This window comes from Lactuca virosa, chromosome 6 (assembly GCF_052849685.1).
Source record: "Lactuca virosa cultivar CGN04683 chromosome 6, Lactuca_virosa_CGN04683_v6, whole genome shotgun sequence".
In the NCBI taxonomy this organism is placed as follows: domain Eukaryota; kingdom Viridiplantae; phylum Streptophyta; class Magnoliopsida; order Asterales; family Asteraceae; genus Lactuca; species Lactuca virosa.
Genome location: NC_136431.1, coordinates 73369961 through 73442049, shown reverse-complemented (window position 1 = coordinate 73442049; position 72089 = coordinate 73369961). Strand labels below are relative to the sequence as shown.

The 72089-nt window shown below is 37.6% G+C and overlaps 1 protein-coding gene across 1 annotated transcript; it reads left to right on the top strand.

Annotated features, from left to right (window-relative positions):
- The first annotated feature begins 32853 nt into the window (after positions 1–32853).
- On the top strand, positions 32854–34495 carry LOC145119844 (polygalacturonase-like). Its single transcript, XM_079055605.1, has 3 exons — positions 32854–33297; positions 33390–33679; positions 33788–34495. Exons 1-3 carry the CDS (start codon positions 32857–32859, stop codon positions 34233–34235), a joined length of 1179 nt encoding a protein of 392 aa, XP_078911731.1. The 5' UTR covers positions 32854–32856; the 3' UTR covers positions 34236–34495.
- Positions 34496–72089: the final 37594 nt, after the last annotated feature.

Genomic DNA, 72089 nt, shown 5'->3' with positions numbered 1-72089 from the left:
TGCAATACTCAACGACCCGATATGTAGAGAGAAGTTTATGTGTTTTTCAATCGAGGAAACCACAAAGTTATGATAAAGAAGGAAATAATAGGAACGGAGATGATCGTTCGTCGGATAATTAGTTTGTGTTTTGTATGTTGACTTGTTGTTATACTTTGGTACTTGTTGGAATTATAAATTTTATTTTGATGTTTATTTTGGTATTTGTATATGAAATTCTAACAATTTGGTACCTAATTGGATGTCGTTATGTAATTTGTATTTTTACATTAATGTCATTATGTATCAATTTTTTTGCACCCGGTAAGTGTTGCTTTTTAAAAGAATTAAAAACTAAAAAAAAAAATTTAATATTACCGGCGACATATACTATTACCGGCGACAAACGAATTACCGGAAACAGTGGGTATTATCGGCGACAAGGTTATTAGCGGCGACAAATATCTTTAGCGGCGACATTTTGAGCAATAACGAGAGGGAGCACTGGCGACTATTTAGCGGCGACGTATCGCCGCTATTGCTTTTACCAGCGATAAATCCAGATGATTTTTGACGCCGCTAACATCTCTTTTTCTTGTAGTAATTGGGGTGGGTTCTTGTAGTCATAATGATCGAAGATATTTATTTAAGTATTTCTTGGTTTTGAGATATTATATGATTTTGATTTTAAGAGTTCTGGTTCTCTTTTTTTTTTTTTGTGAATTTGGAGCATAAAGAAGTCTGTTAGTGATGTTTTAAACAGACTTTTATTATATATACAATTATTCGCAAGAATGCTTATGAACGGTGCCACAAGACAGCCGGGTATTGTTCATCGGCTTTGGGGTCAAATACCCTAGTCATCGGCTGTTGGCCGATTCGTGCCAGCTTATTCTTCTTCACTGCTTTTTTCTTCGATGGTTACAGAGTTCTTCACCGACGTGTCATTGACCCACAAATACCCCTTCTGATCTAATTTCTCTATCTCTATCTCTCTCTCAAAATGAAACTATGAATCCCATCTTATTCACCATCTTCTCCACCAACTCCAACTGTCAACACCACCATCGGCCTATTCAGTTCATGGCTCCGGGAACGTTTTGAGGTGAATATTCATGATCTTTCTCCGGTTTTCGATTTAAGGATTGTGTTTACTTTAATCTCCAATGATTTATCTTTGATTTCACCACACTCAATTTTGTTTGATTTGTTACAGTCGGACTAAAGTTCCCTATCACCTCTCTTTTAAAATCCACTGAAATGCATACATGGTCTCCAGTGAAAGTGGTTGTTTATGGTTCCATCGATTCTTCTCAAATTTTCGCAATCGATTCAAGCCGATCCAAGGTTTCCTTTTCCACTTTATGTTTGGTGCTCCTATCGGTCAAACACAAGTAAGATACCTCTCTCTAACTCTACACTTTTACCAATCCCTTAGTTTTTTTCTTCAAATTCTCAATAACCTGATTACTAACTGATTATGTTTCTGCTTTCATAAGTTGTTGTTGGGTCTAAAATATGGTTTATACTTTACTTTTCTAGGCAATTGTAATTTTCCGTCTAAGACTGAAATCTGTTCACGGCCTAGGTGGGTGTTTATGGCCATGAACTGGTTCACGGCCGTGAACCTGTTCATGACCCATGTTCCATATAAATAGATGTCATAGTGTTAAGTGTACACGACTAGACAAGGAGGGACTAGAGGAGAGATAGAGTGGAGAGCATATTATAGAGAGAGAAAGTTAGAGAGAAGAAGAGTGTGTGTGAGAGAATCTTATGTGTTGGAGCATCAATCTTATTGAATACATCATAGATTCATCTTCTTCTTCTTCTTCTCCTTCTTCTCGATTTTGATCTAGCATCATCCAATTGATTGGGATTCCGCACTATCAATTGGATATGATTGATATACAAGCAAATTTGGGACTTTACAGTTGGTATTAGAGCTTGGATTGTATCAATCATTTTGAAGGTGAAGGTAGTGATAAACAAAGTTAAGATTGTCTCACAACTTTGATCCCAAATATTTTTGTTTTTGTTAAATTTGTTCATAGTTTTCCTCTATGCATAAATTTAGGGGGATAATTAAAAAAAATTCAAAAATCAAACAAAAATCAGAAAATTCAAAAATCAAACAAAAATCAGAAAATTAAAAATCCAAAAATAGTGTTATTTATGTTTTATTTCTTGTTCAGAAAAAATCATACATCCAAAAATATTTTTGTTTCTGTTTTAATTTTCAAAAAATATGAAAAATTCAAAAATATTGTGTGCTAAGTTTTCTTTTAGTTTTGTTTGTCTTGAAAAGTGAATTCAGATGTAGATGAGACTCATGGAGACTGTATCGAATTTTTTTGAGCCAAGGCTTCATCCGTGATCATCGAAGAATTCTCATTCGAAGGAGCAAGAAATGAAGACCATTCTTTCAACTTTCAATCTTTCAACCCCAGAAGCAAGGTGAAGCTGACTTGAAGATTATGTGACAGATTGCATTGAAGCCTCCTCAATCAATTTGTTGCTATCTATGTACCTGCTGAAGTGATCCAGAAGATTCGTTTTCTCTGATATTCTCTCTGAAGATTCTCAAGCTGAAAGCGCTATCTTTCAACAATCAGTACATCAAGCCTCCTCACCCGACGAGCGTTCAACGTCAAATTTTGAAGAAAAGCCCAACTGCTCAAGATGAAGTCATTTATTGAAGATTAATCAAGTCCATCTTGAAGCTGTGAAGAAATCGAAGATTAAACGTTGAAGCCAAGCTCCCAATGAAGATTGACAAGAAAGGCCAGCTACATTTTTAGGGGGAGGTTGTTGGGTCAATAAGAAAAGAAAGATATAAACCAAGGGGGGGATTGTTGGGTCTAAAATATGGTTTATACTTTACTTTTCTAGGCAATTGTAATTTTCCGTCTAAGACCGAAATCTGTTCACGGCCCAGGTGGGTGTTTACGGCCGTGAACTGGTTCATGACCGTGAACCTGTTCACGACCCATCTTCCATATAAATAGATGTCATAGTGTTAAGTGTACACAACTAGACAAGGAGGGCCTAGAGGAGAGATAGAGTGGAGAGCATATTGTAGAGAGAGAAAGTTAGAGAGAAGAAGAGTGTGTGTGAGAGAATCTTATGTGTTGGAGCATCAATCTTATTGAATACATCATAGATTCATCTTCTACTTCTTCTTCTCCTTCTTCTCTATTTTGATCTAGCATCATCCAATTGATTAGGATTCCGCAGCATCAATTGGATACAATTGATACGCAAGCAAATTTGAGACTTTACAGTTGTTATGGTTGTTGTGATTATCATTCACGATTCACCCCTACACGGTGAACAATTACTTGAGTTAGCTTTGTTTTTCCTTGACTATTACCAGAAAAAAACGTATGATTTGGGACATTCTATCTTTTTTGCAGAACCTCTATTCACGGTTATGGGTAATGACCAAATGTAAATCTAAATAACTACATAAACTTTTTGAGCTTTATGCATGCAACATGTTCGATTAAATGACTGAACCAAAAAATAATGTAGGCCTAATTGTTTGGACAAGAAAAAGAGAAGTGCGTTGGAGTCTAATCCTAAAGTTCACGATCAGACCATAGCATTCAATCATAAAGTTTACTTCCATCCATATTTATTTTCATATGATGTATGCAAGTTTTCATATTTTTCCTTTCAAATTTACATGCAAGATTTAAGCTCTAGCCACTCTTATAGTAGGAGGATGTCATATCCTAGTGTCAAAAGTTCAAACTAAGTCAACTCTTGAAGCTATTGAAAATCATCATCTCACTTATTTCATAACAATCCGCAATTATGGCTTATGTCATTTATGTAATTAGGTATTTTTTTAACGAATACATATACAAAGTGCATTTCCATTAAAAACTATTATTTATTTATTCATTCTTCATGACCTTACATCAAATTTTCACGTCAAAACATACATGTAAAAACTATTATTTATGTATTCCATGACATATAATTTGTTGTCAAAGATCTAGTCATTCATGTAAATTCTTGATTGAGAAGTATACTCGTATTTCATTTTGTGCATAATTTGTTTTGTTTGACATTTGAATGATTAAACTCTCTTTTCCACAAGAATCTCTTCTTCTTGAAATTAATATCACATAGTTCTTTGAGTTCTTCTATTATAAGTATATGTGGATAATAAGTGTTTAAACAATGGAATGTTGGAGGAATGGAATGGAATGAGTGATCACATCTCATGATCATGTTTAGTTGACATGTAGGAGTGGCATATCTTGCACTTTCCCTTACAATAGTAAGTGCTTTATTGAATCAATAAAACTCATTATTAAACTGAATTAACTCATGGATTGCAATGTTGAACAGAGACTCCATTATGGAGAAATGGACCACCGGAGAAGCCAGTGTTGTGTAATGCACATTGCTCAAGGTGGAGGACTAGAGGCACCTTAAACGGCTACACTCCTAAGCATGTCATGAAAGAATTGTCGAGATTGATGAAGAAAATGATGTTATCTTTAGTCAAAAGTTTTCTTCATGGGAGTTAGAGATTGATTAAGAACACAAATGAATCAATAAAAGTTGTAACTGGACACACGATCTAAATAAGATCTGTTTGGATAAATATCATCTAAAGAGTACAAGAGTGTTTGAGTACAAAATGTAAAATGATGTTGTGTTCGATACTCCTCTACTCTATGTATAATAGATGCGCATAAAATAACAAGGATTAAACATTACGGTGTCGAAACTAACATGCCTTGTTAATAGATAGAGAGTCAAAAGAAGACTACTTTCGACACTTTACAAATACAAAGTACATTGGATTCCTCACTATAGACATTCGACCCCAAAAATCTCCCCCTTAGTGAGAGTAGTCGAATATCAAGCTATTAACTTCATTGCCTGTAGAAGCTCCCTTCGAACTTCCATGTACCACAAAAGAATCTTCCTTATCTCTGCCTTGTCTTCAACATCATTCTTCTTGCATTTGTTGATACAAATCAATATGTTGGTGAAATGGGAATTTGTATATCTTTCAAGATCATTGATTTGAAATAAAAACTTCGTTAAATTCCCCCTCTTGTTCTGTCCCTGAAAAACCACACCATAAGGTTGATGGGTTATTTCACCGTCTTCAAATTCGTTGATGTTTAACTTAGCCTTTGCGAGATTTTGAGGTACTTTTTCATTCTTCTTGATAGCCAATTCAAGATCATTATCTGTAATGGCCAGATATTCGTAGTAGCTCTCCAGAAAAGCCTTGATATGACCAAAGCCAATAATGAAATCATTTCGATTTGATTCAGGGATCTTCGATACATCCATATTGTTTAAAATATTTGTTACCGAAATAAGATTATTCAGGTTCATCAGTGGAAAGTCAGTAATTGTTAATTCAAACTCCATATTATTAGCTCTCACAACTGAATATCGAATGTTTGAAACAGACCCTCGAACAAGGTATCCCTTTCAATTTTCATCACCTTCACTATATTCACTAACGACCATACACCATCTTCATTTTTCACCAAGATAGCGTGAAAATAAATCTTCAGGTTTCTATATTTGTTTTTATCTTTGAAGTTATCAGCTACTTTGAATTGTGGAGATGTAAACATGTGATTGATTGAACTCTGAATTTTCAGTTTCAAAGCTCTTCTTCGGCCTTTTAAGAAATTATTCATTCTTCCCCAACACTGCGATTTCAATCATTTCATAACACCAATTCTTGTGCGGTTCACCTTTGTTCAGGCCTGATGGATCATTCTCCCTTCGACAAAGAATGCTATTGATTATCCTTTGTCGTTCCAATTCAACTGCTTGTTGCTTCTTCTTTTCCTCATCCAATTGTTCAACAAGAATGAATTTGCCTTTGTCTTTTGGATCCATCGATGAATTTGTTTTGACAAGACCACGACTTGAACCTCCTTCTCCCCCCTTAATCGAAATTCCTTTTGATGGAGCTTTTGGACATTTTTTGTTGTAGTCGAAGACACCATTATAGGTTTCATGGGAATTGAAGTTTGAATTTGAGTCGAAATTACTTTCCCAACAACTACTCCTTTCTTATTATTAGAATCTTTTGAAGATCTAGTTCCTGCAACTCCTCTTTCTCCCCCTTGCGAGACTTGCACAACACGTGGAGCATTGGTTGGTAAACATAGGACCAAATAAGGAATTGGAGCAAGCTCAGTTTTGATGTTTGACTCGATGTTAGAAACCATTTGTGAGAGAATTTCTTGAGAGATGGTTGATTGATTCGAAAGACCAACCTTTGACAAAGTTTCCTTAATACCAGATAAGAATTCCTCCATCTATTCAAATACCTATGGATCCTTCTCTGACTTGGCTTCAAACTGTTTCGTGTACTCAGTGTTGAACTCAACCAATCGAGTAATTAGACTAAGAAGAACATCAACTTTGCCATGCAACAATTTGTAATTTTCTTCCATCGTTTTGACTTCATCTGACATCAAGGATTTTATCTCAGCAACCTTGACAACAAGAGACTCCTTCGGTTCATTGACCTTTTCCATGAAAAGTTCATGACGTGCCTTAGCAACATCACAAAGTTTCTGAATTTCATAATCATAGCTCTTGGAATGAAAAGCTAGTCTTTCTACTTTTTTCTGCTCAATTCCCTCAATCAAGTTTCGCAAACGAGATTCTTGAGCTTTCATCAAGTAGTCGATTTCGACGCCAGTCACATAGTTCTTTCCTCCGGTATCTGCTGTTATTTAAAGAAGAGAGAATTGATTTTTGAGTTGATTATCTTGAATTTTTTACCTGACATGATCAATTTATCAGGAATATCTTCTTCTTCTGGATTTAATTTAAATTTTGCTTACGAAACCATGACATCGTCATCATCAGCTTCGTTTTCTTGTTGTGAATTTTCAGTGGATTAAGATGAGAAGAGAGTGGTGATAGGTTCTAGTATGACCCCACTGAATATTGGTGATATAGTTGAAACAGTAACAGAAGTAGGAATGGGTGATGATGGTGGTGGTAAAGTTGTTGAAGTTTCGATGGTAGATGTGACAGTAGATTCATTGTTGAGCATCCCTTCATCCATGTTGAAATTTGTGCCCTTGTTAGATAATTCCACAATGATGTTTGGAGTTTTGACCTCCTCCTTACCGGACTCGGTATTCGAAACCCCAGATGCTTTGACTAACGTCTTCTCAGGGATAGTTGTTTGTTGTGGATCACCTGAAATGATGTTTATATCCGTATTAGATACATTTATAATGGCATCGGGAATACTTGTTTCCTTGAAATTCGACTTGACAGAGGTATCCTTTCGCGGTGAACCAATAAAGGAATCCTCGATGCGAACGTCAGACCTTTAATTATCTCTGTCATTCTCGGTTTTGACTACACATTCTCATGTGGAACACTGACTGTATCCGACTTCCTTTTCTTTAACTGTTGAGCAAGATCTAAATCTCGACGCTTCTTAGATGCTGGAGATCCAGGAATTGAAACTTCTTGAACAAGAACTCCCTCTCTGGTGAATTGTAGCTTTCAAAACTTCTTTGGACCATGCTTAGAAGAAACAGGATTTGATGATTCAGCAATGAAAAGTTAGGGTTCTTTGAGGTTTAATCAGAGAGTAGAAAGATTAAAGGAAACCATCATTTTCCTTTTATAACTTTTATATATCTTTGAATTTGAATCGGTACCTAATAAGAAAATACAACGTATTTTGTTGGTTACTTAACCGACACCGTAAAAATCACCATGTAGGAAAAATGATCATCACGTTCTCCTTGATTCCCATAAGAATTATGAACCCTCACTTCATTCTGACCATTTGCTTCCATCAATCATATCAAAACCGCCATATGTTTCGATACCAAAATCAGAACCATCCTTCGCATGGAGGTTAGGCTCATTTACTTATGGGAAGGATAAGTAAAATCATTTTCCAGACTTTGAGAAATCTAAGTTTCGAGTTGGTAAGACCCAAACCTCAAGGATTTCAGTGTTTTTGTGTGCCAAACAATGAGATAGAAGCAAATAAAACAAAATTAAGATTTTGTGATATCAAATTTCATTTGATACAAAAGCAAAATGATCCCGGGAAAAGATCTCTTTATTCGACATCAAGAGAGATGAAGCTTTGCTTGTGTAGTGTCCCGTGAATTACAATTGAATACGTGTTGATGAGTAACGTAGGGCTTCTTTTTCTTTAGGTTTCGAAGGCGGCTTCAATTTTACACAAGATCACAACTCAACATAAGTGTGATGCAGTTGCGCACAATTACTTGGATGACCAGTGTAGTCAAGAACAAGTATGGCTGATGATGATTTTAAGTGACAAGAGTTCAGAGATGATATTCAAACGGAACTATCATTCCAAAAAAAAAGACTGGATCTTTTTGGTCAAAAACATCCTGGGCTTAGAACATTTTATCAAGATCACGCAATAGGAATAGAAATGAGATTTTGAATATCGAAATGGTACAAAGAAACAAATGTTTCGTGAAAATATTAAACAAAATTGTTCACCGTCAATTTATTGATATTTAGGTTTGTTAGGTTTCACCATCATCAGGGAAGAATGACTCAGGATCATAAACACTGATGTGTGACATATCTAAATCTGGTAGGTATTGACCAGCGATGTCGAGGATATGTTGTGTAGTGTGTGATCGTGAAAGAAATTTTGGGTGAAAAATATTGGTGAAAAAACTCATTGTACCTCTGCTAAAAATATAGACCAAGCAGAAAACTCTTGACTCATCAGGAGAAGAGTAAGGTAGCTCGTCGACTAATGTGAATACAACCTGATTGGGAAGAAACTCTCGTGTGAAAGATTTCATTAAGGCTTCGAACACAAAGAGTTTTTTAGGCTTTGAGGACAACATGCATCAGCATGCTTCTAGGAATACTTAACTAGTATATAGTATCGAATAGTACCTGTCCCTTGATGAATATTCTCATATGGCATGCGAAATAGCATCATGTTGTGACAAAAACAATCGAAACATTACCTAGATACTTTCGACCCATAAGCTAATTGTCTTTAAGAGTAGGTTGTGCGACGAAAGTCTTTCATCGGATATGAATTGAAAATCAGTACAGAACTATTCAGAAGGAAGTCGAATGCGAAGAAAGTCGAACGCTTAACATGAACAGTAACCTCTGAACAGAACATAAATAGTTGAAAGTGAACAAAACACAGGAATGTTAGACCCACTAATCGAAAGTAATAAAAAACAATCGAAAGTAAGGTAAAGCATATGTTCAAGTCAAATTCAAGAAGATTGTGGTACAAAGCTTGCGTCTATCATTCCCAGTCCATTCAAAATCCTTAAGAATGATTTTTCATCTAAAGTTTTTGTAAAATTGTCAGCAAGTTGATATCTTGTTTTGACAAAATGGACTTCAATGTTGCCATCTTCAAAGTGGTCTTTGATAATATGATAACGAAAAGCAATATGTTTTATTTTCGATTGTTGGGCCAGATTATGACAAAGGCGAATTGCGCTTTGAGAATGGCAATACAAAGGTATTTTCTTCATGTGGATTGCATAGTCACGCAATTAGTTTTGAATCCAAATCACTTGTGATGTGCACGCAGCAGCAACGATATATTCTGCCTCAACAGTCGAAATGGAAACCCAAGTGTGCATTTTTGATTGCCAGCTCACATCAAAAATCGATATCCTCCAGTTGTGCTCTTTCGATCCAATTAACATCCACCAAGGTCCGCATCAGAGAATGATTGGATAAAAAATCTTGTCTTCGAAGGATACCATAATCATAACGAAACTGTAAATTTGATGTATTGAAAGAAATTCTAAACTGTAGTTAGATAGGGTTTTTTGGGATTCGATTTGTACCTGCCACAATTACATATAGCAAACATAATATCAGGTCGACTTTCAGTTAAATACAAAGACGAACCGATCATGCTCCTATACGTTGTGAGATTGACATCAGGCTTATCAAACGAAGGACTTAAGTGTGTTCCAACAACCATAGGTACTTTGAATTTCGTGTTGTTCATCATGCCAAACCTTTAAAGCAAGTTTCGAGTATATTTCTCTTGATTGATAAAAATTCCTTCCCTGCTCTGACGAATATTCAAACGCAAAAAGTTATTAATTTTACCCATCATGCTCATTTAGAATTGACTTTACATTAATTCCTCCAATTCCTTAGATAATGAAGGATCAGTCGACCCAAAGATATTGTCATCGACATAAATCTGAACGAGCATCAAATGATCCCATACTTTCTTTCGAAATAAAGTGGGATCAACTAATCCTTGTTTAAATTTAGCGATTTTAAAAAAATTTGTTAGAGTTGCATACCAGGCATGAGATGTTTGTTTCAACCCATAAACTTCTCTGTCTAAAATATAACAATGATCAGGATACTAATCGTTAACAAAACCTGAAGGTTGATCGACATACACCATTTCTTCCAAAACACCATTGAGGAATGTGCATTTGATATCCATTTGGTAGACATCGAAATCCTTGTGAGTTGCATAGGAAAGAAAAATCCGTACCTCCTCGAGCCTTGTGATAGGGCAAAGGTTTCCTCATAATTAATACCTTCTTGTTGAGAACAACCTTTTACGAATAGCCTTGCTTTCTTTTGAAAAATATTGCCTTCTTTGTCAGTTTTGTTCTTAAAAATCCATTTCAGACCAATTGTCAAAACATCTTTAGGTTTAGGAATCAATCTCCAAACCTTGTTTCGTTGAATCTTAACAAGTTTAGATTGCATTTCAATAATCCATTCGGGATGTTCTAATGCAGTCTTTACTATTTTCGGTTCTAATTTCGAATTGAAAACATTAAACATACAGAATTCTTGATGAACATTTAACATCTCATTTTTTGCTCGAATATGGGCTCGTGTCAAGATACCAGAATTTAGATCACCAAGAATCTGTTCTTTCAGATGATCTCTTGTCCACTTGTCCGTCAGTAGTTTTGCAGGATCAAAGTCTAAGGGTGCATCTTCAAAGATGTCATCAGCATCCGAAAATTCTCCTGCAATCGAGATATTATCAGTTACGTCATGAAAATCATTATTTTGATCATTACCATTATCAGATTCGATCCACTTAGCTCCCCCTCGACCAATGGATTTGAGATGTGATGCTCCCTCTCGACATCAACATGGTTAGGCATACGCTCCCCCTCGACATGAGCTTGATTTTTGATATGCTCCCCCTTAACATACGAATAATTTCTTTCATTTTCAGACTTAGAAATCAAGTGCTCCCCCTCCACTTGATCATTAGTCGAAACATGCATTCTTTCAACATTTAGTATTGAAGTCGATGAAGAATGTGCTTCGTTTTCTTCGTTTGTGACTGTCGAATCATCAGAGTGTTTTGATGCCTCAGGATTTTGATTATCATCAACATTTATCTCTGAATCAATTGCCCTATCAGGAATACTAAAAATTAAATCTAGATCTATATCAAAATTATGCATTTGCCCAGATTCAACATTTTATTCAACAATAATTAGTTTTTGAATGAAAGGTTGCTCAATTCTTTTGACATAATGATCACTGAATATGAAATTGAAAGTTTCTTCTAGCTTCCTTGTCCGCTTGTTAAACACCCTATAGGCTATAGAGTTTTCAGAATATCCCAAGAAAACTCCCTCATCAGCTCTTGAATAAAATTTTGAAAGATTATCCTTGAGATTCATGATGAAACATCTGCATCCAAAAACATGGAAAATTTTGACATTAGGTTTCCTTTTATTTATAATTTCCTAAGGAGTGATGTTAAAACGACGATGAATGAAAGAATGATTTTGCGTAAAGCATGCAGTCAAAACCGATTCTGCCTAAAAGTTTTGGCAAATTCGCATAAGTAAGCGTTGTTCTCGCTGCTTCACAAAAGGGGCGATTCCTCCTTTCGACAACACCATTTTGTTGTGGTATGTATGGAGATGAAAAATCATGAGGTATGCCTAGTTCAGTCAAAAATGAATCTAGAGTTTGATTTTTGAACTTCGTTCCATTATCACTCTTTATCTTTCGAACTTTCATTTCTAAGCTCACTTCTATGTTCTTGATAAAATCAATCATCACTTGAGCAGTTTCAAACTTTTGTCAAAGAAAGAAAACCCAAGTAAAACTTTAAAAATCAACAGCAATAACTAGTATGTACTTCTTGTTGAGAGTCTCAACAATTGAAAGTCCGCACAACTCAATGTGAAGGAGTTCCAAAGGTTCAATGATTTTTAAATCAATTATGATTGGATGACCTTGGCGATGTTGCTTTCCTTATTCACATGCAGCACACAAAGAATCATTTTCAAATTTCAAAATAGGTAAACCAAGAACAAGACCATTAAGAACAAGTTTGTTTAGATTTTTGAAGTTGAGATGAGAAGGACGGCGATGCCATAACAAGCTGAGATCGGAGGATGCTTTCGATAGTAAACACACTGAGGGAATGCCCATAATTTGTTTCATGTCAAGAGTGAAGATGTCTCCCCTTCGTTTATGTTGGAACCTGAAAGCGAACCTTTAGCAATCATCCAATAAATTCCGAAGTCAGTTTCAGTTCCGGAGTGTAATTGTTCCGGAGTCAGTACATGGTTTGATGTGAAGACTTGAGTAGAAGATCACATAAAAGGTTCCGAAAGAAGTGAAGACATTTTGGAATGGAGTTTGCGTCCAGAATGAAGTTTATGTCTATCCGTCTGTATTAATTTGTTTTGTCATTTAGCTTGATGTAACATGTCATAGGACTTAGTCTCTTTTGTTTTCTTAGATAATCAGAGTGTCAGGAGTAACTCTATTATCCGGTCCAATGTATGTTTTTGGGTTAGTACAATGTAACACATTCTCCTATATAAGGAGCATTCAATGACAATTACAAGTGACGAATTGCTTCACCAAAACATAGATATTTTTACATTTACTTCACTTGCACCTTTCTCTCTAATCTATCTTTCAAACATTCTGTGTGTTTATTTATTGTCTTTACTTGATCATATTCATTGTCTTATATTTAATACTTGAAGTACTTTGTTGATTTTCATATTCAGACTTGACTGGTCTCACCAGACTCGACTGGAACCATTAAGTTAGTAGCAGACATTGATCTTAAGCATTAACTCAAGGTTTGAGTTTTCAATCCTTGTCCCTGCGCAACCTAATCCTTGTTCTCATAATTGGTATCAGAGCTTGAGTGGTTGTCTTTTGAATCCATAAGAACAAATTATAGATGATTCGAGATTACCTTGGTATTTTGATCATTTCTGTGTTCAGGATAAAAGTTCTTCTATACACCAATTTTTCTCAAGATATCTTAACTTCAATGGTTGCTCCTAATAGTCAACAAATGTACTCAATGAAAATAGCAAATAGCGTGGGTTTTCCCTATATGTGCCCCACTGCTAGTTGTTGAAGAATATGATCATTGGAAAGTCAGAATAGAAAGAATTTTACTTGGAAAAGAAAAAGGTGAATCTATCCGGAGATCCGTTAAAGAAGGTCCTCATGTTCCAGTTCGAACCATTGTTAGAGATGTTGCTGCAACTCTCTTGGGACAGGATCAATAACGACAAGCACCTCTGATTGTTGATGATCTTGAAAAGTTGCATGCTGATCAAGTTGCCTTTTCAGAAGTGGTGTTTGGTGTTCCACCTTCCCTCTTTGAGCACATAAAACTGTTCAAGTTCGCAAAAGAGATTCGGGACACACTTCAAGATTTGTTTGAAGGGTTAGAGAACAAGAAGGATAAGCGCCTGACTTCGTTTGTCAATGAGTTCTATACTTTTACTACAACACCTGGTGAATCCGTTGCCTCAGCTTCAAACAAATATCGATTCGTCGTCAACAACATGAGAACTCATGCGATAGTCCGAACTCCACTTGAGTACAATCTCAAGTTCATTAACAATCTCTGAAAGGGATGGGAAATGTGAAATCATGTCTTCGGAGCAATGGATCTCTGTAAAAGCTCAAGCTCTATCAACTTTTCGATGAGCTTCAAGGTCATGAGTCAAATGTTGCTCAAACTCTACGCAAACTCAATGGAGGTCCTTTAGCTCTAGTCGGTTCCTATGATCCACAAACCTCAAACCCAACCGTTTTGGACCCCCTCACCGATGTTGTTCCTTATATCCCTCCTGTTCAACCCTCACCTCCAACTATTCCTGATCTCTCAAACTCTAACTATCAATCCATGGGTGATCTTATCTCTAAAGAAATGGACTCCGAACTACGTTTTCAATAAGAGTTTTCCCTACTATTTATGAAATACAACCGTCCTTTCAACAAGCCTCACAACAATCGGTCCCAAACTCCTCACCAAAACAACCGTTTCCAAACTCCTCACCAAAACAACCGTTTTCAAGCTCCTCACCAAAATAATCATCAACCATTCAACAAACCTTCCGAAAATCCACCTCGGAACCTCCACAGATTGCGAAGTTTGAAAATCCCATGATTTTCTGTTACAAATGTGGACATGCAAACCACTTTGCCAAAGATTTCTTAGCCGAAGCCCCACAAAAACCAAAGATGAAGGACTCTGCTTACTATGCACGACGAGATCAAGAATTGGCTGAAAGAAAAAAGGCTTTTGTTACAACTGTTTCAAGGGATGTGGAAGGGTATTGGTCGTCTGGAGACGATGATGACGTACCTCTGGCATAAACACGTGTCTTATGGCTCAACAAGAAATTGAATGTGATGAAGGCTACTGGTCATCTGGTTCCGAAAGAGATGATGAAGATGCTGAACCAAACTACTGCTACATGGCTACTAACGATCCACATGGAAGAAGCATCGTTCAATAGGTAAAATCTATGATTACTAATAATAATTTTGACTTGTCTCTTTGTGAACCGTATCTAACCCAGATCCAATCAGATTTGAACATCATTTATAAATCCTATGAGTCAGCCATAGAAGCCAGTGAAGAGAAGGACAGTGAATTAAGTTGTCTTAGGTTACGTTTCGAGGATAAGAAGTTAACAATAGAGTCTTTAGAGCATGAGCTTGTAATGTCAAAAGATGAAAGTATCATTCTTAAAGACAAATGTGAAATCACTTATTCTGAAAGAAATGTTTTAATTTCTGATAACAAACATCTCAATGCTAAGATTGATGTCATGCACCATGCCATAGACATTCTTGAAGCAAATAAACGGATGACTCACAATTTTCGTCATCCGTGGTCAAGCTCCTGGTCTCGGAAGCAAGTTTCCGAAACCAGTTGTTCATCCCTTGAAGGAGTTACAAAATCTGACCTTTATGGGAGATGTTCCAAACATTAAACATTCAGATACACCTTTTTCTCCCTTTTCACCCCTTCATGAGACTTCTGACCATTTTGCATCCTCGATTCCTGAGTTTAATCCTATTGTTGTCAAGTGTCCCGATTCCATGCAATTTCCGCCTCTGATAAACCTGGACCAGAATCGGACCTCGGAACCACAACCGTCCTAACAAATGTGTTGTTGAGGGAATTCTTCTGGAATCAACTGGACCTAATCTTTCAGAGTGTGTTTGGGCATCTTTAGATAGTGACGTTGATGAGTCAATCTCATGTGACTCTGAACCTCAAGTGATTTCCAAAGCAAATTTGGTTCCCATTAAGCCTATGTTCAACAATCCTTCAGTAGGACAAACTTCCAAATCTTCGTCTCATTCAAAAGAAAGCCCATTATTAATAGAAAATATATTGTTGATCCTAAGGTTGAAGCTCGAAATGCTCACAAGAAGGAAGTTAAATCAAGACAAAATTCTAGATTCCTTGAGAACTCCAAAAAGAGTGTATCTCGGAATTCTCATTCATCAACTCATAGTCAAAACACCTTCATACCCACTAGGATCCTCAAAAGGCCTTCCAGTCCTCGCAGTCTTGTAGAACAAAAGAAAGTAGTCAGTCCCACTCCGAAAAAGTCTATTGTAAGCACCAAATCTGTCCAAACCAACTCTCCTCGGACTGTTTCATCCGTTTTCATTGCCAAAGTTGATGGTAAAATTTTCAAACCTTAATTTTCAAAACCAAATGTACCATCAACCAAAGCAAAAATTGTTAAGAAAACAATTTCTTCAAAATCTTCAAAACAAAATCTTGTTTGGAAAATCAAAAACCTCAATGGTGAAACAATAACTCCGGAAAACATAGTACTTCTCACAACTCCGGAAGTCGAATGTCCGAAGAAAGGTGTTCTATAGCATGCTTTACTCAGAATAGAAGTATCATCAATCGACGCCTCAACAAAACACCGTACGAAGCCATGAACGATCGGTAGCCAATTATCTCGTTTCTTCATGTTTTCGGATGCAGATGCTTCATCAAGAATAACCGTGATCAGCTTACCAAGTTCTAACCCAAAGCTGATGAAGCCATCTTTCTTGGATACTCAGCTAAATCAAAGGCTTATCGAGTTCTTAATCGGCAAACTCATGTTCTGGAAGAAAGTTTTGACGTTACCTTTGATGACAATTTCGTTCGGAATTTTGGTCCAACCCACGTTACAAGTCACATCATGGAGTCTGATGCTTCTGTGCCAGGATGTCCGAACCAGTAAGCCATCTATGAAGCTGACTTTGAGACCTTGTTCGGACTCTCTGAAATGAATCTTGATTCTGAATCTCGAACAATACAAACCACATCCGAAGCTCCGGTCTTCCAAAATGTTTCCGGTCCGACACCCAATCTTCCTCCATTTGATTTCGAACTGTTTGAAAATTCTCAGGTTGAGGGGGAGAATGGTCAACCCTCCCTTGAATCAAATGTGGATGGATTTCAAGATGCAGCTCCTGAATTCGACTCTAATCCTATCACCATCGATGATGATGCAAATTTCTTTGAATTCCCACCTCTAGATGACGTCAACCTATCCGGTTCAGAAGTTCAGGAGGGCATCATCCACATATTCAAACTATTCAGGGGGAGCAACACAACCCCATTGTTGATATTGGATCATCTGCTGCACAAGAACTTCCAAGATTACATGTTTGGACCAAGGATCATCCTCTGAACCGAGCTATTGGAAACCCAAACGCTGGTGTACAAACTCGTTCTGCCACAAGTGTTTAAAATGAATGTCATTTCTCGGCATTTATCTCAATGGTTGAACCTAAAACTATCAAAGAAGCACTTGAACATGCTGATTGGATTACATACATGCAAGAAGAATTGGCAGAATTTGATAGAAATGAAGTCTGGACTCTCGTCCCTCCTCCTCGGAATCATCCCATTGTTGGTACTAGATGGGTGTTTCAGAACAAACTAAACGATGCAGGAGTCATCATTCGGAAATAATAAATATTTGTGGCTAACGGATTCACACAGATTGAAGGGCTTGACTACGACGAGTCCTTTGCCCCTGTTGCCCGTCTTGAAGCTATTATAATCTTTCTTGCTTATGCAGCTTACAAAGGCTTCAAGGTTTACGAGATGGATGTCAAAAGTGCTTTTCTAAATGGTGAACTTGATACCGAAGTATATCTTCAACAACCACCCAGTTTTATTAATCTATCACATCCGAACTACTGCTACTAAATCTGAAAAGTTGTTTATGGCCTTAAGCAAGCTCCTCGCGCATGGTACAAGAAACTCACCGACTATCTCAAGCGTTCAGGATTTCAAAGAGGATTTCTAGATCCTACTCTGTTCCGAAGGGCAAATGGAAAACATCTCATGTTGGTCTAAATTTATGTTGACGACATTATTTTCGGATCCACTAATTCATCAATGGTTGCTAACTTTGCTAAGTTAATGGCCAGTAGATTTCAAATGAGTATGAATCGTGAATTAAGCTTCTTTCTTGGTATCCAAGTCAAACAAACCAACTGAGGAATTTTCATTCACCAAGAGAAGTACATTTCAGAACTCCTCAAAAAGTACTCAAAGGACACCTGTGCCTCAGCCAAGGTACCTATGGGTTTCAGACACAAGATCTTTTCGGACCCTTCAGGTGTAGTAGTTGACGAAAAGAAGTATAGAGGAATGATTGGATCCCTACTCTATCTCACAGCAAGTCGTCGGGATATCATGTTTTCAACATGTTTGTGTGCCAGATTTCAAGTGAATCCAAAGATGTCTCATCTTTTGGCTGTTAAGCAAATATTCCGATACTTCAATGGTACAAAGAATCTCGGAATCTGGTACCCAACAAATGAGAGTTTTCTACTTCAAGCATACTCAGATTCAAACTATGGTGGTCTTCAGTTGCATAGAAAAAGCACATCTGGTGGCTGTTAATTTTTAGGTGGTCGATTGGTTAGTTGGTCATCCAAGAAACAGAAGTGCATTGCACTCTCAACAGCCGAAGCGGAATATATTGCTGCTGCTAGTTGCACTTCTCAAGTTCTTTGGATGAAATCTCAACTTTTGGATTATGTTTACCGCTTTCAACGTATTCCGATCTATTGTGACTGTCAAAGTGCCATTGCGATTTCACATAATCCAATCCAGCACTCAATGACGAAGCACATCGACATATGGTACCATTTCATTAACGATCATGTTCTAAATGGTAACATCGAACTTATTTTTCTTCCATCTGACGATGAAATTGCTGATGTCTTTACCAAGGCATTAGAGGAAACCAAATTGAATGGTTTTCTGAACAAAATGGGTATGATGATGCCTGATCCTCAGTTCTTTCAAGAGACTTACACTCTCTGATGGAAACATCAGAAAGAAAATCCGTTCTGTATCCAAAATTGTTTTCATCTCGGAACTATTGTCTCTTGGAATAAATAAGATCATTTTATGTGTCTTTTTCTCTAACTACCACTTAAGATTTTAAGTTGTACAACTCATATTATCATATGAAGTCCATAGCCAATATAGTTACATTGGTCGAATTTTCACCTCGGAACGTACTTCATAAAGTCATCCTGGAATTCAAATCCAGAAAGGTATTAAATTTCACTCCGGAAGTTTTTCAGATCACTCTCCGGAAATTGTTTCAAGATTCACCCCGGAACATCTCAATGATCATTCGAGATTTTCTAAAACTTTGCTCCGAAATTTCTAAAATCTTGCTCCAGAATTTTCAATATATCGCTCCGGAATCTCTAAAATCTTATTCCGGAACTTCATCTCAAAATTTCAATCCAGACTCTTTGAAACTAGTGTTCCATAATCTTTTCAAAACCTTGTTCTGGAAATCCTTCAGTTTTTCGGATTTGTTTTTCAAAACCACTTCACTCTGGAACATGCTTCATACCGTTCGGAACTCACAGGTTCCAAAATCAAACATGTTGAAGTTCAAAGGTTTTTAAGATGAAACGATTTACAACCGCTACTTTTGTTGATACCTATCCTTTCTCCTCGAAATCCGCTCCACGAATGCACGTCTCCAAAAAGCAAACATCCATCACTCAAACGATGGTTTCTATTTTTTTTCCTTGAGCGAATAGAAACTTTCGTCATCCCAGGTCAACTCACCCTAAAAATGACAAGACATTAAATGCAACCCGTTTCTCATTCCGGATTTCATCATTACCTTTCTTAACCCGAACCGTTTCCATCACCTATATAAACTCCCTTAAACCCCTTTTAACTCTTTACACGCACAAAACCCTCAAATTGCTATTATCTTCTTCCCGTGTTCTTGAGTTCTTCAAGTTCTCATCCACCTGCAACAATGGCATCTTCGTCTCCCTCAAAAATCGATCAAACCGCCCCCAAAATCACGAAAGCTGCTGCCAAGAAGAAATCATCAGTCGCCTGAACCCTTCCATAGGGACACGACACAGCTCTTCTCACTCAATCCTATGGATTTTGATGAGCCCATTCAAGTAATAATCGAGTTCATTGCTCATCATCCCATCTCCATTCCCGTGACTGAAATCCTAGAATCACCACTCCCACTCCCTCTTCTTCTCACAGGCTTCGAGAGGGTTAGAATCTTCAATGATGTTCTGGAAACTAAAATCACTGGTGATCGCATCGTGCCAATCCACAAGTCTAGCTTTCTCAATGCAATCGGAGTTAAGGAAAATCCCAAGGGCTTCAAAGTTCAAGAACCAACTGTCGAGGAATTTCAACAGTTTTTGAACCACATTGGTTACGATCAGAAGTACAAGGCGAAAGAGTTCAATACATCAGTCGTTTCTGGTCTTTGGACCGTTCTGATGAACTTTATCATCTGCGGGTTGTCCGGAAAGCATGGAGGTACTGTCCCACCCCCAAACCAGACAGCGGAAACGTCCGGGGGTGGAGGACTTCATTTGTAGTATCACAACACATGCATTATAGTAATCAGAGTACAAACAACCATTGTATTTAAGAAGTATAGATATTTACATGTGTTTAAACCTTGTATTATGAAACTAAATAGTTGTACAAAAGAAGAAGATAAGACATAAATAGCTCCATATTCTCAAAAGCTCGGGGTGTACCTGCCTACTGGTTCCCTAAGAATACAAGTAATTTGAAAAGAGAGTATCAACATAAAGTTGAGTGAGTGCATAAGTATTTATGTTTTGAAAGAATGTCTTCTGTTTCTTAAATATGTAACTGTTTCCAGAAAAACTCTATATTTTCTACTGTATATGAAAAGTAGTTTTAGTTGCATTAAACTATTCTATTTGTAAACCACTGTTCTGTATTTGTAATCCTTTTGTAAACTTGTATCTATGAGTATGTCTGAATTCATTAACTGTTATTGTAAACTGCAATGTATTACTGTAAACTGTATCTGGTAAACTAATACTTTGAAATAGTACATATGTTTAGTTAACTATACACTAACGTATTGTTAATATCTTTTAATGAGTTATTATAACCATACTGACTAGGTGGCCTGACCCAACGCTATGAGTGCGCTGAAAGTTGATGATAACAATTGTCACTCACAGGCGTGTATGACTGACTGTAGCTAGCAGTCCGAGTGCGGGATTGTCATTCCCAATATAGATCTATACACACATTGTTTCGATCCCCTGTTGGAGACTCTGGTTATAATATCATGACTTTACTATATTGTTTAAAATGAATTAAACAAACTGTACTACTTGACTCATAAAAGCATATAAACGTTACATGTATAATAATTATGGAAACTCAATCATTCTGAAAGAAATGATTACTAGTATGTTCTTGAATTAGTACTCTTAACATGTATTTGAAAGAGTGTAAACGCTTGAATAGTTTTGAATTAAACCTTTGTTTTTGTAAAACACTGTACTCTAGTATGCTTGAATCATGAATTAATGTTCTGTGAATCATAAATTATACCTATTATAATTTATATGTACTTTCTGTATTGATACTTAGTATTAATGAATACAAACCCTTGCTCAACTTGTTACAAAGGGTAATTGAAACTAAATGAATAAACTTTTATACTTGTATACATATACAAATATATATAAGTAAAATTTAAATGACACTCGGACAAATAACTAATACTTGAAATCCCACATCCAAACAAGGAAAAGGAACCAAAGTGGGTTATTAGTCCTAAATCTTTTAAATGTTATTTATACAAATATATGTATACTAGTATGATTTTTGGGGGAAAATATAAGTTTATAAAATATTTAAAAGAAGTTCCATATTTTGAAATCCATTTTGGTGACTTGATGTCTTTTTGAAACAATCACTTAAAACCACTTGATTTGATGATACTGAAATTTATTTTGATAAGATGTTTGAAACCATTTGTTTTGATAACTGTAATCCATTTGAAATTATTTCTAATAACACAAAATCTTTGTGTTAGACTTGTATTCCCCCCCCCCCTTAAAACAGTAAAAACTATGAAAATACGGGGGTATGAACTCACGTGTAGTGAGTGGTTTGGATGAAAGATCGGTTTGAAGGATGCTAAGTGTCAAGTGAAGACTTGAGCACAAACGGATCCTATTTAGCATATAATGAGACATATATGCATCTAATTAGTGTTTATAACAACTAATCATTAAATGGAACAACCTTAGGGACTAGGAAACACTTGTAATGAAGTGTTAAACCACATAGGGTTGCGTATAAGGGATGTAGGGCCTCACATAGGAGTTTACGACCCAAATGGTAATACCCCAATGAGTTCACGACCCATGGATTTACGGCCCTATGAGTTTACGACCGTAAACTCATGGTATTTTGTACCATTTTGTGTGATAAGGTCTTACAATCATGAAGGAAGTGATCTAGTCTCATGTTTAAGCCTTAGGAAGAAGGTATGGTCCTTATGCCACACTAATTAGGGTTTACGGCCAAGGGAGATTGTCTTGGCCATAAACACCTTTTGTTCTTGAATTCTAGATGCTTTCAAGGTCTAATGGTCTTCCAAGAAGTATTCTAGTTCACAAGTTTAGCTCCTAGAAGAGTTTAGGGTCAATATGGCAACATTTTAAGGGTTTACGGCCAAGGGAGATGGTCTTGGCCATAAACTCCCTTTGTTCTTGTCAAATGGATGTTTTCTAAGTGTTCTTCAAGTATTACAAGTATACAACAAGCTTAGGAGAGAGTACTTACGATATAGAAGCTTGAAAGGGTGATTAATGTCCAAAAACACTAGTGTGTTCTTGGTATTCTTGGTGAAATGAAGAACACTTGATGATCTAACCAAAAGAAGAGATTTCATGGATGAAATCATGTATATTCACTAGATAAGAAGGATATCAAGTTAAAATTGGAAAGATTACTTACTAGATTGAAGATTTCGATGAAAGTTCTTAAGATACTTGAGAGAAAATCCGATTTCTAGATTTGAAATGTGAAAAGTGATTGAAAATGACTAAGGACCATATATATAGTATGGAGTTTACGGCCACCATGAATTTATGGCCATAAACTCATGGTCCCTGGCCGTAAACTCCTCATTTGAGGGTTTATGGCTTGTTTGGTAGGTTACAACTTCAATTGGCACTTCCTTTCACTTATTCCTTTGGTGCACTAGGCTCAGAATGCTCAAACAGACTCTAAACAATGCTAAAAGTTAGCAGAAACAAGTCTGACTTTGATTGAAGTGAATGGTTTGTACAAGATAGAAATTTCGGGTTGTCACAGGTACGGACACCCTCAGCAAGGACTGGTTGTACGTAGTTTATAGCATCTTATCGGGAAGGGAAAACGATGTGGATCTTCCTGAAGTTCTATGGAAAGACTTCCGAAAATTCGCCATCAAGAGGAACCCTAACGAAATTTCGAGCCCTAGGTTTTGGGCACTGATGATCCAACCACTCTACAAAGAAAGGTCTGAACTAATTCCGGTGGCTACAATTTCGAAAGTGGTATAGGTTACTTTCAAAACTGTTAAACATTATCGCATTCCGAACCAATCTTCCTTTAGACCTATTCGACGTTTGCCGGAACACATTTTGGCCATTATTACCTCCGGATCTATTAATTTGAAACACCACTTGGAGACTTCGGTTGTGTATAACCCAAGACAATCTGCCCCCGTCTCCATTGAGCCCACTCCGAAAGTGGCCAAACCCACTTCATCCGGAAGAAAGAAAAAGAAGTCATCTAAGAGGAAGACTTCTCCCTCAAAGCCAAAAGCTAGAAATAGAACCAAATTCGGTTCCTCCTCTCAAAAGGAAGGAGCCTATGACACTCCGGCTGACTCTGGCCATCCTTCTACCCCAACTACCCACTCTTCCGAGGTACCCCTCAGAGCTTCAAAATCACCTGCACACACTCATGGGGAGTCTCCTAATAATCCACCATCACCTTCCCAACAAGGTGATGTTGGTGTTGAACAAAGTTCCTTGCCCCCTGGAACAAACCCACGTGTCACTTTTGATATCCCACTTCCTTCTACACATGCACAGTCCGGAACCCCTGTTCCGAACCCCAAGCATTCTGAAGCTAGAGTAGTCCCTCCTGGTTCAGATGCCTCAACTGGTCTGATACCCAGAAGCAGTACATGATGACCAGGTGTTAACAATCCTTTGTGGGAAGATTTTGTTGATAGGGCCAACACTCGACATCCGAAACTCATAAGATCTCAGGTCAAAGCAACCCTTATCTCCATGAGGAACAGGGCTATCCAAAGCAACATGGCCTTTGTTATTCCCAACGATGATGAAACAGATTTGCAATTTGCTTCCGGAGAAACTCCAACGTCTCCACATCATGACACTTTTCATTCTGATCCGGATGAAAAACTTTCCAAAGATGTCATGTTTCATGAAGATGGTACTAATGTTGCTGACACTCCCTTGCTGCCTTCTGTTGGATTTTAGTCCAAGCCATCCAAATCTAAATCAACTTTTGATTTTGGATCCTCATCCTCCACTCCTGATGCTGAGACATAATCCACTCCCAAACTTCATGATGATGTTGCGATCAACAAACCTGATTCTTCAGAACCTCATGTCAATCCGCAACCCACCAAAAACAAGCCTCAGGATTCCACTTCGGACACCGGATCCTCCGCAGGAAACTACGTTGATCCGTTTGCCCTCCTTGAAATCCGAGACTTTGTTTCCGATACTATGAAGAAAGTGAATGCAATAGAGGCTTCACCTTAGGCCAATGCTCTTAGCATGCTGCAAATGCTTAACCCTACTCAGTCCCTTCGTAAGGGGATCTGCTGGGTTATCCTTTGACGATACCCTCTTCACTACGAGGAGTCCCTCTTCTACTCGATGTCTTATGAAGTGATATTTTTTCGATGTGTCTAGATCTGCCATGATCCCTTGGTTCCTTGGTTAAGGCGACCGCACCCTCGTTGTCACAGAAAATCTCCATAGGCTCCTTTACAGCTGGTACAACTCCAAGGTCTCCGATGAAGTTCTTTAGCCATATTGTCTCCTTCGACGCGTTGCTTGCTGCTATGTACTCTGATTCGAATGTTGAATCAGCTATAGTCTCATGTTTAGAACTTTTCAATGTTACTGATCCTCCATTTAGGGTAAATACCCATCCCGACTGAGAGCAGAAATTATCTCTGTCAGTCTGAAAGCTGGCGTCACTATACCTTGTCACTCTCAAGTCATCACTCCCACCGAGGGTAAGGACCCAGTCCTGAGTCCTCCGCAGGTACTTAAGAATGTTCTTTACTGCTATCCAGTGAGTTCTACCAGGATTCCCTTGATATCGACTAACCATGCTCAAAGCAAAAGCCACATCAGTACGAGTACATGCCATAGCATACATGATCGAGCCAACGGCAGAAGCATATGGTACTCGACTCATTTCTGCTATTTCAGCATCGGTACTCGGACTTTGAGTCTTACTCAGTTTGGTATTGCTCTGGATAGGCAATTCTCATTTCTTGGAATTCTCCATGTTGAAACGTTTCAACACCTTGTCCAAGTACGTACTTTCACTAATTCCTATTAGTCTTTTAGTCCTATTTCTCAATATCCTTATCCCTAGAATGTAAGCAGCTTCCCCGAGGTCCTTCATAGCGAAACACTTCCCAAGCCAGGACTTAACTTCCTGCAAGGTTGGAACGTCGTTTCCTATGAGTAGTATATCATCCACATAATACACCAGAAAGCTAACTACACTCCCACTAGCCTTGACATATACGCAGGACTCATCATCGCTTCTCGAAAACCCGAACTCTTTGACTTTCTCATCGAAACAAACATTCCATCCGCGATATGCTTGCTTTCGTCTATAAATGGATTTCTCAAGATTACACACTCTATTAGGGTACTTCGCATCTAAATGTAAACATCCTCAACCAACTTCCCATTAAGGAAAGCAGTTTTGACATCCATCTGTCATATTTAATAATCATGAAATGCAGCTATGGGTAGCATAACCCTTATAGATTTGATCTGCGCTATTGGTGAGAAGGTCTCATCATAGTCAACTCCAGGATTTTGAGTAAAGCCCTTCGCAAACAATAACGCCTTATATGTGTGTACTTTCCCATCCATGTCGGTCTTCTTCTTGAAGATCCAATTGCACCCGACCATCTTACGACCTGGTACATTGTCAACCAAGTTCCAAAATTGATTGTCATGCATAGACTGAATCTCGCTGTCCATTGCCTCTTTCCACTTTGCAGACTCTTGGCCCGCCATGGCTTCCTTGTAGTTGTTAGGTTCATCCAAATTTATCACTGTGCTATCACTGATAAACGTATCACCTTCACTTGTTATATGAAAACCATACAACAAAGGTGGAACACTAAATCTACTGGAACATCTCAGAGGTAAGGACTCGTCAACTGGTTCAACAAGATTCTCATCCTCAGGTTGAGCGCTAGTGTTAGAGGTTCCTTCATCGCTTAACTCTTGAAGCTCTTCAAGGTCAATTTGCCTCACATTATCCTCTTGGCATATGAGTTTTCTTTTACGAAGACCACGTTCTCACTAGGTCTATAGAACAAATATCCAAAGGATTTATGTGGGTAGACGATGAAAATACAACGCTCACTACGAGGTTCGAGCTTGTCGTGAGTCTCTCATCTTACGAAAGCCTCGCAACCCCAAACCTTCATAAGTGATAATGAGGGAACCTTCACTGTCCACTTTTCGTGAGGTATTTTGGAAACCTTCTTAGTTGGGACTAGATTAAGGATATGGGCGGCAGTCTCTAAGGCATACCCCCATAATGAGATAGGTGACGAAGCTCGACTCATCATGGAACGAACCATGTCCAACAAGGTTCGATTGCGCCTATTAGCCACACCATTAAGTTGTGGTGTCCTAAGTGGCGTCAATTGTGAAACAATTCCACATTCTTTAAGATAGTCGTGGAACTCAATACTAAGAAACTCACCACCTCGATCGGATCGGAGCATCTTTATCTTCCTGCCCAATTGATTCTCCACTTCTTGGTTAAACTCTTTGAACTTTTCAAAGGTTTCTGACTTGTGCTTGATTAAGTAGATATATCCATATCATCTATAATTGTCGTTAAAAGTTATATAGAAGCGGTTAGCATCCCTTGTGGCGGATCTGAAAGATCCCCACACATCGGTGTGTATGAGATCCAACAAGCCCTCACCTCTTTCACAAGTACCAGTGAAAGGTGACTTGGTCATCTTTCCAAGCAAACAAGATTCGCACGTGTCATGCATCCGATTATAAGTCAACTGACTCCAACACACCATCCTTTTGGAGTTGAGCTATGCGTTTCTTGTTGACATGTCCAAGACGACAATGCCACAAGCCTGCCTTGTCCAAACCATTCGACATATCAATATGTAATATATTATTTCCTAAGTAGTCTACAACCATCACAGTTTCATATATACCATTACAAGTAAATGTTTCAAAATAAAATTTACCATTATAAAAAGCAATAATAGAACCACTTTCATTGTTAAATGAAAATCTAAAACCTTGTTCATACAAACCATGAAAAGAAATAATGTTTCTCACCATTTCTGACGAGTAGCAACAATCGTTCAAATCTAACCCTAACCCATTACTAAGCAATAAATAATAAACTCCAATCTTGGTGACAGGTGACGCTTTCCTATTCCCCATGATCAAGTTCATCTTCCCGTGCTCCACATCCCTACTTCTTCTTAGACCCTACAATTCATAACAAATGTGAAAACCACATCCTGTATCAAGGACCCAAGAACTATTATGTGATGAGTTTTTAGATTGAATAGTGTAAATACCTGCGAAGATGGGCTTTATCTTTTCATCCTTAATGTACTGCAAGCATTTAGGGCAGCTTCCTTTCCAATGCCCCTTTTCATGAAAATTAAAGCACTCGTCTTCCTTTGGATTGGATGAGGGAGTAGCAGAACCACCTTTGGACCCACTTGAAGAGGATCTATCATGAGACTTTCCCTTGTGATTCCTTAAAGGAGCTTTCCTTTTCTTCCCTTTCCCATGCCTAATTGCTAGGACTGAGGCGGAAGCAGTAGGAGTGGGTACAACATATTTGCCTTTTAGACTAATTTCAGCAGTTCTCAGAAGGCCTTGAAGCTTGCTTAGAGTGACTTCCTCCTTATTCATATGATACGTCATCCTGAACTGATCATAACAAGGAGGTAAAGAGTGTAGGATAATGTCCATAGCCAACTCTTCATCGAAATTGACATTCAACTTTAGCAAGCGGTCCACATATCTTTGCATCTTTTGCAAGTGGGCCGTGATGGACTCTCCATCCTTCATTTTTGTTGTTATCATGGAGGCAATGATTTCATACCTTTCTTGTCGAGCACTCTGATGGTACCTTTCCATCAAGTCTTGGTGCATCTCGAAAGGCTAGAAATCCTCGTAGGACTTTTGAAGCTCAGAAGTCATAGTGGCTAGCATGATGCACGACACCTTTGTCGTGTCCTTCTCATGAGCCCTATACTCAGCCAGTTGCTCAGGAGTAGCAGTTTCTTCATCAATCTCCTTTATCTCTTTGTCGAGGACATATTCATTTTCCTCGTATTGAATGGCCATGTGAATGTTTCGAATCCATTCATTGAAATTCGACCCATCGAAAATGACCCTCCTACATAAGTTCATGAGGGAGAAAGAGCCGGAAGAGTTTGAGTTTGAAGCGTTGTTTGAGGTAGACTTTTGAAAAGAAAGACAAGTTTCGTTAGATAGAAATTCCTTAATATAACACCCAAATGAAATATTAAGGCAAGAACTAAACACAATAATTCACAACTTAGAAAAAGGATGTCGTAATCTAATTGCAAATTATTTGAAGGGAGGTAAGACTGATTGACTTATACATATATATAAGTATTAAGTTATTAATATTATAATAGTATAAGGGTTGAATTTTAAACTTTTAAAACTCTAGGGTTTAGAATTTAAATATTTCAAAATCAAAACTTTTAATCAAATTTTAAATTCCAAAACTTGAGGGCAAGTTTTGAAACTTTTCAAAACATGTTAGATCAAATTTGAAAACAATTAAATTAATCATATAATTTATCTATATCACAAAATTTGACCTAATCTAATTTCATATTGAAAGATAATTCAAATCAAATTCTACAAATAATTAATTTATCACATAATCAAGTAATTATCTTAAAATTTGACAATTATCCTCCAATTGGTTGAGGATAATCATTACCTTATCATAAAAAAATGAATTTTATCAGTCAAAACATTTTGTGGTAATGATCATAATCCAATTATGGCCAAAAAATCTGAAAATCTGCAAACAGATGATCCAACACGTCGAGTCAGGCAATGGACTCGTCGAGTTGGCTCAACTCGTCAAGTTCCTTCATAGGACTCATCGAGTCCACCAGTCAGAGAGCAGATTTCAATTTGCTTCAACTTTGAACAATTAACCAATGCATCAACATAACAGAAAACACCCTAGTCTCTGATACCACTGATGGGTTTTGAGCACTATAACAATCTTATGGTGCACAAACAACCCTAATTCTTTGGATCTAAGTTTTCTCAAGTTATACATGCAATTTTCTTTTATCCAAAGAATGAACCCTAACTAGCATACAATTTTGAGATTTACAACATAAAACAAGTTAGATGAGTACCTCTTTGTTGTAGCTCGTAGAACTTGGCCTTTCAAGAGCTTAGCACCTCAAATGTGATACCTCAAATTAGTCACAAACACCAAGAACAATGGAGGACTATAAGAGAGAGGCTCGGAGGAACAAAAAATACGCTAGGGTTACTTCTTTTAAGTCTTGGCCGATTTTGGGAGTGCTAGGGGTTACATATATTGTGTGGAATTCCTAGGGTTTTAACTTGTAAACCCTAATTCATTCACTTAGGCCTTCAAACAATCCATTAACTCATTTGATAGGCCCTTTGGACTAACTCTTCATGGACTCTCACATAGATTTAGTCTATCCCTAATCAACATGGATCATTAGCCCAAACTATATGTATTACTGATTTAGCTAATCAGTCCCCGTTAATTTAATCAGTCTCTTTTGATAACTGAATTAATTCTAAATTAATTCCTGATCAATACCAATTAAATAATATGATTTCTCAATTAATATATTATTCTTATAATATATTAATAAATCATAAATAACCTCTTTCTCAAATATCCATCCTATCAAATTGCTCCGATGAAGGCAACCCAAAAGGACCATGCTATTATCGGGTCAAGTACATACTAACTATAGTTATGGGCTTAAACACCTAATCCAACAGAAACAGCTTCCAGTAATCTCTTCTTCTTCATCCTTCTCATCTGAAACACCTTTCTCCTCTCCATCTTCCTTCATCTTCGCATACATTTCCCCATGAGTTGGATTTCGCATATCATCATCATCCGATCCTGAAGATCAGATCTGATAAGTTCCATCTTCCTCATCATTTCCTTTACCAACTAACGAAAGGTTCTTTGTCTATGAATGAATTTATTCAAGCCTCTCCACGTAATAGGCTTCGTTTTTTACTCTCTCCCTTTTCTCTTCTTTCTTCCTCAGCATGCAATCCTTTTCCAAATGATTCGACCCATTGCAGTAGTTACAGTCATAACCTGAGTCTCCATTCAGTTTTAATTCCTTCTTCTTCTCATACGCACCTTTAACATCCTTCTCTAGTTTCGAATCATCCTTCACACTTTTTTCCAGATGAACTGTTTCCTTTAACCTCATTAATGTTCTTGAATTTTGGATTAAAAGGCTTCTTAAAGAATTTATTCACTTTGTTGTTCGAGTAGTATGTGACAGCTTCATCATCCGAGTTAAACAAGAAAACTTTTTCACCATTATTGGCTTCTTCATCAGATTCGACTTCAGATTCCTTTGGAGCAAATTTTGACCCCAAGGCCAAACGTCCTCCTAAACTCAATTTTCTTTCTTCAGGTATTGTCATTAATCTCACTGTCATGTGCTTTCAAGACATTGTACAGATCTGCAAGAGAGTAATAATCAAAGCTTTCTTGTGTCTTGATCATCAGACTGATATTTCTCCCTTCCTTTCTTAAACCCATGAGAAAGTTGAGATTGAACTCTAGTGATGAACGTGTCACTCCAAAGCGAGAACACTTGAAGATCAATTCATTCGATCGATCATAGTTTGATACGATTGATTCTGTTTCCTTCTGCTTGAACTCTCCCAACTCTAGCAAGCATTATTTGAGGGAACTCTTCTTTGTCTTCTCATTTCGTTGATATTTCTCCTTTAATGTATCCTAAATTTGGTTTGTAGTTTTACATCCTTGAACGTAATTGTAGACTACTGGTGGAAGAGCACCACGTAATTCACGCATACATTTCTTATCATTTTCCCTCATCCTGGATCCTCCTGTCATCATGTCATCAGAATTTACAGACATACCAACATCGACTAACATCACCGGACAATATTCTCCTCTTTTGATGGATCTCATCATATCTTCATCAATCCCATTCAGATAATCATTCATCATGTCAACCCATTGCTCATAATATTCCAGAATCAACATCGGAATCTTTGTTGATGATCCGAGCAAGTGAGAGAAATTAGACATTGTGTTCAAACCGAAATTCGCCATTGTTGTACGGATTTCGTAAAAAGAGAATTTTTTATTCAAATGAAAATCTAGGAAAGAAATCAATCAGAGATTGATTAGAAATCAATCGATCTAACAAACAGAGTGAAAAATCAATTCAATACAACCGATTGACACCAATTTCCTGATTAAATTTGCGGAAGATTTTGAATCGAAAAGAGCGATTAAGAAAAATGCAAAAATTATGACAAACTTCAATCGATTGAGAGAATCCTACTCTGATACCAATTGATGTGAGTTAGATTTTGATTAAGAACACAAATGAATCAATAAAAGTTGTAAATGGACACACGATCTAAATAAGATCTGTTTGACTTAATATCGTCTGAAGAGTACACGAGTGTTTCAGTATAAAATGTAAAATGATGTTGTGTTCGATACTCCTCTACTCTATATACTTAACCTATTTATAGGGTACAACAGACGCATAAAAAATAAAAAGGACTAAACATTACAGTGTCAAAACTAACATACCTTGTTAATAGTGTCGAAACCAGACTACTTTGGACACTTTACAGACACAAAGTACATTTGACTCCTCACTATAGACATTCGACCCCAACATTTCTATTATGATATATTAAATAGGGCATATTCGAACCTAATCACTAAAAACATTATTTATTTATATGCACGTATTAATATATTATGAGACTTAATGGACTTTTTTTTTTTGGTATGTTTGTGATTTTACTAAATTACCATATTGTTGTATAAACAAGGAACAACCTTTAATCATATAAAACAAACATATTTTCCATATTTTTTGCAATCTATATTTGATTAAAAACTATAATCCTATCAACCCGCACTTAGCATGGGCTTCCCCACTAGTTTCAATTAATGAAGATCAGATTTATTCTACTTTCAAGAACACCTTGGTGATTTTAATTATTTGTGGTTTCAGTAATGGGTCACATAAACACTTAATTATTTCTTGATGTCTTTGTTATTCTAAGGCATATTATAAGCTTTTTAAGATAATGTCACTTTTATTTGAAGGTATAATATATATAATGATTTCTTTCTATAGTTTTCCCTAAGAACAAAAATATTTCAAGGTTGACATAATTTTTGTACGACGTCCGTAATAATATTTTTAGGCCGGCCGGGTTGACATTCCGCTAATTAACCCATGTGAGATCATACGCCCTGCATTAATTCCCATTTGCATTAGGATAACTATATTAAATACATATATATCATCTACCAATACCATTCACACCATTTTAATATAACTTCATAATTAAATAACCTTTTTATCAAAATTTCAAACCACATTTTGTGAAATGAATATTATACAGACTTGTTAAATGTTAATATATTATGGAGGTTACATGATTAATATTCCCCGCATGTTACCATCTCAATGGATCAGTACGTACTCCTATACATACGGAGTACTTCATATCAATCATTATCAATAATACAACCCACCCCCCGGTGCATACCTGGATTATGCACTCAATTTAACAGATATAAATAACTGAATCAACGGATTGGTTATACGTACTTTAACATTTCCTAACAACTTCATCATGGTCACCAAACTGAATATTGTTCCAGTCTTGATTTTCCTCCTCTTCCAATACTCATATTCAGCAAAGGTAACATATAACGTCCTTAGTTTTGGAGCCAAAGCCAATGGCCGCTTAGACTCAAGAAGTGCGTTCCTAAAAGCATGGGGTTTGGCCTGTAATTCAACAAATCCCGCCATCATCTATGTACCCATTGGCAGGTACTTGATTGGTTCTGCAATCACATTCTCCGGCCAAGCATGTAAGAGCAAAGCCATCACAATGAAGATAGATGGTACTTTGGTGGCTCCCTCAACGTATAATGCAATAGGCAACGCCCAAGTTTGGATTAAGTTTTACCGGACTAACCATGTTACCATCTCCGGTGGAACCCTTGATGCCCAAGGTTCTTCTCTATGGGCCTGCAAATCCTCTGGAAAGACATGTCCTAAAGGAGCTACGGTAAGTACTATTATGCTTGCATGCACCCCTTATAAACATTGATGTTGATTTTAAATTCTTTTCTAAGATTATATATATCATTAATCTTGCAGACACTTGGCATCTACCATTCCCAAAACATAGTAATCAGTAATTTAAGGTCATTAAACAGCCAAATGTTCCACATCCTGCTATATGCATGCACCAATGCCAAGCTACAAGGGGTGAGTATCTCAGCACCCGGGCTCAGCCCTAACACAGATGGTATCCATTTATCATCTTCCACAGGCGTTACCATCTTGAATTCTAAGATCTCTACAGGGGACGACTGCATCTCCATTGGCCCCGGCAATTCTAATGTCTGGATAGAGAAGGTGGTGTGTGGACCCGGTCATGGCATCAGGTACATGAGTATTTTATAACATCTATAGTTTTGTTTTGAACTATGATATATTATTCTTCTCCAAGTGTGTTTGTGTATCTGTTAATTAGTTGTGTTATGTGGATGCAGCATCGGGAGTCTAGGTTGGGACGTTATCGAAGCGGGTGTTCAGAATGTTACTGTAAAAACTGCAACATTTATAGGTAGTGACAACGGTTTAAGGATAAAGACATGGGCAAGACTTAGTAATGGATTCGTGAAGGATGTTGTTTTCCAGCATGCAAGTATGGTGAACGTAAAAAATCCGATACTAATAGATGCAAATTACTGCCCAAACAATGAGAATTGCCCCAATCAGGTTTCAGGAGTAAAGATCAGCAACGTGCTGTATGAGGATGTACATGGAACATCAGCAACACGGGTGGCAGTGAAATTTGATTGTAGAAAGGGGAAGCCATGCACTAATATCAGACTAAAGGATGTTAACCTCAAATATGGGGGTCAACCAGCAGTCTCCTCTTGCTCCTATGCTGCTGGTACTGCTTCTGGATTACTTCAACCTACAAGTTGTCTCTAATTCAAGTACTCGTTTGAGGCAAAAATTTTAGGCAATCTTATTCGGAACTTTTATACATCCGAAGCAGACAACTAAAAGATTGGACTTCCACCTCCAAAATAAGGCAGACAACTTTTGATACATCTGAAAAAGAGACACCTTTTTTTTCTTTTTGCGGTAGATCTAGTTGTTAATTAGTCAACAAAGCATCAGAGAGACCATTGTGTACGTAGATCTTGTAAAATAGGATAATTTGTTATTTCCTACAGTATATGTTGTAACCTGTACTTTATATTCTTCAATATACAACATAGGTACCAATCCATTTTTTTTCCACCTCTCGATTTCTCTCTCTTCCCTACTATTGTCATCGGCGGCCGGCGACTCCACCGGAGATGCCTGCTTCTATTTCCCTAGCCACTCTACATCATATGATATAATTAAGATATCATCTTCTAATTATTTTTTTGTGGCGCAATCAGGTCCTGCCACTCCTTGCCTACCAGAAACTCACAAACTTACAGGATACGTGCATGGCAACGTTAGCTCTCCAGAACCCACCATTGATGATGCCTGTAGGTAAAGCTTCTCCCTATCTCACCTATCTCTCTCAGCAAGAGGCTGACCAACGAGCTATTATTCTGCTTCATTCTTCCCTCTCTGGAGATGCCATGGTTATGGCATTCGCCCTAAAAACATCCGGTGACGTATGGTACGATCTTGAAACTCCTACAAGCACGACTCCATTTAATGGATGCATACTCCATAATTCCCTTTCGTAACTGCAGAAGGAAAATTCTACGGTGTCCGACTACGATCGTAAATTCAAAACTATATGTGATCAACTTGCAGTGATTGGTCTTCACAAAATCACGAGTTATTGTTTGCCTCTTTCGAGACCTTCTCTATAACACAACCGGCTATAAAACCACATCCCTCTTTTTGTGATCTTCTCTCTCAAGCAGAAAGTCATGAATTGTTTCTCACTTTCGGCTCACGTATCTTCTCTTCCACCCACGGCGTTTTGAGCTCAAACACATCAACCTTCTCATGAAACACATCAACCTTCACATGTGTTTGTATGATTATGTGTTTATATGTTATATATATACCGGACGGGTCCCAAAGCCAGGCGGGGCCTGATGACTGACAGATCTGTATACCGAGCGGGGCCCACTATATGTTTGATATGTATGGTAGTGGTAGGGGTGAAATAGACCCGATATCCGATTTAAATAGACCGAAGGGGATTGCAAGCACCCAGATACGTTTTGGGTTATTTATATATGGTATGTGGTATTTTGGGAACTCACTAAGCTTTGTGCTTACGGTTTTCATGGTTATGGTTTCATGAACTTCTAGTTCGAAAGGGAAGCATCCGGCTGGATCGCAGTGCATCCACCCATGTTTCCACATCATGGTGATTTTTAGGATTGTACTCTGATAACAGTTTTTTTATAAAAGTACTTTTGAATATTTAGATAAGCAGATATTGAATGTTGACTTAAAAGTAATTAATGTTTTGGTTGAATTAAAAATGAAACTTTTACCTCATAATTTTGGGTCGGTACAAGTTGGTATCAGAGCCTTGGTTTGAGGGATTCGGGCACACTCTCGAGTATGACTAAACTCAAACTGAGGAATTGGTAATTTTTCTTTAAAAAAATCCAGTTTTAAAAATATTTTTGTAAAGGGAATGAAATTTCTAAAAGGATTTTTATAAACACAAAGGGAGTGTGATGCCTGCAATCGTCCGAGCTCAAGTATATGATTCCCAGAATACCCATACATGTTTGTTATGATTATATGTTATGAGAATTGCATGTTAGGATGAGGCTAGGGATACTTTCAGGAATTGCATGATAGATTGGTCTGATATGTGATGCCTTGTAGCCTAGAGAGCATTGGAGGCTATGCTGGAATGAGAATATGTATTGGTATTAGTAATTGCTAAGTGTATGCTTTAAAAACTATATACAATTAGGATCATATAGCCCTAGAATGATTGACTTGGCCTTATTTTCTGTTCCTCGTTTGGTTGTGGTCATAGGGTAGAGTCTTTTATTTGATAGTCTATTTGATCATGTATTGTGTATAATTTGCATGAATAAGGGAACAGGCAGTGAGAGTGGAAGTTCCTAGCATGAGTTCTAGTATGTGAGTTTGAATGTTCTTTGGATATTCTATGGATTGGATAGCTATTGCACGAATGTTGCTTGCTTTGTGCTTTGTAGCACTCTTAAGTGATGTGAGTTAGCTATTAAGTGAATATGTTAAGTCATATGTAATAAAGGTTGAATAATCTCAGAGTAATGGATTTGACCCTATTGCGCAGCTCTTGTTTGAGTCTAACCGTTGTAGGGATGAGTCTTTTACTCGAAGGATTATCTGAGCTTTGTTGCATGTGATTGTATTCATGAGGTACTCGCTTACATTATGGGGAGTTCTTCAGCAGCTGATGGCAGTGTGAGGTCGAAAACCTAGGAAAGCCTAGGAAGTGCTTCAGTGGGTTGAGTTGCATTGTTCAGCGAGCATTTGGAGTATCAACTGAGAAGGTGAGTTAGAGGATTCAGGATGATTGTTGAGGAAAGTATGGATAGGTGCAGAAGGTAGTATTGGGCCCATACTACTAAAAGCAAATGATCCATACTCGAATCGGGAGAGTCTTGGAGAATCTAGGAAGCTTGTGGTATAAGGATTCTAGGATATGTTCTAATCATTTGCATGATTTTTTTTAGAATGGTGATGAACACTCAAGAAGGAGGTTCGGGTTCGGGTTCAGGATCAGGTGCAGGTACCGAGCCGATCGATGAGTAGATGCGGGAGTTCATCTCGTCGGAGATTACCCACGGTAATTTGGAATAGACTCCTATGATCTTTGGTTCGGTCAAGGAGGGGATTTTGGAAATTTTGGATGGTCATCTCGGTGCTTTTCAGACCTAGATTGTAGGAGGACCGTTTGGGGCCCATCAGGAGCTCAAGGCTTGTGGAGCCCTATAATACTTTGGGAAGGAGGATCCTTTTGCTAGCTCTTGTCGTAAGGGATCAGAGGTGGGTTTTTCATCATCCCTTCCGGGAGATCGGTCCCACGATTGGATTGCCACCAAGGTTTCACGAGCTTTACTTAAGGATTACCCGACATAATTGGTCGTGTCACCGATAGATTGGCCGCCAGGTTTGAGGGTCGGATCTTGGCTGTTCAGGCGGTTAATGGGGGTGGTCGGGGTGACTCGGGAGCAGGAGATAGGTTTGGAGAGGCGACTAGGGAAGAGGAAGCGGACCCATGGTCTTACTCGGCTAGCAACATCTGCGCCGTTGTGTGTTCCCATGTCTAGTGTTAGAGGCCCGAGGGGCCATGATGTTTACACGAAGGATGAAAGAGCACATGAGTGTGTGTGTGGCAAGTTTAAATGTGGCAGGTGTGGATGGAAGCGCCAACTCCGCCAAGAATGCACCTTAGAGGTAGAATTGTGTCATCTTTGTCATCAGTCTGGCCATATCAAGATGAATTGCCCACGCTTAGTGGTTGGGGCGGCCCGGGTTCCATCGCAGGTTCTTTGGTAGGAAGGGGAGGTCAGGATTTCATCAGAAGCTATTGCGCGTATATTATCTTTTGCTTTTCTCTTGATTATTATTAGTATTTATATTTCTTTGGAATCTTGTTTGGGTATGGCTAAGAATTATCTCTAGTTAGTTCGCTGTTATTGCCTAAGTTATATCATCAATAATTGTTATATGGCTTTTGCATGCCAAGAGTCAACAGTAGGTCGTATCTTTCTAAGCGGGTTTCAATTTGTTCGGTTGTTGTTCCAGTTCTTTGATGGGGTCAATTTAGGGATATCATTTAGAAGGCCTAGGTCGGATTACCTAGTTAGTTCTTCAATGAAGTCAGAGTTCAGTCGTGTTAGCATTTGTTCCGGTAGGATCGACAGTCGTAGATGGAAGGACTTTTGGGCTTTAGCATTTGTTCCGGTAGGATCGGCAGTCGTAGATGGAAGGAATTTTGGGCTCAAACACTACCATTGCTAGGGAAGGAGTGGCAGCAAGAAGATGGTGGTGGAAGTCGCATGAGTTTGTTTGGTCACTGGAAGTGCCAGACAATTTTATAATCGCAAGGGTTGAAGAGGGTTAGAATTCAGAGATTCTTCTGAGGATGGGAAGTTGGAGTGAATATTCGCCAGTTCAGAGCAAGGGTTATGATCTTTGTTACCAGCATGAAGGACATAAGGATTTGGTGATGTACCATGGGGAATAAATTGGGGTTATCGGGCTTGCTGATATTTCAGGGAGTATTCATCTGGATCCCAGGAGTTGTGTGACCATCGGGATTGGCTAGTAATGAAATGCTAGTTCTTGGTAAGCTCATGTCGTCAACGGTTTGAGTTATAAGGAGGCAAGATGGGTTGGCAATCCATCAAATTTTATGGGTTAGGAGAGCTTCGACAAATCCAAGTAGGGGAGGATCGTTCAGATTTTCGGAGTTGAATCAGGTATGAATCTAGGGTGAGTTTCACATCCTAGTCGGTAGGGAAGACAAGTCAAGTGGTCGTCTGGATTGAAGATTGTGTAAGTTGGGAGTTCGAGAAACTTCCAACAGATGGTTGGCGGCTTCTTCGTGATGGATAGAAGACATGTGGACGGATCTAGGTTGCGGGTTGTGTTAGATCCTTGCTGACTGTTCTTGTTTGATGAAGGCTTTGGGGTTCGAAGCATGACCCAAACACTTGATTGGGGTTCAGTCGGATGTGGGTTCGACGCAAGATGATTGTGGATGATATGGTAGAGGTGTGGTAAGACCATGAGCGGTGACCATGGTGGGATAGACGTGTCGTAAGACTGCAGGGTGGCCGTAGCACTCACTGGATTGGAAAATACTATGGATGTGTTGTAAGATTGCGATGGGATCATAGCATTCACCAGATTAATGTAGACGATCATTGGGAATGTTGTAGCAAACTTTTGCTATGTCTAAGCATCTTAGACATCTACAAGCCAATTCATGACAGTCTAACTTCATAACCTACTTCCAAAGTATGATTGACTGTGGATAGTTCGAATAATCATATTATTCTGGAAGTCAAAACATGCAAAAGTGAAACATAAAATAAACATTTGACAGAAGACAGTAAAATTTACTTATAAATAAAACCCTTATTATTTAATCATCAAATGCCAATTACATTTATTTATTACAAGTTTCTAACTGCCTATCTAATCACTAAAACTAATATCGTCCCTTAGGCCAATGCTCTTAGCATGCTGCAAATGCTTAACCCTACTCAGTCCCTTCGTAAGGGGATCTGCTGGGTTATCCTCTGACGATACCCTCTTCACTACGAGGAGTCCCTCTTCTACTCGATGTCTTATGAAGTGATATTTTTTTTCGATGTGTCTAGATCTGCCATGATCCCTTGGTTCCTTGGTTAAAGCGACCGCACCCTCGTTGTCACAGAAAATCTCCATAGGCTCCTTTACAGCTGGTACAACTCCAAGGTCTCCGATGAAGTTCTTTAGCCATATTGTCTCCTTCGACGCGTTGCTTGCTGCTATGTACTCTGATTCGAATGTTGAATCAGCTATAGTCTCATGTTTAGAACTTTTCAATGTTACTGATCCTCCATTTAGGGTAAATACCCATCCCGACTGAGGGCAGAAATTATCTCTGTCAGTCTGAAAGCTGGCGTCACTATACCTTGTCACTCTCAAGTCATCACTCCCACCGAGGGTAAGGACCCAGTCCTTAGTCCTCCGCAGGTACTTAAGAATGTTCTTTACTGCTATCCAGTGAGTTCTACCAGGATTCCCTTGATATCGACTAACCATGCTCAAAGCAAAAGCCATATCAATGCGAGTACATGTCATAGCATACATGATCGAGCCAACGGCAGAAGCATATGGTACTCGACTCATTTCTGCTATTTCAGCATCGATACTCGGACTTTGAGTCTTACTCAGTTTGGTATTGCTCTGGATAGGCAATTCTCATTTCTTGGAATTCTCCATGTTGAAACGTTTCAACACCTTGTCCAAGTACGTAGTTTCACTAATTCCTATTAGTCTTTTAGTCTTATTTCTCAATATCCTTATCCCTAGAATGTAAGCAGCTTCCCCGAGGTCCTTCATAGCGAAACACTTCCCAAGCCAGGACTTAACTTCCTGCAAGGTTGGAACGTCGTTTCCTATGAGTAGTATGTCATCCACATAATACACCAGAAAGCTAACTACACTCCCACTAGCCTTGACATATACGCAGGACTCATCATCGCTTCTCGAAAACCCGAACTCTTTGACTTTCTCATCGAAACAAACATTCCATCCGCGATATGCTTGCTTTCGTCCATAAATGGATTTCTCAATATTACACACTCTATTAGGGTACTTCGCATCTAAATGTAAACATCCTCAACCAACTTCCCATTAAGGAAAGAAATTTTGACATCCATCTGTCATATTTAATAATCATGAAATGCAGCTATGGGTAGCATAACCCTTATAGATTTGATCTGCGCTATTAGTGAGAAGGTCTCATCATAGTCAACTCCAGGATTTTGAGTAAAGCCCTTCGCAACCAATAACGCCTTATATGTGTGTACTTTCCCATCCATGTCGGTCTTCTTCTTGAAGATCCACTTGCACCCGACCATCTTACGACCTGGTACATTGTCAACCAAGTTCCAAAATTGATTGTCATGCATAGACTGAATCTCGATGTCCATTGCCTCTTTCCACTTTGCAGACTCTTGGCCCGCCATGGCTTCCTTGTAGTTGTTAGGTTCATCCAAATTTATCACTGTGCTATCACTGATAAACGTATCACCTTCACTTGTTATATGAAAACCATACAACAAAGGTGGAACACTAAATCTACTGGAACATCTCAGAGGTAAGGACTCGTCAACTGGTTCAACAAGATTCTCATCCTCAGGTTGAGCGCTAGTGTTAGAGGTTCCTTCATCGCTTAACTCTTGAAGATTCTCATCCTCAGGTTGAGCGCTAGTGTCAATTTGCCTCACACTATCCTCTTGGCATATGAGTTTTCTTTCACGAAGACCACGTTCTCACTAGGTCTATAGAAAAAATATCCAAAGGATTTATGTGGGTAGACGATGAAAATACAACGCTCACTACGAGGTTCGAGCTTGTCGTGAGTCTCTCATCTTACGAAAGCCTCGCAACCCCAAACCTTCATAAGTGCTAATGAGGGAACCTTCACTGTCCACTTTTCGTGAGGTATTTTGGAAACCTTCTTAGTTGGGACTAGATTAAGGATATGGGCGGAATTCTCTAAGGCATACCCCCATAATGAGATAGGTAACGAAGCTCGACTCATCATGGAACGAACCATGTCCAACAAGGTTCGATTGCGCCTATTAGCCACACCATTAAGTTATGGTGTCCTAAGTGGCGTCAATTGTGAAACAATTCCACATTCTTTAAGACAGTCATGGAACTCAATACTAAGAAACTCACCACCTCGATCGGATCGGAGCATCTTTATCTTCCTGCCCAATTGATTCTCCACTTCTTGGTTAAACTCTTTGACCTTTTCAAAGGTTTCCGCCTTGTGCTTGATTAAGTAGATATATCCATATCATCTATAATCGTCGTTAAAAGTTACATAGAAGCGGTTAGCATCCCTTGTGGCGGATCTGAAAGATCCCCACACATCGGTGTGTATGAGATCCAACAAACCCTCACCTCTTTCACAAGTACCAGTGAAAGGTGACTTGGTCATCTTTCCAAGCAAACAAGATTCGCACGTGTCATGCATCCGATTATAAGTCAACTGACTCCAACACACCATCCTTTTGGAGTTGAGCTATGCGTTTCTTGTTGACATGTCCAAGACGACAATGCCACAAGCCTGCCTTGTCCAAACCATTCGACATATCAATATGCAATATATTATTTCCTAAGTTGTCTACAACCATCACAGTTTCATATATACCATTACAAGTAAATGTTTCAAAATAAAATTTACCATTATAAAAAGCAATAATAGAACCAATTTCATTGTTAAATGAAAATCTAAAACCTTGTTCATACAAACCATGAAAAGAAATAATGTTTCTCGCCATTTCTGACGAGTAGCAACAATCGTTCAAATCTAACCCTAACCCATTACTAAGCAATAAATAATAAACTCCAATCTTGGTGACAGGTGACGCTTTCCTATTCCCCATGATCAAGTTCATCTTCCCGTGCTCCACATCCCTACTTCTTCTTAGACCCTGCAATTCATAACAAATGTGAAAACCACATCCTGTATCAAGGACCCAAGAACTATTATGTGATGAGTTTTTAGATTGAATAGTGTAAATACCTGCGAAGGTGGGCTTTATCTTTTCATCATTAATGTACTGCAAGCATTTAGGGCAGCTTCCTTTCCAATGCCCCTTTTCATGAAAATTAAAGAACTCGTCTTCCTTTGGATTGGATGAGGGAGTAGCAGAACCACCTTTGGACCCACTTGAAGAGGATCTATCATGAGACTTTCCCTTGTGATTCCTTAAAGGAGATTTCCTTTTCTTCCCTTTCCCATGCCTAATTGATAGGACTGAGGTGGAAGCAGTAGGACTGGGTACAACAGATTTGTCTTTTAGACTAATTTCAGCAGTTCTCAGAAGGCCTTGAAGCTTGCTTAGAGTGACTTCCTCCTTATTCATATGATACGTCATCCTGAACTGATCATAACAAGGAGGTAAAGAGTGTAGGATAATGTCCATAGCCAACTCTTCGTCGAAATTGACATTCAACTTTAGCAAGCGGTCCACATATCTTTGCATCTTTTGCAAGTGGGCCGTGATGGACTCTCCATCTTTCATTTTTGTTATTATCATGGAGGCAATGATTTCATACCTTTCTTGTCGAGCACTCTGATGGTACCTTTCCATCAAGTCTTGGTGCATCTCGAAAGGCTAGAAATCCTTGTAGGACTTTTGAAGCTCAGAAGTCATAGTGGCTAGCATGATGCACGACACAATTGTCGTGTCCTTCTCATGAGCCCTATACTCAGCCAGTTGCTCAGGAGTAGCAGTTTCTTCATCAATCTCCTTTATCTCTTTGTCGAGGACATATTCATTTTCCTCGTATTGAATGGCCATGTGAATGTTTCGAATCCATTCATTGAAATTCGACCCATCGAAAATGACCCTCCTACATAAGTTCATGAGGGAGAAAGAGCCGGAAGAGTTTGAGTTTGAAGCGTTGTTTGAGGTAGACATCTGAAAAGAATGACAAGTTTCATTAGATAGAAATTCCTTAATATAACACCCAAATGAAATATTAAGGCAAGAACTAAACACAATAATTCACAACTTAGAAAAAGGATGTCGTAATCTAATTGCAAATTATTTGAAGGGAGGTAAATGACGGTTTACCAATTTTCACCACCCAAAATCAAAATTTCAAATAATTAAGTTTTATGAAAATCCTAGATCTTTGAAATTCATTAAACCTTTCAATGGCATGTTTAATCTCGATTATGCCCTTCAAGTTTGTGACTGGGATACCGAGGATCACAAACAAGGTGTGAATAACCATGTAAATATGTGTGGTACTCTCGATGTCATTTATCACCTAATCAATGTGTCAGTGAACCATACAGGCTCTATTGATCTATGACAAATACCTAGCTACCCCTTCCCACCCTTGTTAGTCCAAACTAGTGTGTCGGTAAACCACATACGCTCCACTAACGACTTGGCAAGGTGTAAAGCGCAATTTCATGGAATATCACCATTTTCACATTTTTCCTAAAGTAACTAAGACTGAGAATTTATGAAAAACATTTAGTTACTTTTATAATTATCATTATACTTATTAATGAGAATTAATATCCTATCCTACCTGTTCGGTTAACGACCCTCCACTAGTCAAGGAAGCGGCGGGTGAGACTGGACACCCATTTAATCGCCATTTTATAGACAATTTCATTATACCCCCTTATAGGGTTTAGAATAGTATAAGAGTTGAATTTTAAACTTTTAAAACTCTAGGGTTTAGAATTTAAATATTTCAAAATCAAAACTTTTAATCCAATTTTAAATTCCAAAACTTGAGGGCAAGTTTTGAAACTTTTCAAAACATGTTAGATCAAATTTGAAAACAATTAAATTAATCATATAATTTATCTATATCACAAAATTTGACCTAATCTAATTTCATATTGAAAGATAATTCAAATCAAATTCTACAAATAATTAATTTATCACATAATCAAGTAATTATCTTAAAATTTGACAATTATCCTCCAATTGGTTGAGGATAATCATTACCTTATCATAAAAAATGAATTTTATCAGTCAAAACATTTTGTGGTAATGATCATAATCCAATTCTGGCCAAAAAATCTGAAAATCTGCAAACAGATGATCCAACATGTCGAGTCAGGCAATGGACTCGTCGAGTTGGCTCAACTCGTCAAGTTCCTTCATAGGACTCATCGAGTCCACCAGTCAGAGAGCAGATTTCAATTTGCTTCAACTTTGAACAATTAACCAATGCATCAACATAACAGAAAACACCCTAGTCTCTGATACCACTGATGGGTTTTGAGCACTATAACAATCTTATGGTGCACAAACAACCCTAATTCTTTGGATCTAAGTTTTCTCAAGTTATACATGCAATTTTCTTTTATCCAAAGAATGAACCCTAACTAGCATACAATTTTGAGATTTACAACATAAAACAAGTTAGATGAGCACCTCTTTGTTGTAGCTCGTAGAACTTGGCCTTTCAAGAGCTTAGCACCTCAAATGTGATACCTCAAATTAGTCACAAACACCAAGAACAATGGAGGACTATAAGAGAGAGGCTCGGAGGAACAAAAAATACGCTAGGGTTACTTCTTTTAAGTCTTGGCCGATTTTGGGAGTGCTAGGGGTTACATATATTGTGTGGAATTCCTAGGGTTTTAACTTGTAAACCCTAATTCATTCACTTAGGCCTTCAAACAATCCATTAACTCATTTGATAGGCCCTTTGGACTAACTCTTCATGGACTCTCACATAGATTTAGTCTATCCCTAATCAACATGGATCATTAGCCCAAACTATATGTATTACTGATTTAGCTAATCAGTCCCCGTTAATTTAATCAGTCTATTTTGATCATTGAATTAATTCTAAATTAATTCCTGATCAATACCAATTAAATAATATGATTTCTCAATTAATATATTATTCTTATAATATATTAATAAATCATAAATAACCTCTTTCTCAAATATCCATCCTATCAAATTGCTCCGATGAAGGCAACCCAAAAGGACCATGCTATTATCGGGTCAAGTACATACTAACTATAGTTATGGGCTTAAATACCTAATCCAACAGAAACAGCTTCCAATAATCTCTTCTTCTTCATCCTTCTCATCTGAAACACCTTTCTCCTCTCCATCTTCCTTCATCTTCGCATGCATTTCCCCATGAGTTGGATTTCGCATATCATCATCATCCGATCCTGAAGATCAGATCTGATAAGTTCCATCTTCCTCATCATTTCCTTTACCAACTAACGAAAGGTTCTTTGTCTATGAATGAATTTCTTCAAGCCTCTCCACGTAATAGGCTTCGTTTTTTACTCTCTCCCTTTTCTCTTCTTTCTTCCTCAGCATGCAATCCTTTTCCAAATGATTCGACCCATTGCAGTAGTTACAGTCATAACCTGAGTCTCCATTCAGTTTTAATTCCTTCTTCTTCTCATACGCACCTTTAACATCCTTCTCTAGTTTCGAATCATCCTTCACACTTTTTTCCAGATGAACTGTTTCCTTTAACCTCATTAATGTTCTTGAATTTTGGATTAAAAGGCTTCTTAAAGAATTTATTCACTTTGTTGTTCGAGTAGTATGTGACAGCTTCATCATCCGAGTTAAACAAGAAAACTTTTTCACCATTATTGGCTTCTTCATCAGATTTGACTTCAGATTCCTTTGGAGCAAATTTTGACCCCAAGGCCAAACGTCCTCCTAAACTCAATTTTCTTTCTTCAGGTATTGTCATTAATCTCACTGTCATGTGCTTTCAATACATTGTACAGATCTGCAAGAGAGTAATAATCAAAGCTTTCTTGTGTCTTGATCATCAGACTGATATTTCTCCCTTCCTTTCTTAAACCCATGAGAAAGTTGAGATTGAACTCTAGTGATGAACGTGTCACTCCAAAGCGAGAACACTTGAAGATCAATTCATTCGATCGATCATAGTTTGATACGATTGATTCTGTTTCCTTCTGCTTGAACTCTCCCAACTCTAGCAAGCATTATTTGAGGGAACTCTTCTTTGTCTTCTCATTTCGTTGATATTTCTCCTTTAATGTATCCTAAATTTGGTTTGTAGTTTTACATCCTTGAACGTAATTGTAGACTACTGGTGGAAGAGCACCACGTAATTCACGCATACATTTCTTATCATTTTCCCTCATCCTGGATCCTCCTGTCATCATGTCATCAGAATTTACAGACATACCAACATCGACTAACATCACCGGACAATATTCTCCTCTTTTGATGGATCTCATCATATCTTCATCAATCCCATTCAGATAATCATTCATCATGTCAACCCATTGCTCATAATATTCCAGAATCAACATCGGAATCTTTGTTGATGATCCGAGCAAGTGAGAGAAATTAGACATTGTGTTCAAACCGAAATTCGCCATTGTTGTACGGATTTCGTAAAAAGAGAATTTTTTATTCAAATGAAAATCTAGGAAAGAAATCAATCAGAGATTGATTAGAAATCAATCGATCTAACAAACAGAGTGAAAAATCAATTCAATACAACCGATTGACACCAATTTCCTGATTAAATTTGCGGAAGATTTTGAATCGAAAAGAGCGATTAAGAAAAATGCAAAAATTATGACAAACTTCAATCGATTGAGAGAATCCTACTCTGATACCAATTGATGTGAGTTAGATTTTGATTAAGAACACAAATGAATCAATAAAAGTTGTAAATGGACACACGATCTAAATAAGATCTGTTTGACTCAATATCGTCTGAAGAGTACACGAGTGTTTCAGTATAAAATGTAAAATGATGTTGTGTTCGATACTCCTCTACTCTATATACTTACCCTATTTATAGGGTACAACATACGCGTAAAAAATAAAAAGGACTAAACATTACAGTGTCAAAACTAACATGCCTTGTTAATAGTGTCGAAACCAGACTATTTTGGACACTTTACAGACACAAAGTACATTTGACTCCTCACTATAGACATTCGACCCCAGCATTTCTATTATGATATATTAAATAGGGCATAATCGAACCTAATCACTAAAAACATTATTTATTTATATGCACGTATTAATATATTATGAGACTTAATGGACTTTTTTTTTTGGTATGTTTGTGATTTTACTAAATTACCATATTGTTGTAAAAACAAGGAACAACCTTTAATCATATAAAACAAACATATTTTCCATATTTTTTGCAATCTATATTTGATTAAAAACTATAATCCTATCAACCCGCACTTAGCATGGGCTTCCCCACTAGTTTCAATTAATGAAGATCAGATTTATTCTACTTTCAAGAACACCTTGGTGATTTTGATTATTTGTGGTTTCAGTAATGGGTCACATAAACACTTAATTATTTCTTGATGTCTTTGTTATTCTAAGGCATATTATAAGCTTTTTAAGATAATGTCACTTTTATTTGAAGGTATAATATATATAATGATTTCTTTCTATAGTTTTCCCTAAGAACAAAAATATTTCAAGGTTGACATAATTTTTGTACGACGTCCGTAATAATATTTTTAGGCCGGCCGGGTTGACATTCCGCTAATTAACCCATGTGAGATCATACTCCCTGCATTAATTCCCATTTGCATTAGGATAACTATATTAAATACATATATATCATCTACCAATACCATTCACACCATTTTAATATAACTTCATAATTAAATAACCTTTTTATCAAAATTTCAAACCACATTTTGTGAAATGAATATTATACAGACTTGTTAAATGTTAATATATTATGGAGGTTACATGATTAATATTCCCCGCATGTTACCATCTCAATGGATCAGTACGTACTCCTATACATACGGAGTACTTCATATCAATCATTATCAATAATACAACCCACCCCCCGGTGCATACCTGGATTATGCACTCAATTTAACAGATATAAATAACTGAATCAACGGATTGGTTATACGTACTTTAACATTTCCTAACAACTTCATCATGGTCACCAAACTGAATATTGTTCCAGTCTTGATTTTCCTCCTCTTCCAATACTCATATTCAGCAAAGGTAACATATAACGTCCTTAGTTTTGGAGCCAAAGCCAATGGCCGCTTAGACTCAAGAAGTGCGTTCCTAAAAGCATGGGGTTTGGCCTGTAATTCAACAAATCCCGCCATCATCTATGTACCCATTGGCAGGTACTTGATTGGTTCTGCAATCACATTCTCCGGCCAAGCATGTAAGAGCAAAGCCATCACAATGAAGATAGATGGTACTTTGGTGGCTCCCTCAACGTATAATGCAATAGGCAACGCCCAAGTTTGGATTAAGTTTTACCGGACTAACCATGTTACCATCTCCGGTGGAACCCTTGATGCCCAAGGTTCTTCTCTATGGGCCTGCAAATCCTCTGGAAAGACATGTCCTAAAGGAGCTACGGTAAGTACTATTATGCTTGCATGCACCCCTTATAAACATTGATGTTGATTTTAAATTCTTTTCTAAGATTATATATATCATTAATCTTGCAGACACTTGGCATCTACCATTCCCAAAACATAGTAATCAGTCGTAGATGGAAGGAATTTTGGGCTCAAACACTACCATTGCTAGGGAAGGAGTGGCAGCAAGAAGATGGTGGTGGAAGTCGCATGAGTTTGTTTGGTCACTGGAAGTGCCAGACAATTTTATAATCGCAAGGGTTGAAGAGGGTTAGAATTCAGAGATTCTTCTGAGGATGGGAAGTTGGAGTGAATATTCGCCAGTTCAGAGCAAGGGTTATGATCTTTGTTACCAGCATGAAGGACATAAGGATTTGGTGATGTACCATGGGGAATAAATTGGGGTTATCGGGCTTGCTGATATTTCAGGGAGTATTCATCTGGATCCCAGGAGTTGTGTGACCATCGGGATTGGCTAGTAATGAAATGCTAGTTCTTGGTAAGCTCATGTCGTCAACGGTTTGAGTTATAAGGAGGCAAGATGGGTTGGCAATCCATCAAATTTTATGGGTTAGGAGAGCTTCGACAAATCCAAGTAGGGGAGGATCGTTCAGATTTTCGGAGTTGAATCAGGTATGAAACTAGGGTGAGTTTCACATCCTAGTCGGTAGGGAAGACAAGTCAAGTGGTCATCTGGATTGAAGATTGTGTAAGTTGGGAGTTCGAGAAACTTCCAACAGATGGTTGGCGGCTTCTTCGTGATGGATAGAAGACATGTGGACGGATCTAGGTTGCGGGTTGTGTTAGATCCTTGCTGACTGTTCTTGTTTGATGAAGGCTTTGGGGTTCGAAGCATGACCCAAACACTTGATTGGGGTTCAGTCGGATGTGGGTTCGACGCAAGATGATTGTGGATGATATGGTAGAGGTGTGGTAAGACCATGAGCGGTGACCATGGTGGGATAGACATGTCGTAAGACTGCAGGGTGGCCGTAGCACTCACTGGATTGGAAAATACTATGGATGTGTTGTAAGATTGCGATGGGATCATAGCATTCACCAGATTAATGTAGACGATCATTGGGAAGCTTATTGAAATTGGATTTTTGTTCGGGAACTTTTAAGGTAAGTATGAGTTGATAGAAGTGTAGAGCTTCTCGTCACCTCTTCGTGGATATAAGGATTGTCGGAAACGGACTTATAACGAAGAAGTTATGTCCTTCAGAAGATTCATGGTTTTAGGGTTAAAGCAAGTACGCGGGGCGTACACATGAGTACACATGGCGTACTAGTACTAAGGCCAGTACGATGGGCATACAATGATGTACGTTGGACGCGCTAAGCATTTTGATCACAGGTGCTCTAAGGAGTACGTTAGGCATACCAGAAGTACGTTGGGCGTACTCTAGTCAGACCCAAACCCTAATTTAGGGTCTTGAACCCTATTTAAGCTCCTTAATTCACCACCAAACGCTATTATCTTCAGCCTCCATCCCTCTAGACCATAGAAACGAAACCCTAGCCCCCATTTGAGTGGTTTTTGAGAGTTTGATGGTATTTCATGTTTTTTGGTGTTCATAGAAGAAGAAGGAAGTTCTTGGAGAAGTGTGGGATTGCTTGAAGCTTTTGGATCCAGGCTTGTTGCGTCATGATGATCTACTATTTGGAGGTATAAAGTTTCTATCTTGATGAATGGTGTTAGATCTAGTATAAGGTGTATATTTGGTTCATTTTGGTCCTTAGAGTCACCCTTGTGAGTAAGGGCTACTCCGCGAGCTTTGTATGCTGGATCTTGACATTTGGGAGGTCTCTTATTCATAAATATGTCATATTGATTAGTTGTGTTGGACCATGCATGAGTTTGGGTGCTTATTGTGGTTTGTATTAAGGTTTTAATCTCATTAAGCCATGAAAAGTGAATAAAGTTGTTAACTTTACGGGTTAAGACATCTCATTAGGGTCATATCCAAGTTTGGAAGTCATTGTCTTAACCATTAAGAGCTTAATTTGGATTTTTGGACCCTGGAGGAGTATGTTGGGCGTACGCAAGTGTACGCTCAGCGTAATGCTGATTTTGTGCAAAATTGACTTGTACTATGTGCTTAGAGGGTGAGTACGCGGGGCGTACTCCCCAGTTGGTCATTTTGGGCTTTTTGAGCTTTGGGCCATTGGGCTTCTGACTTTGGGCCATGGATGGACTTAGGGTTTCCACCGAAGTTGGTCCCATGATAGTTTTTTGGCCCAATTAGGAAGTTGGGCCATATTGGATTTGGATTGCCATTTTGGGTTTTGGGATTTTTATGCATTATAGGTTGGGCCTTGGTTATGGAACAAATAAGAAAAGGGTAAAATGGTCTTTTACCCTTTACGAAGTTGGTTTATGGAGTGAGCCTCGGATTTTGGGATATCGAGTTAATTATTGATTAAGTTTGTATTTATTGTTATTTGGCGCGAGGTTTTCCAACTCAGTGGTCCGAGCAGTTATTTGATTATCAGCGGATTGAGGTGAGTTTCCTCATTGTGTTTAGCGGGTCGAAAGCACCAATGTCGGCCCATGGTTTATTATGTTAGGATGCTAGATGTATTCGTGACTCTTGCATGTGTTATGTGTTGGTACGCTTACCGGGCAAGGCCCGATGCCGGGCGGGGCCCGATGACTGTATTGTATGTTATTCTCTTTGTGATTATCGCATGTGTTTGTATGATTATGTGTTTATATGTTATATGTAAAGCGGGTGGGGCCTAATGACAGACAGATATGTATACCGAGTGGAACTCGATTCCGGGCAGGGCTCGATGTCGGGCGAGGCTCATTATATGTTTGATATCTATGGTAGTGGTATGGGGTGAACTAGATCCGGTATCGGATTGAAATAGACTGAAGGGGATTCCAAGCACCCATATATGCTTGGATGTATGTATTTATGTATGGTATGTGGTATTTTGGGGAACTCACTAAGCTTTGTGCTTACGGTTTTTATGGTTATGGTTTCAGGAACTTCCGGTTCGAAAGGGAAGGTCCCGACTTGATTGCAGTGCATCCACCCATGTTTCCGCATCATGATGATTTTTGGGATTGTACTCTGATAACTGTTTTCTTATATAAGTAATTTCGAATATTTGGATAAGCAGATATTGAACGTCAACTTAAAGATAATTAATGTTTTGGTTGAATTAAAAATGAAATTTTTACTTCATAGTTTTGGGTCGTTATAATAAACCACCCACTCGAGCCGAAGATATCTACCCTCCCATTTCTAAACATATCCACAATAAAACCCTAATTAACAATCAAGGAAATGACTGGCTCGTGAAAGGTCTAGGCTCACAATTAAACTTCCTTTGGGCAAAAGACCATTTTTCCTTTCCCATACTAAGTCCTAATATGGTCGACCAAAAGTGAAACCGCTCCAAGAGTCAACGGTCAACCATCAGTTGACTTACGCCTTGTGTAGCTGATCTACGCCATGCGTACATAGGTTATGGCCAACGTAGGGCCCCTGATCCCAAAATCTTCTGTTAAGCTCTTAATACAACAAACCAAACTCTCAAACTCCCAGATCTGATCTAAATGAATGTTTTAATGGATAAAGTCTCTAACTTTATCCCTTTGCATGCCCAAGATGCACACACAACCAAACTCTAAGTCCAAGATGACACATTTTTCTCAACAACTCATGTATGGATGGATGAGAGTGCCCAAACTCTCATTTTCATGACTCTAAAACCTCAAAAACAATAGAATGAGGGATTCAAATGGTCTAGAGTAACCCTTACTCACAAGGACAAAGGTCAAACAACAAAAAGCATAAAAACCCATTAGTAAGTAGATCTAACAAAAAGGAGCATCAATATGAAAGCTTTATACCTTTTGGAGATAGGTGATGAAGTGCAAATTCTGGATCTACAAAGCTTGGAGCTCACACTTGCTTCTCCAATGGACTCCTTCTTCAGTAATGCACAAAAAAATCACACTAATGCTTCCAAAATTCACAATTGATGGCTAGGGATTCAAAGGAATGATATGAGGTGATGGAGGCTGGTTATGGGAAGGTTTCCAAGAAGTTAGAGCCCTTAAACAGGGCCCAAAACCTTAGGGTTATGGTTTTGGTCAGCAGCGGCTATGACCTGCGTAGCAAAACCTACATTATGCATAGATCAATAAAAATATGTTCCTCATTCAGCATCTATGCCATGTGTAGCTTGCTTATTCCCTGTGTAGGGCAAAACCCTCAACTTCTAATTCAACTTCAAACAACCATAACTTCTTCGTTTCAACTCCGATTTCGACGTTCTACATATGCATGAAAAGGTATTGAAGAGCCCTAGAATTTTATCTAGTTAATTTTGGCTTAACACATGTCTAACTAAAACCATAATCCATGCAAGAAGAAGGACATATAACTTTTTCCATTTTACCCTTTGGTTCCAGCACACGAATCAAGATCATAGATCTCATGACCGATATTATCATCATCCAATAAGGTTTAAACTTTACTTCCTCAAAGCCCAAAGCCTACATTTAATCGAATTATAGCCCACAACCACTGAATTAAGAAGCATCCTGGAATAGGGTGTTACAAATTTCCCTCACTTAAATTAGATTTCGTCCTCGAAATCATTCCTTTTTGCATCCTCTGCCACACCAGTGGATCCTGACAGAACTACATGAATTCCAATTAAGACTGAGAAGTCATCTCACACTGATGAGCGCCTAAAAACAATGCTATCAAAGCCCAGTCTTAGCAAAAATAACATACCCTAACGAATAACGAAGCTTAACATTCTGCCCTCAGCCAACAAAAGAATATCCAATTGCTCTTCCTGAAAACTGAAAACCCTATACTATGTCTGACTTACAGACAAACATAACCATTCCGTACCACATCCAGAATAACTCTAATTCACAACCCAAATCAATCAAAACCCCTTTGATCCAGAATTATCTCACTTATAACTGGTAAACAGTATGCTTGGCCATTTACCAATGTCGATAACCTTGAACTCAAATACAAAAGCGACTCCCAACACGAGTATTAACCATTGGTGCCATGCCAACATCTACCTAACATACTTCTAACCAAAATTCGCATATTCAGCCTACCTGAGATGCCATGGTTCCATGTTGTCCTATAATTAAACTGGGATGCAGAATCCATGGTTGATTGCTGAAACTGACAACTTCACACACGGTAAACAACGAGACTCTGACTAAGTGTCTAACCGAAAAAGGCTACCTAGCCTATCTGCCAACACAAATCCAACCATCCTCAAATCCAAACAAAGGATGACTTAACCATCCAACACATGAACCATCAACAAGTCTGTTGCACTTCAGGTGAATGTTACGGCCAAGTCGTAGTCTTACATCCCACTTGGCCCTAATCGGCCCATGATTTATCCCAATACTATGAATGTTGTGGCCCACCCATAGGCTCACAACAATTCTTGCGATGGTTAGGTAATCCTATAGAATGCTACGATCCAAGTCGTAGGCTTACAATACTTCTAAAACCACCTACCAACCTAGTGAATGCTAAGGCTACCCCCACAATCTTAAAACACTTGTATAGCTGCCTACCAAACTAGTGAATGCTACAACTACCATGAAGTCCTACAACACTTCCACAGCTGCCTACCAACCTAGTGAATGCTACGCTACCTGCAGTCTTACAACACTTCCACAGCTGCCTACCATCCCAGTGAATGTTACGGCTACCCCGCAATCTTACAAAACTTCTGCAACTTCCTACCATCCTAGTGAATGTTATGGCTACCCGGTAGTCTTACAACACTTTCACAACTGCCATGGGCCCATCCCATGGACTTGCCAACTACCCACAAGAATACGTACCCAAAAATCAATACGAGTCGAACGACTAGCCTGCTGGACCCTATCAGGCGTTGGGGTCGTGCTTCAAACCCCAAATCCTTCATCAAACAGGAACAAGCAGAGAGGTTCTAACACAACGCTCAACCTAAACCTAGTTACAAACCCATAATATGCCACTATTGATGCATCACGTCCTCGGACAATTGAACATATATAGTAGAAATGGGTATGTTTTAACCCAATGATTTTGTGTTACCTACGAGTCCTCAACGACTAAAATATAGTATATTCAGGTCCTCAGTGGCCCTGAGTCTTCAGTGAATCAAAATACAGATAGGTTTTATAGGTTATAATTCAAAGCATGAGGCGAAATAACTTAACCCTTAAGTTCATATACAACCTATTTGGATCTAAGTTTTCTCTATTGATAGAAATAAACTATGAATATCAAGAACCCTAAGGAAGCCATACTATTTTTCGAAATTAACAACGAATTAGGCTTTACATACCTTTTGATTATTATAGTAAATAATCAAATCATTTCCTTTCTTCAAATTCTTTGGAAAGCAAGCAACAAAATCTTGATTCCTCTAATGGATTGTACCCAAACCCTAGTAAGAATAAGACTTGAGCAGAGAGGAAGAGAGATGTAAATTTTCGGTTATGCTTCTTAGATTAGGAGTGGACAAAAACTAGTAGGAAAGGGTTCATATTTATAATTGCACTAAGGAACCCTGTAAACCTAATTTGAATATAATACTATTATTTCAAATTAGGTAATTATCCAACTCCTTAATTATATTTAATGATTAATCTAGAACCCTTAAAAGGCTCTCTAAAACAGTCCATGACCCATGGAAGGTTCTAGAATCCCTATTCTTCAACAATTGAACATTTACAGCTTAAGTCTCTACACGTTTAATTAATCTAATCAATTCCAATTAATTTATGGTTAATTATTAATTAAATAATACTATTTCTAATTAATATATTAATCTCATAATATATTAAGAAACTGTTTATTTCAATTTATTAATAACATAATAAATCAATAAATCAACCTCTCTCTCCAAATGTCATTATAATCAATTACTAGCTTTCAGGGCAACCCAAAAAGAACATTGCTTTTAATTCAAGTATACACCAATTTAGTTATTGGCTTAAACACCTTAACCCAATAGTCTTCCACTTGGATAAGTCTGTAACTACAAGTGCAAGTGTAGCCTCTAAATTAAATAGAAAAGAATGGTTTTGAAAGTTATTGCCGAACTCTGATCAAATCAGACATTGACCCTAAGATAACTGATCAAATATTCATTCGTTCTTTAAGATATAGTATGAACATGAGACATGGATTATAATCAATCTCATTGTCCAAAATTATGTTTCCCAATTTCCTTATTGGTGTTGACGTCATTAGGCTACTAATTGAACACATCAATTTCGTCCTGGTAGGGACCAACACTGTAATATCAACACCAAATCACCGAGGGACCCAAAGATATTGCTTTCCCTATTAGGGAAAAATGAACGAATAAAATTCGAGTTATATACTTGTATCCTTTACTCACCAAATCATACATGACACTACATTTTATAACATCATGTTACTGATGCGTTTTCGCAATACCAATGCACCACTGGCTTTTAATCTACAACTCACATATCTCCTTTTGAAAAATAAAATATATTATCATCTCAAAATTACATGTGATATAATCCATGAAGTAATTCTTTGAGTGTGGGTTTATCTAATATTTAAAATCTCCATTTTCTAAGTACTAATGAATATTGTAGCAAACCCATTACAATGTCTAATCTCCATGGACAATCTACAATCTATTCATCACAGTCTTAATTTACTACTTACTTCCAAAAGTATGAGCGACTGTGGAATTTGAATAATCAAATCATTCAGGAAGTAAAACACACAAAATGAAACACAAGAATAAACAATTGAAAAGGGAAGTAACCTTACTCATAAATAATTCTCCATTATTCAATCACCAAAATCAATTACATTTATTCTGTTACAAAGTTTCTAACTATCAAGTAACTATTAAAACTAACATCGTCTCTCAAGCCAATGCTCATAGCATGCTGGTTGGGTTTAACCCCGCTTAGAGCCTTTGTGAAAGGATCTATAGGATTGTCTTATGATGATACTCGCTTCACCAGGAGATCACCTTCTTAAATCCTATGTCTGATGTAATGGTACTTTCTGATGATATGATTGGATCTACCATGATCATTTGGTTTTATTATCAAAGTAACCGCCCCTTCATTATCACAGAAAAGTTCTATTGGCTCTTGAATGGTCGGGACTACTCCGAAATTGCCGATGAAGTTCTTCAACCAAGTCACTTCCTCTGATGCCTCACTTGTTGCAACGTATTCTAATTCACAAGTAGAATCAGCTACCATATCATGCTTGGAACTTTTCCAAGTCACTACTCCACCATTTGACACAAACACCCAACCTGACTGAGAACAAGTTGTCTCAGTAGATCGGAAAATTGGCGTCACTATATCCACTCACTCTTAACGTATCACTGCCACCAAGGACTAGAACCATATCCTTCTTCGGCCACAGATACATAAGAATATTCTTGACTACATTCCAATGAGCTATGACAGTGTTACCCTGAAATCGACTAACCATGTTGAAAGCATAAGACACATCAGGGAGAGTACATGTCACATCATGCTTGATCAAACCTATAGGCGGAGCATATGGTACCCTACTCATGTCAGCTATTTCTTCATCAGTAATGGGGTTTTGAGTCTTACTCAACATAACAGTATGATGGATGAGTAAATCTCGTATCTTGGAATTCTCCAGAATACAAAATCAGAGTTATCAAGGAAATAATTATGGAATCTCGAATCATAAAACTGTTGATATGTGTGTAGAATCATGCCTTAACCTTCCCACGATTTAATGAAGTACCTAAAAAAGATTTTAATCTACAACTGTAAGCACAAAGCTTAGTGATTTCCCCAAATTATCACATATAACACAACACAACTGAACATAGATAATAGCAATGGGTATGTTTCAACACAACGAGTATGTGTCAACTACAAGTCCTCAGTGACTGAAATACATTATATTCGAGCCTCAGTGACCCTTAGTCATCTGCGACTCAAATACTGATAGGTTTTATTGGTTACAATTCAAATCCTGAGGCGAAATAACTTAACCCTTAAGTTCACATGCAACCTATTTGGATCTAAGTTTTCTCTATTGATAGAATTAAACTATGAATATCAAGAACCCTAAGGAAGCCCTACTATTTTTGGAAATCAAGAGGGGATTAGGGTTTACATACCTTTTGATTATTATAGTGAATAATCAAATCAATTCCTTTCTTCAAATGCCCTGGAAAGCAAGCAACAAAATCTTGATGTCTCTAATGGTTTGTACCCAAAACCTAGTAAGAAGAAGACTTGAGGAGAGAGGCGGAGAGAGGTGAATTTTTGGATATCCTTCTTGGATTTGGAGTGGACAAAAACTAGTAGGAAAAGGGTCTTATTTATAACTACACTAAGGAACCCTGTAAACCCAAATTTGAATATAATACTATTATTTCAAATTAGGTAATTATCCAACTCCTTAATTATATTTCAGGATTAATCTAGAACTATTAAAAGGCTGTCCAAAACCGTCCATGGACCATGGAAGGTTCTGGAATCCCTCTTGTTCAACTATTGAACAATTATAGCTTAACTCCCTACTCTTTTAATTAATCTAATTAATCCGAAAATTAATTCCAATTAATTTCTAATTAATTATTAATTAAATAATACTATTTATATTTAATATATTAATCTCATAATATATTAACAAATTATTTATTGCTATTATTAATCACATAATATGTCAATAAATCAACATCTCTCTCCAAATGTCATTCTACTCAACTACTAGCTTTGAGGGCAACCCAAAAAGGGCTTTGCTTTTAATTCAGGCATACACCAATTCAGTTATTGGCTTATGAACCTTAATACAACCAACATATTTGGGTCATCAGTGACCCTGAGTCGTCAGCGACTCAGATACAACATAGAAACATATAACAATAGACAGGTTTCTACTAGTACAACTAGATATGCACTCCAACCACATCAACTACAACATAAGTAATACAATGAGAAAACTCACCTGATCTAAATGGTAGAAGCTCAACAGCAACCTCAGTAACAGAATGGCTAACACAAGCTACCTAATGTCAGACAGATACCAAAAGTCAAATTGGTCAAAAATTCAACGGTCAGCCATCACTAAAAACCTCGATGTGACCAAACCCTTTGATCGCATCGTCTTCACAAAAGGACAAAAAAGTCGAGTTTTCTAACTAACAGGCATGCATCTAAAATCCCTAGAACTGTTTAGTGTCCCCTAAAGAACCACGTTGTGGTTACCCTGTTCCAACAACTCCAAGATGACCTAATCCATTATGTTTAAGCTTCCAACTTCTAGATTTTGATCCAAATGATGTCATAATGGATTAATTTTCTGACTTTATACATTATAACATCCCAAACCAACAAGATCTAAAACCCTAGTTTCTTAGAAGTCTAAAATCCCACTTTCTTCATACATAGAGTAAAGAGAGTCCTTGCATACACTCTCTACTCCACCAAGTTGACAGATTTGAAGTAGAACACTGATATTTCTATTTTTAGTCATATATTTTGTGCAAGTTTCAAGTACATTTAGTTTCATTTTAGCCATTTATTATGATATGTAGTACTTATTACGTTTATATTTCTATTTTATAATCAAAATGACATTCTCAAAGAAAAGTAGCTAACACGCAAGCTGGAAGCTAAGAACTGGAAGCTCTCATCAAAAAAGAAGAAATCGTACACAAAAGTATCTACTACATCATGACCATACTTTTGCCAAAATGTGGTAACGTGTCAACATCAGAAGCTTCCTCGATGACCTGAATGGAAATCTTGGTGCCTACGTAAGGAAAGTGTCCACCATGACATGGTGAGAATTATGACACAACATGGCGACTATGTTTTGGAAACATATTTAAACAATCATTAGGTCATATTTCGAGAGAGAACTGCTATTACCTGCGACTAACTACGACCAAAACCCTCTTAGAAATCCTAAGAAGATTAGAGATTGATTAGATATCTAAAGAAAAAAAAAGGTGATACCCATTCGGTTTGCTTACCTAAACATTTTTAGTGAAGTTTCTATTGCTTTTAGCTGGGTTTTTTTATTTAGTTATGCGCTAATACCCTTTTACTTTTGTTTAGCATTGATGAACCTTGATACTATGTGTTTATTTCGACTTTTATGAATTTGTTTATGTTGGTTTTACTTTTGTTTGATTGATCAAAATCCTATCATGTTAAAGTTCTAGTTTTTATTGCTTCTCTGCAAGTTTTGTGTAGTTAGATGACCATTCCAATTGAATCAACTTGATATTTAGCTATTTATGATCATTGAATAGTTAGATCTAGAGATAGAACAAAGCCTAGGGTTAGGTGGTAATAGTTAGTAACTTTAGTTGTGTTAGAGAGCATTAATTATCCATATTATATGTCTGATTCATTCTCTTGATCATACATAAAAAATCACAAGATCTTTTCATTCATAATCAAAACAAATATTTAAATAAATTTGGTGCTTACTTGTTGCATGACCATTGTAATAGTACATCATAGATTGGTAAAAGCTAGGAAAACATAACAAGGCCGGAAACTAGCAATATCAGAACTTGGTAACCAACTAAATAATTCATTTCATAAGAAATCAACCATAAGGTAAATGTGATTCGAAGCTAAATGAAAGTGCTCTTTAATCTTGATTTAAAATCATTTCTATTTTGTTTACTTTAGTCTAAGTAAGTTTATTTTAAGTGTTAGTTGATAATTTAAGTTTTTATGAACATGCAAAATCAGATAACAAAAAACTCCATTTACCGTATATTTATTAGTTTAATTAACAGCAGTAGTTTTTATAGGTAAAGTCATACCCGTTCTCCTTGTGTTCGACACTCTTTTTTACCTTTACTTTACTAATATGTGACTAGATATATTGCCTTTTGTGTTTAGTTGGTTTAGATTTCATGATATTATAAATATTAAAACTAGTGATGATAAAACCGACATCAAACACCACCCAAAGATCATGGAGTTGTCCAAACTCCAAAGATCAAACCATTCAAGGGACCAAAACATAAAGTAAATAAAAAAAATCCAATTACTCTTAGATCAAAATGTGAAAATTAATAAAGTGTAACAAATAGTTATTTCAAACCTATGTAATAGTATAGGTCAATGTGTATTTCTTTTTATAATAATAAAGAGAAGTTATGATTTTTCTAACTTTCAGTATATCAGTGTACAGCTAAAAACTCGAAATAAAGATCGAGCGATTTTTAGACAACACAACCTAAACGAGAATTGAAGGTCTCATCGGTAGTAGTACAACGGTAAAAAGACAGACAAAAACCGACGTCGGATGAAGAAGTTATGAACTTTTAACGGATTCCCGTCCCGGTCTGTTTAAAATAATAATATTAAAAATAAATTCAAAATTAGCCGACGAAGTCTAAATGAAAGTCGTAGATTATGATTTTACCTACGCGTGCATATAAAGAACGCCAAAAACGGAGCTCGTATGCGAAAGTTATGATTTTCGCAAGTTTTTGGCACAAAAATAAAGAAAAATAGAATAACTGGGCAATTTCGCATGACACGTCATCCTCGCACGTGTCGGCTGCTGATTGGACCGAAGCCTTGCATGTCACCTTCTGATTCGACCAACTCCGCGGTCCAGTCATCCTCGGACAGCCTCGCATGAGACACCCCGGAGACACCCCGGAGATGCCCCTCGGACACCCCCCTTCGCACGTGCCTTCTTCCCATTGGACCGCAGTCTGGTCCAATCCGAGCCTCCCACCTTGCGAGCCTGCTGTCCGAAGTAAGTCATTCCTTCGCCACCTGTCCGACACGCGTCAGCCTCGCATAGCCTCGGATCCGAGGCTTCGGCCTATATAAGGCATGCGAGGGTTCCAGATTATTTTACACTTTTCACCCCAAATTTCCTCCTCTTTCATATTTTTCACTTCCACAAACTCATATACAACCCCTAAAGCCCCGGTATCAAGTCTCAGACCCTAAGCAAGCCTCGAAGCCCCAAGATTCCCAAGAAGTTAACCTCTCTCCTGTCGAAACTCTGCCCAATTTAAGCCGGTTTCTCGACAAATAAACTCATTTTCGTGAAACGAAACTCTGTCCGATTCACCACCTATCAAGTGAGTACATACCCCCGTATTTTCATAATTTCTACTGTTTTAAAGGGGGGGGGGGAATACAAGCATAACACAAGAACTTTGTGTTATAAAAATCATGATTTCAAATCATGATAAAACGACATTAAATCATTAAAAATACTCAAAACATTAAACTCTTTTATCATCTTATATTTTTCCCCAAAATTCATGTTTGTATATATATATATATATATATATATATATATATATATATATATATATATATATATATATATATATATGTATATAACTAAGATTTAAAAGGCTTAGGACTGATAACTCATTTCAGGTCCTTTTCCTTGTTTGGATGTGGGCTTATAGTACCGGTTATTTGTCCGAGTGTCGTTTAAATAATACTTATATATAAAATTGTATATGTATATAAATATAATAGTTATTTCATCACTTTAATGACCTTTGTAACATGCTAAGGAAGGGATTACATGCGAACATGGTTAAATACACATTCAGAAAGTACATATAAATTATAATAGGTATAATTTATACATAGAACAATAATTCATGATTCAAGTATACTAGAATACACAGTCTTACAAGAAACAAGGGTTTTGATACAAAACAAATCAAGGGTTTACACTTATCAAATACATATTAGAAATTCTAATTCAAGAACATACTGTCAATCATTTATTTCAGAATGATTGGGTTTTGATTCAAGAACATACTGTCAATCATTTATTTCAAAATGATTGGGTTTTCATAACTAATACATGTAACGTTTATATACTTTTTATGAGACATTCACTTCAGGTTGTTTAATTCATTTTAGACAACATAGGAAAAGTCCTGACATTATAACCAGAATCTCCTGCCAGGGATCGAAACAAGTGTGTGTAGATCTATATCACGATTGACAACCCCGCACTCAGGCTGCTAGCTACAGTCAGGCTTACAAGCCGATGAGTGGCAATTGTTATCACCAGTTTAAACGCCCACAAAGCGTTTGTTTCAGGCCATCAATCATAGTATGGTTATAATAACTCATTAAAAAGATATTAACAATACGTTAGTGTATAAACAACTAACCGAAAGTACACCTTCAAAGTACCAGTTTACAGAATACAAAATACAATGGTTCAATACATTTTTCATAACAGCTGGTGGAGCCAGGCACACTCTCAGTTACAAGTTTTCATAAAGGAGTACAAATACAAAACATTAATACACAGAGAACGGTTTTATGGGAATAAAACTACTTTTCATATACAACAGAAAATATAGGATTTTCTGGAACAAGTTACATAAACAAGATACAGAGACATCCTTTAAACATAAACACTTATGCACTCACTCAACTTTATGTTGATACTCTCTTTTCAAATTACTTGTATTCTCAGGGAAATAATACACAAGTACTCCCCGAGCTTTTTGAGAAGATAGAGCTATGTTGAGTCATATCTTCTTTTGTATAACTATATTTTGGTTCAATATACAATGATTGAACACATGTAAATACTTATACCTTTTAAATACAATGGTTGTTTGTACTTTGATTACTATGATGCATGTGTTGTGATACTACAATTGAAGTCCTCCACCCCCGGACGTTTCCGCCATCTGGTTTGGGGGTGTGACATAAAGCTTGAATATTTATGACATACCAAGGACCAGAAGATTGATGTGGACTGATTTCTTTAGTTGCAAAGCTTCAAAGATCAATCTTGCAAGAATACGACACTCCAAGACCACAAAGCACCAAAAAGGATGATGGGAGAGAAAAGAGGCTTAAAGTTATGAAATGGAGGTTAGGGTTTGCTCCCAAGGAGCTCTTGATGTGATGGAGACGGAAAAATGACCTAAAACATATAACAATGCCTTTAAATATGGGGGATACCTGATTTTAGGGGCTTGGGCTGCACAGCTCACCGCGCCGTGGTGACCTTCCCGCCGCTCCGTAGTGATGCATTTATAGATTTCATTCTAGCTTTAAATAAACATAAGTTTTTTGTTTTAAACATGTTTTTAGTGATTGCTATATGCACACAAAGTTATTAACAAGCCCCACAATTATATCCAATTACTTTTGACTTATAACATAGATAACTTAATTCATTAATAGATGAAAAAGTTTATAATATAGGTTTTTTGCATTTTACCCCTTTGGCCCCAATACACAAATCAAGGGCTTAAATCACTTAACCAAAATTATTAACATCTAATAACGTCCAAACCTCATCCCTTGAAGCTGGATACCTTTACTTGATCAAATTACGATCCGTTGTTCCGAAATAAGGAACATCCTGGAACTAGATGTTATAGTTTATATTATAGCTCATGTTGAAGTGATGATACGAATTATAAAGAGAGTTGAAGACTATGTAAATGGCCAACTCGTTTAGAAACTAGACACCCAAATTCACTAGTATGTCAGTGTACAACTTCATCTTCTGAACTTGCGCACACAGAGTTCCCATCCATATGTCAAGCCATCAAGGATTTGATGATCTTGAATCTTTCTTGCCAAACTTGCTCTTGGAACATTTCCTTGAGATGATCCTTTATTTCAAATTTCCCAAGACTCTCAAAACTCTTTTGAAGCTCAGGATACATGGTCGCTAACATAACACAAGCAACTTTTGTAGATTCATCATCATGTTTGTTATATGTAGCTATATCTTCTTCAGAGGACTCTTCATCCACATAAGGCAAGACTCTATTTGAGGACATAATCTTTTCCCTTATACCTCAATGCTATCCTTAGGTTATGAATCCATTCGAAATAGTTTTAACTGGTAAGTTTCTCCTTGTATAGGATCGAGATGAGAGAGAAGTCCGATTTTATAAACGAGGGAGGAGGTAGTGGAGAAGGGTTGTTGTTGTTTCTGTTCGTCATCTACAAGTTGAAAGGAAGTTCAGTTAGTTCATATTTATACTTAAAATAATTTTTAGCCCAAATTGAATTAGTAACAAGGCTAGGATCTATATTTGGCTTTACAATGTGTAAAGGGATGTCGTAAACACACAACAAAGTTATTTAGGTAGGCAATGCAACTTGCTAGTTTCAAACTCCTGAAACTCCTAAATCATTTGAGATCCATTGACATTCAATGTCATGTTAATCTCAATTGTACTCACCTAAAATTTCATGATGGAAATACCGCCGACCATTAAATAGATGGTGAATCAACCATGCAAAACCGTTTGATCCTCAATCAAAAAATTATTCTCACATTGACGTGTCTGTCAACCTTACACGCTCCATCAACAGAATAACTTCTCGAGCAACTCTCATTTTAATTTATATTCTCGTAATGATGTGTCAGTTAGCCACACACGCTCCATCATCAAAATATAAACAAAATGTGTATTTTTATGTGTAGAATATGAATCACGTTTTTTACTTATATAAAACAAAAAAAAAATTATTACTTTAATAATATTTTTAATCTTGAAACAAAATCTGATCGGACCCTTTCAGTAACTCCAATCTCAAAAAACAAAAAGGCGGTAAGGGTCATCAGTGAAGCATTTTAAAAACCGATCCCATTTTGATTCATAAAGACCTTTTCAAACATTTCTTAGAGTATTGGAGTGGGTGAACCTAGTCTTGATTCGACGATAATGTTTTCTTAACATGTGAGGACACATATGGTATAAGTGTTATATGTATAGTAATATTATATCATATATTGGATTTAAACATTTTAAATTTATAATATTGTCTTTCTAATTTAATTCTCTTATTAGATAATCAAGATAGGTATTAAAATTTTAATTCAAGTTTAAATAATATTCAAATTTAGTTAGTTAAATTTTGAAATTTATATTCCAGTTAAATAATATTTCAAATTAATTATCAAATTCAAATATTTAAATTTAAACGATTAAAATAATATTTTAATCAAGAGGCTTATTCAAAACATTCGAAATTTTAGCAAAATCCCGAAATCTATCCAACTCGCCAGACGCACCGCGACCAGCAAACTGTCGCGCCGCGTCTGTGGCTAGATAGGTTTCTTTTGTTTTTCGATTTTACAAAGTCCGTACTATTAACTAAAACCAGTTAGGCTCTGATGCCACTGTTGGGGATTATTAGGAAAATGAAGAAAACCAAAACTAGGGTTTATACGAAAATCACCAACCCTTAGGAGAGAGGTGGCGATTTCGTCCAGAGAGAGTAGGAAAGATTTTATCAGGGAATAAGTTTCTCTAGGGTTTACCCTTAGAAGTCTATTTATAAGTTGCGATAGAATCCTAAAAGGATTCAAACTCTGGGACTAATCCTTATCTAATTCAAATCAGTCATATCCTTATCCAAGGACATACTAAAATTGTCCCCTACACACTCTCCAAGGCTTTTGGAACATTCTAATTAATCATTTTGATTATTAATATTCAAGTTGTTTAATTAATTAAAACCTTTTAATTAATTATCAAAAAATTCTGATTTATTTATTAATTCCTTAATAAATTAACAACTTATTTATCTCCATTTCTTAATGTTATTTGGGTAATGAGTTCAACCCAAAAGGACTTTGTTATTATTAAAAATGTGACCAAAATAGTTAATAACCTTAGACACTATTTTCAACATACATATCCCTTCCATTCAATAATAAAAATCACACCTTCTTCAATCTTTTACTCTCTATTTCATTTATTTTAGCAACAAAAATGAATCCCAATAACCCACCCCCAAAATCTGGTAGAAGAAAATCACGTATTTCTAGTTCAACCACACCAACAAGATACATTTTCACTTTCGATCCATCGATCTCGGTTTATCGGCCCCAAATTGATGCCGCCATTAAATCCCCTCTAAAATTTCAATACCAAAAAGCTCAACAATACTACCCCATGCAAGTGTCAAATGTTAACCCCAACATGTTCAACAACTTTATCACTTTTCCTGATCAACTATAGCCAAATCAACATCAAAGCCAAAACCTAGCCTACCACCCTCAAACACACAGTTGAACCCCACTCTACCACCCTCAAACTCAAAGTCTCATTGACTTGGATGAAGAAGTCGTATGGGAAACTCAACCCCCTTCACGCCGCAAAGGAAAACAATTACTGACAAACAAAAAAAATGTCATTCCTATAGGGTGGACTTTGATAGAAGATTTAGTTTTGACACCACCTTTAGTTGCTATTTCACGGACGATTCAACGTTAGGAAATGCACAATCGATTGATCATTTCTTGCTACATAATACTATCATTTCGCAAAGAATTAGGTGTTGGTGATACCTACTATAATAAACACCAACTAAATTCAAAGTTTTGAGAATATCGAAGTTTGTTTAGAAGATGAACGAGATGTACAACAACCTAGAAATCCAAAGAAGAAGCGGTCAAGGTGAAGAAAAAATTCTTCAAGAGACCTAGCATTTATATGGAGAGGAAACTAGAAAGTCGTTCAAGTATAATGACCCTTGGAAAGGTTTATCTTGTTGTCCAACATGGAAAGAATTGGAAGCCACTACGATGTAACATCCGATTAGTTGGTATTTGCATTTTTAGCCCTTGACCTAATAAAAGTTTTCACATTTGGTCCTTTGTGGTATAAGTTCCATCTTCCAGCCCGCATGTTGGGCGTACGTGAGGGTACGCGCAACATACTCGTGAGAAGCTTGGGTCGCAGAAGCCATGCCAGTACGATGGGCGTACATATGGTACGGCGGGCGTACTAGACCAGTCTCTAAACCCTAAATTTTAGGGTTTCACCCCTATTTAAAGACATTAACTCACCCTTGTACCTCCCATAATTAGCCGCCACTCCTTCCAAACTGTAATCTCGAGTGTATTCCTTGTGAGTGAAGATCTTGAAGCTTGGTGATGATTTTGGAGGCCTTTTGTTGAAGAAGAAAAAGACTAGTGAAGAAGGTGGTGTTGCATACAAGCTTGTGGATCCAGAAACTACTTCACCTTGTGCATCTTTTGAAGGTATAAAGTTTATACCTTGATGTGTTTCCTCTTAGATCTCCATAGATAATTTTTTATGAGCTTTTTGTCCCAAATCTTGGACCTTTGTGAGTATGTAGTACTCCAGAGCATATTAGTTGTCCTTTCATGCATTTTAGGTCTTGTAGATTCATAAAAGTGGTTGATTGATGGTCCCATTCTATCCATGCAAGAGTTTGGTAGTGTTCAATACGGATTAAGTTAGAGTTTTAAGGTTTAAGCTCTTTTCAGCCATGCAAAGGCTTAAAGTTTTGGACTTTATAAATTAAGACGTTATAAGAAGGTCAAATATATGTTTCGGTGCATGTATTAACGAAAAGACCATTTTGGAGTGATATTTGGGGTCAGACGACATACACCCCGTGTACTAATAGCTACGCCCAGCGTAGCCAGGTGTGACCCCGATCCCGCCTGATTTTCAAGTACACCCTGCGTAGGAGGAGAGTATGCCCAGCGTACGCGCCGGGTAGTTGACTTTTGGTAACTTTTGACCCTTGGTCAAGATTTAGGGTTTTGGACCATGGTAGGGGAAAATTTATATTTTTTCCCTTAAGGGGATTAGTTGTGGGATTTGGACTCACGAGTTGAATTGTGGACCTTGATTATTAATCAAGGTTAATTATTGTGTTATTAGGCGGAGTCTAGTTCCGACAGTTCGGGTGTGAGATTTATTTATCATCAGTATCAGGCGAGTCTCCTCACTTATTCTAACATGTGTGATAGAATAGTTTTATTTATGATGACCAACTGGGTCTAACTGATATTTGGTTTATGTTGATTATGTGTGACTGAGACTGCGGATAGTCTCCAGGGTTGCTGATAACCCATAGGGCGTGTTGTTGCCCACTGGGACAACTGATAGTCGCCAGGATTGCTTATAACCCATATATGTTTATTTATGTTGTGTTGTATGTGGTATCCTGGGGAAATCGCTAAACTTCGTGCTTACGGTTGTTGATATATGTGTTTCAGGTACTCTTGAGGATCGCTGGAAGGCGAAGGTTTGATTGTACACACTCACTGGGAGATTTGCTACTAGGGCATTCTGTGATACTCTGATATTTTGTGATGATGATTTGTACTTGCCACTTATGTTTTTGATGACTTGGTTTATGAACAATATTTTGGTAATTTGAAAATGAAAAATTTTGGTTCTAAAATTTGAGGTTTTACAATTTGGTATCCGAGCCCTCGTTTAAGGGATTTGGATGAACTCTAGGGTAATTCTAAACTCAAACTAAGGATCTGAATATCTTCATAAAAACTTGTTAAAGAACTGTAGAGTTTACAGGAGAAAAACACAGTGAAGCAGTATGTACATTAAACTAGAGCTCGAGGGCTAGTTTCCCATAATACCTCAATTTATATTATGAGTCGTGTAAGCTGATATTTTATGAGCTGATAGAACTGCATGGTAGTTAGTGGTAGGCTAAGGATCCTGTAGGAATGGTATGAAAGAGTTGCATGATTCGTGATGCCTTTAGCTTAGGAGTTCGTCCTAATGAGATTGAATTCGTCATTTCTATTTGCTTGGTGTATGTTGTATAATTGTACATAGTTAGGATTTTATAGACTTAAAATGCCTGATTTATCCTTTCTTCTCGTTCCTCGTTTAGTTGTGGATTTGAGGTAGAATCATTTATTCGAATGTCTATGGAGTCTCGTATTACGTGCGATTAGCATGCATGAAGCAAATGGTGAGCACATCAGATATCTTGTGAGGCGGAGCAGTGCTGGGGAGCAGTCTAGAGTTAGTGTCTAGATGCTTAGTCATGGTTCTAAGGAACCAGCACAGCGAGTGTATAGTTGATCTGGGGAAGTAGAGTCCTTGTGACTTAGGGTCTTGAGGGGACGAATTGAGACAAACATGAGTTGGTGTGGAAGGTAGTATTGGGCTCGTACTACGGAAAGCACCGGATCCATATGCGGCTAAAGAAGGAATCTTAAGGAACTAAGGAACTTGTAGGAGTATGTGAGTGTTTGTGTATGCGCTTTATCCTGGTTCTAATGGTTTTCTTTATCGTTTCAGTATAGTGGTTACCCTAGGTTCAGGCTCCAGTGACCCCGAGAGGCCGAGTGCCAGTGGTGTTGAGATCTGCATGATTGTTGCCGCCGAGGTAGCCACAACAATCAGAGGGGCTATTCCAGAGATGTTTGGGTCTATAAAGACCATGCTGATTGAGAATTTTGGTGAGCGCTATTCCACCGTCACTGAGGCTACTGTTGACGTATCCACTACATTTGTTTCTGCTACGAGACCACAAGGGGGGTGATTTGTTGTGGTACAGGGAGTTCAAAAACACGAAGCCACCTGAGTTTGATGGGACACGGGATTCGATTGCTGTGATGAAATAAATTTTTGATGTTGAGGGTTGTTTTTACACTTGCTCCTGCCCGGAGAATCTGAGGGTTCATTTCGCGCTGAACATGCTTCGCTTGGGAGCGAAGGATTGGTGAAAGTTTAAGACAGCTGATTATATCCTTGCAGAGCGTTCTGCAGTGACCTGGGAGAGATTTACTGAGATGTTTAGAGATGAGTTTATTCTAGTGGTTGAGAGAGAGGGAGAGAGAGTTTGGCACAGGAGTTCTTGTCTCTTAAATAGATAACAGAGACGGTGATTGAGATCACCATGATGTTTCATGAGAGGGCATTGTTTTCTCCTGAGAACATGTCTATTGAGCAGGCACGTGTGAGTCAATATCTAATTATTTTGAAAAGGGATATCCGTGAGTTTGTGGAGAACACTTCATATCGGACATTAGCTAAGTTGCAGATTAATACCAGGAGGAGAGAGGTTGAGCTGGAGACCGAGGCTAAAGGAGAGGGAGACCCATGTGAGAGATATGAGGCCAGTACAGTCACATCCGACGACTAAGCGGCCTAATCCCGCTGACTCGGGAGATGGAGGCCACAAGGACCACACTTGTGGTACGTGCGACAAGGGGCATGAGGGACCCTGTCCGTCGGGGATGGCTTGCTACCTGTGTGGCAAGGAAGGGCATTTGGATAGGGATTTCGAGTTTGCTTCAATTGCAACCAGACAGTACATATGAGGGCTGAGTGTCCTCAGCTTGCATCTAGGGCGGTTCAGACTCCGAACCCTGCGACCCTGCGTATTATTAATGGCCGGCAGGGGAAAGCCGAGACACTGGGGGCTTGAGGGAGAGCATTTCAGTTGACAACAGAAGAGGCCCGAGTAGCTCCAGACGTCGTGGTTGGTATGTGTTCTTTATTATTATGTTGATTTATGTATGTTGCTTATGTTTTTGATCGTGTAGGTACTTTCCTTATGAATTATATACCTACACTTGTGATGTTTGTATTGGATAAGGTGTCTAAGTCCATAACTATTTCAGGTATGTACTTGACCCGACCCGGCATGATCCATTTGGGTTGCATGGCACCATGCAATTGGATAAACTAAAATGAGAGAAATAACACTTATGGTTTATTAATATATTATAAGTTCTAATATATTAATAATATTATTTAATTAGTTTGATCAAGAATTAATTTAGAATTAATTAAGTGATCAAAAGATAACTAATTAAATATATGGGTAGATTATGTAAATCTTCCATATCTTATATAGTGGGCTAAGAGGCTCCATGGATTATCAAGTTGGGTTCCACCCATAGGATGCTCCATGGATGCTCCATGGGAGTTACAAACCCATGGGTCATGGAAATGAAGAGTCATGACACATTAGGGTTTACATGGTGTAACCCTAGATGTGTCAACACTATATAAGAAACCCATTCTCCACCAAAATCGGCTACACTAAGAAACAAGAGGGCTAGAGCCGATTTTGCAAGTGTAAGATTCTCTCAAAGTTTACTCCTTTGCATTTGGTGTTGTGTGAAGCATTTGAGGCATCACACTTGGGGTGCTAGGCTCACAAGGTTTCAAGGATCATAATCAACAACAAGGTAAGTTATTCTATCTTTCATTCAAGTTAAAAATGTTCCCCATGTATGCTAGATAGGAATATAACCTTGGAATTCAACTTTGCATGATTATTAGACAAACATAGATCCAAGGTTATTAGGGTTGCATGTACACTTAGGAAGTGTTAGAATGCTCAAAACCCATCAGTGGTATCAGAGCCTAGGTTTGTTTGTTGTTTTTTTTTTGTGTGTAAA

What these genes read in the sequence shown, in the direction of transcription:
- LOC145119844 (XM_079055605.1), top strand. Translation starts at nt 32,857, where the DNA reads ATGGTCACCAAACTGAATATTGTTCCAGTCTTGATTTTCCTCCTCTTC. An exon ending in CATGTCCTAAAGGAGCTACG is followed by an intron (nt 33,298 to 33,389) that starts GTAAGTACTATT and finishes TTAATCTTGCAG; the next exon opens with ACACTTGGCATCTACCATTC. An exon ending in GGACCCGGTCATGGCATCAG is followed by an intron (nt 33,680 to 33,787) that starts GTACATGAGTAT and finishes ATGTGGATGCAG; the next exon opens with CATCGGGAGTCTAGGTTGGG.